The sequence below is a fragment of the Nuphar pumila genome, chromosome 17, assembly GCF_984573655.1.
Source record: "Nuphar pumila chromosome 17, dmNupPumi1.hap1.1, whole genome shotgun sequence".
NCBI lineage: Eukaryota > Viridiplantae > Streptophyta > Magnoliopsida > Nymphaeales > Nymphaeaceae > Nuphar > Nuphar pumila.
In genome coordinates, this window is record NC_143265.1 from 17893153 (window position 1) to 17965241 (window position 72089).

At 40.0% G+C, this 72089-nt stretch overlaps 1 protein-coding gene and 1 long non-coding RNA gene across 2 annotated transcripts; both read right to left on the reverse strand.

Annotated features, from left to right (window-relative positions):
* Window positions 1–20771: 20771 nt before the first annotated feature.
* On the reverse strand, window positions 20772–47110 carry LOS4 (P-loop containing nucleoside triphosphate hydrolases superfamily protein). Its single transcript, XM_089993745.1, has 8 exons — window positions 46794–47110; window positions 45557–45850; window positions 45266–45469; window positions 44594–44659; window positions 42046–42447; window positions 41847–41955; window positions 21483–21568; window positions 20772–21375 (listed from the first exon to the last, which is right to left on the reverse strand). Exons 1-8 carry the CDS (start codon window positions 47007–47009, stop codon window positions 21313–21315), a joined length of 1440 nt encoding a protein of 479 aa, XP_089849871.1. The 5' UTR covers window positions 47010–47110; the 3' UTR covers window positions 20772–21312.
* LOC149811743 (uncharacterized) lies at window positions 38156–39888 on the reverse strand. Its single transcript, XR_016428600.1, has 2 exons — window positions 39759–39888; window positions 38156–38516 (listed from the first exon to the last, which is right to left on the reverse strand). It is a non-coding gene; the product is annotated as an uncharacterized LOC149811743 (long non-coding RNA).
* Window positions 47111–72089: the final 24979 nt, after the last annotated feature.

Consider the following 72089-nt stretch of genomic DNA (forward strand, 5'->3'; position numbering starts at 1 on the left):
GAGTTTGAGATGAAAATTTTTTATCGCTAATCTGTCATTAATTTGTGACAGAGTTTTTTTTGTCGCTAATTTCACAAATATTTTGAATGTTAGCGACGGTTAGTTTTCTCTCGCTAATCCATCACAAATTTGCGACGAAAAAAATCCGCCCCAAATTTCCGTCGCTAAGTAGCATTTTTCTTGTAGTGTAGCGAACCAACTGAACATGCACCAACAACCACCCCCATGCGGTCCTAATCACAGCCTTCTAAGCCATAATAGCGGTTTAGCTTTGCGAAGTATGAAAAGAGAGAGGATAAGGATAGTATACTTTTTCTTTTCCGAGTTAAATTTCTCAAAACTCCTAGCTCCAAGTAGGCCGACATGAGCTGGGCAGCAAGCTGAATATACAAACTTAGGATACAGTTTTTGGGTATGCGTATGGATAAAAAGTGAAGTTTAAGATGTATGGGGTCATGGGTTGGGGTAGCATGGATCGAATATTTTAGATCTAAAACCCATGAGAAACAAAGGTTATGACTAAATAAATGAGATAGTTTGCAATGGAAAGATGCTCAACGAGAATTTGGAATTGACTTGGAGGTTGCTAACGTCCAAGTAGGTCTTTCTCTCTCCACCCAATTTTGCACATTCATCACTGTTGAGGTGAATATTTTGACAGCATCTTCAAGGAAGAGCTATAAGCTGACAAAGGATGGCTATGTATGTATATATATATATATATATATATATATATATATATATATATATATATATATATATATATATATATATATATATATAGCTAAGCTTGCTATTGGTGTGTTCTTTGAGCAAAGTTTGAAAACTCGCCCGGTTGACACAGTGACTCGGTTGACTCGGCCCAGATCACTCAGCCACCGAGACAAAAAACAGGTAATTCAATTGCTATAAAACACGGCCGAGCCATGCCATTACTCATCTGAGTCATGTGCGAGTCAACCGAATCATGGGCGAGTCATGCATATATATATAATAGTATTTTATATATAATTATATATATTATATAAAATATGATATAAATATTATGTATATTATATGTAAAAATATGATTATACGTGTATTAATAAAATTATATATTAAATATATCATAAAAATATCATATAATATATATTATATATTGGTAAAATACTATAAAATATATAGACAATATATACATACATGTATATATTTTATATAAAATATAAAGTTAACATGACCCAGCGGAGTCATCGAGTTGACACGACAGAGTCACTCAAGGCCGAGCCGAGTGATCTAATCACAAGATTTTAAAACCATGCTTTGGAGACTTTGTATGGGCTGCTAAATGTGTTGCAAAAGTTAGTCGTAAAGAAATTTGGGATGCAGTTCGAGAGGATGCCTCTGCACATGATTGGTATGAGTTTGTGTAGCCCAAGAAAATTCCTCTTAGGGCTGCCTGGGTTGCGTATTTGGCTGGTCACAGTAGACTTTTTACTCAAGAAAGATTGAAAGGCTTTGGTGTTGTGTTACCTAATAGATGTCCCTTCTATTTGAAGAATGAAGAGACAGTCTCATATACTATTTTCATGTCTCACTATACAATTGATTTGAAAATTTGTGTGCAAAATCTTTTGGAAGAAGAGAGTCTCTCACACTCATTTTATTCTGGAGTTGAAATGGTGGATGACGTCTTCACATCATCCTCTGTGGCTCAAACCTTGCTGGGATATTACTTTCAATATAGTTTGTCAGAATATCTAGAAATTGAGGAATGTGTCTTGTCATAAAGGAGTGTTGCCAAGTAATTCGGTAATTACTGATTTTGTTTGGACGTCTTGCCCAGAACAATTCACAATGGTTGATTGGTCGGTATCTCAGAGGAGCTATATATCCTTGTTTGCGAAAACAGGTTTGATAGTTGATAATTTTTTGTTAGACGATTCCAACTCGCTGGCGATCAGATTTTTTTGGTGATCCTTTAGAGGCAATGATCTTCTCTCATTTGTTGTTTACTCTAAATACGAAGTTTTATTATGGGGTGGGGGTGGGGAGAGAGAGAAAGAGACCCTCAAATTTTGCTGCTTTCATTGAAGGACAATGTCTACCTTTGTTCAACATGGAGTGCATGTGCGTCATTTCAAACAATAAACGCTAATGCATTTGGGTGAGGGCTGCTATAGAAAGTCGTTATATATCAGCGCCCCCCTACGCGGGTTTTGGCAAATGCTTTTGTTTGTGATGGTGTTTTGCTTAAGAGACCATTGTTGGTCATGGGCTATTTTCTTTTCTTTCTTAGGTTGTATAATAATTTATTATAGAAAAATAAGCCACCAAATGGCTATCCTCTTAATGAGCGAAGCAGGTTATATGTCACCCCTCCCCCCAAACAGGGCATCTCATGCTCGGGGGTCCCAAAAAACACCACGTATTTAAGCCTGTGCGTCTCGTATCCCCATATTTGTCAGCATTAATTAGCATTGGAGTTTGAAGCGATTGTAAAGACTTAAGTACTCTCTCCTCCATTGGTGCCAAAAAAATAATGATTCTAGAAAAGGAGTGATTGTAAAGACTTAAGTGCCCCGAAGATGATTATTTAAGACTCAGTCTCTGCACTGCAAGATTATCCGAGAAAGAAATCTCTCCTGGAGGAGGCCATGAACATCAACCCTCTCACTCTCTCTCTTTCTTCTCTTTCTGCTTCTTTGCACATCCAGCAGAAGATCCTACATTGCTCCATCAAGCACCAACTGACCTGCACATTGACTGTTGTGGAGCCTGATTCAGAGTTTTTACCCTTACAGGAGGAGGGTTTGGGGGCTCCTCGTGGGTAGCATTATTCAACTAAATGAGTTGTGGATCCAGATTCAGAGTTTTTACTCTTACAGGAGAGGGGTCTGGGGGCTCCTCCTAGCGTGGCTAGCATCATTCAACTTGAAGAGTTGTAGAGCCTGATTCAGAGTTTTTACCCTTACAGAATGGGGGTCTGAGGGCTCCTCCCAGCATGGGTAGCATCATTCAACTTGATGAGTTGTGGAGCTTGATTTAGAGTTTTTGCCCATATAAGAGGAGGATTTAGGGGCTCCTCTCAGCGTGGATAGCATCGTTCAACTTGATTCGTTGTGGAGCCTGATTCAGAGTTTTTGTCCTTACAAGAGGGGGGTTTGGGGGTTCCTCCCAGCGTGGGTAGCATCGTTCAACTTGATTCGTTGTGGAGTCTGATTTAGAGTTTTTTCTCTTACAGGAGGGGGGTCCGAGGGCTCCCCCCAGCGCGGGTCCCGTTGCGCGGTCAGCGGACGGAGCTCAGGGGGGCAGCGCCCCTCGGACCAAATTTTTTTGGGGACTTTTATAAATTTTTTATTTTCTTTCCCTCTTTTAACTATCGAAAAAGAGCAATAAAGCATTATGTTTAATCGTGGGGCTCATGTTTCCTTCGGTTGTTTCTTGCTCGAGTTTTTCGTAACACCCCTTCCCACGATTTTTCTAATTTTTTTTTTCTGTTTCTTTCCAATGATTTTTTTAATGACTCCTCTACAGTGATTTTTAGTGTTGTCGAGTCTCCAACGAGCCTCACAACGATTTATAGTGTTGTATGGTCTTCCAACAGTGATTTGTAGTATTGTCGGGCCTTCGTACAACAATTTATAGTGTTTTCAGGTCTCCAACGAGCCCCACAACGATTTATAGTATTGTTGGATCTCACTACAGCGATTTTTAGTGTCTTTCGCAAATCACTATAGTGATTTGTAGTGTTATTCAGTAAGCAAATCGTTGTAAATCGTTACCCGAATTATGACCAACTTGTTAGGGCCATATCTCCCTAATCGGAAGTCATATTCCAAATCCGTAAAAAGTGATGTCTTTGTTATTGAGTTTAGTTTATTTCTGTAAAATTTTAGCGATTTATATGGTCATTTCATTTCCCATTTTAACTAAAAACTAGACCCCTATTATTCTGTATTATTTAAGTTGCACAACACTACAAAAGTGTAGGCACTGGGAATGTACATGGAAGTACACTTGACTATATTCCGGTAGAAAGAATGCAATTTAATAATAAGGAAGCCACATATAAATTTTACAATGATTATGCCTTAAAAGTTGGCTTCAGTGTGAGAAGGTTTTCTAGTAAAAAATGGAGATTATGCCTTAATAGGTGTCTAGTTTTCAGTTAAAATGGAGAATGAAATGACCATAGAAATCGCTGAAATTTTACAGAAATAAACTAGTTTTAGTAACAAAGACACCACTTTTTACAGATTTGGAATATGACCTCCGGTTAGGGAGATATGACTCTGACAAGTTGGTCCTAACTTGGGTAGCGATTTACAGCGATTTGCTTACTGAATAACACTACAAATCGCTATAGTGATTTGCGGAAGACACTACAAATCGCTGTAGTGAGATCCAACAACACTATAAATCATTGTGGGGTTCGTTGGAGACCCGAAAACATTATAAATTGTTGTAAGAAGGCCCGACAATACTGCAAATCATTGTTGGAAGACTGGACAACACTATAAATCACTGTGGGGCTCGTTGAAAACCCGACAACACTAAAAATCACTGTAGGGGAGTCATTGAAAAAATCGTGGGAAAGAAACAAAAAAAGAAAAATAGAAAAATCGTTGGAAGGGGTGTTACGAAAACCTCGAGCAAGAAACAACCGAAGGAAACATGAGCCCCACGATTAAACAAAACGTTTTATTGCTCTTTTTCGATAGTTAAAAGAAGGAAAGAAAATAAAAAAATTATTCATGGCCCCCAAAAAAATTGGTCTGGGGGGCGTTTCCCCCTCGCCAGGGGCGCGCCCCCTGGACCCCCACCTGCTGACCGCGCAGCGGGACCCGCATCGGGGGAGCCTCCGGACCCCTTTCCTGTAAGGGCAAAAACTCTAAATCAGGCTCCACAACAAATCAAGTTGAACAATGCTACCCACGCTGGGAGGAGCCCCCAAACCCCCCTCCTGTAAGGGCAAAAACTCTAAATCAGGCTCCACAACGAATTAAGTTGAACGATGCTACAGTCAGTGCGCAGGTCAGTCGGTGTTTTATGGAGGAATGTAGGATCGACTGTTGGATGTGCACAGAAGTAGAAAGAGAAGGGAGAGAGAGTGACAGGGTTGATGTTCATGGCCTTCTCCAGGGGGAACTCTTTGCCTCCCTTGATTTCTTCTCTAGAGAAAGAGAGAGGGTTTTACATTGTTTTACGGAGAAGGAAGAAGAAGAAGATGAAAAGTTCAAACAACATTTTTGATGGCTCAGGTTCGTTTCGCTGGATGACCATTGGATCGTCGACTCACCATCGTTTCGCCGGATCACCATCGGATCGTCAGCTAAGGTTCGTTTCGCTGTGTAGACTTTGAAGAGTCAACATCATCCTCGACTTTCTGGATGAAGAACATGTTTTTCTTTTTTTTGAACCGTTTGTTTTCCTTTTTTGAATGAAGGACATTTTGTCATTTTCTCAAACTGTCGTTTTATGACAAGAATAACAAGAAAGGGTACTTAAGTCTTTGCAACCGAACCAGACTTCAATGCTGAGTGATGTCAACATACGCGGGAATACGAGCCCCATGTGCTTATATACGTGGTGTTTTTTGGGACCCCCGAACACAGACGTGGGATTCAGTGAATCATCGGGGGTGAACATACACCACCCAGGAGATCATTTGTAATTTTTTTTTATTCTTTAATATAAATTCAAAGTATCCCCAGCGTTCTTTAAAAAAAAACATCATCCTAAGCTAATGGAAAGAGTTATCCACCTTCCATTGAAACCAATGACATGGTTGCCTCTTTTTGGTCTGACGGGAGAGAATCAATCACTCATTGGACCAATGAGAATCAATTCATTGGTTGCAATGGGAGGTGACTCGTCTCCTACAAACCCAATGGCCATCAACCTCTTTCTTGGCCAATGAACTTATTGGATTCATAATTTGGATTTCAAGTTTCCAAACCCACAGTAACAAAATATTCAGATCCAAGTAGAATAAATCTTGACCAAAAGAAAGCAGATTCTTGGTCAAAGGAAGAAAATTCAGATCCATACAAATTTCAAAACTACTCATATTATCCCTTCTACCTTCCAGTACCCCTAAAGAGATCCTAAAGTGCAATTGGATCTACTTTATTATTTAATCAGATTCAAAAAAATCCTAAAAACATAAAAATAAAAGTAAATCTTAAATGCTAAATACATTGTATTTTTGGATAAAAAACTAATTTAAAATTTCAAAAATTCTAAAAAATCAAAATTCGCACGTTAATTCGGATCCGATGAGGTATTTTTTTTTTGAAACCCAAGTCCAAATGCGATGCATCAAATTGTGAGTAAGCTGGAGATCTTATCGTTTTTATCCAGTGGCTAAACTAGATCTTGTTCATGCGACTAGACTAGCGACTAATACCGATGCTTATGAAAAAAAGAATAGAGCAATAGTGGATTCTGGGTTGACGCAAATTTTGTGATCGTTTTGTAATGTTTTTTGGTTGCTGGGTTGATGCAAAGAGTCCGATCCCAATCTGGAAATGACCAGATTAATCAAAGTTCGTTTTAAGGTCAACTACTCTTGGTAAGTTATTGCGTCTGTGGATTTGGGTAATCTTGGAAAGATTCGGAACCACTCCCCAGTTATGATTAAAATAAACGTGATGGCTTGTAACGTAACTCCGGTGAGCATCAAAGAAAACTTGGGATTGATTAGGAGGTTACCTCCAAGTAAGCCTAAGTCTCTCTCTCTCTCTCTCTCTCTCTCTCTCTCTCTCTCTCTCTCTGATTTTTTCTGAGGAATAACACAGGGATGGAGCCAAGCACAGATACTCCCTCGTTCCATAACCTGTATTTATTGGCGGAGGTTGCAGTAGAAAGAGGACACTGGTTAAAAGAAGACTGGCCGACTGAGGGAGAAACAGATCAAGCAGTCGGTAGGTTTGAGGAGCAAGGCCAAGACCCACGGCTTTCACCAATTGAACATGCACCAAAAACACCAACATCCAAGAAGAATATGAAGAAGAAGGAGAAGAAGATGCATTGTAAAAAGGAAGACCAAGATCCACAACCTTCACCAGCTACATCTTCTATAGAGACCTCAGCAGTTGCACCAATTGAACATGGACCACCATGCAAGATGACGAAGAAGAACAACAAGAAGGGTTGTTCTTCAAGTCACCAAACTCAACTGCCTCTGGTCCACAATGCACTGACCCAAGCTGCCGAACCTGTGCACGTGTTCCCTAGAGGTGGGGAGCTTGACAGATTGCTGAATGGAAGAAATAATGAACCTGTATTCCTCTTTGAGAAGAAGCTCACCCCTAGTGACATTAGCACGGGGCAAAACAGGCTCAGGTTTCCCCTTGATGTTGTTAAAAAGGTGTGCAAGCCCCCGCTCTTTACTGAGGAGGAGATGAATTCGTACCAAGATGGTAATAGAGGGTTGGATATAGTGATGCATACCTTCAAAGGGACATCACATGAATTGAGGTTCAAGCGCTGGCCGGGCAACGAAGCGTACGTGCTGATCAACGGTTAGATGAAGGTGGTGGATAAGTGTGCCCTCAAGGCGCACACCCATCATATTGCTGTGTGGTGTCTGAGGATGGAGGAGACAGGCAAGCTCTGCTTCATTCTCACTACCACAAATTAGGTTATCACCAACTACTGCTTCATCATTTTTCTTTGTATTTGAGTCCTTCACTTTTCTTTTTTTAATTCTTGATGAGGAGGAACCCTCGCTAAGAACTGAGTCATTTAGTGGGCCTGCCCCCTGCGAAGTTCTTTGATATACTTTGATAACCATCATTCCCTAAATAATTCTTTGATATACTTTGAACTTTACCTTCTTGGATCATGAGGCAGATTTTTGTGTTTCAGTTTGATTAGTTTAGGTTTATCACTTCTTGGCCCTGCTTGTTTGAATGCCGGATATGATATCGAAGGTTTAGGTTTTATTTAAAACAAATATATGAAAATTTTTGTCTATCATAAGAACTTCCTTTTTTTCTATTCTGGGATCAGTGATACTTTTGTCTTCTTTTTATGAATCTTTTGCTTTGATCTCTGGCAGGTTGCTTCATATACTTCAGTTTTGGATTTTATCGATCGGAGCTGATGTAGTTGAATCCAGGTTTGGCCCAAATCTTATGCAACGTGACCCATGTCTAATTTGTTTTTGGTAGCCACATAAGGATTTCATTGATAAAATCACATTAGTCTGGCCACGAACATGAACAATTTGTACCTGACCCAAATATTATTAAAATGTATCCAATGCTAGACCCGCTTTTGACTGTTCATGATTGGACCCAGATCCGAGGACGTATATGAATCTAAGAGGTGACATACTTGAATCTGAACACAAAGTCAATTCAAATCAATTTAATTTCCTCTTCAAAATTTCAGGCCATTTTTGAATTTTCGAATGTAAATGATAAGACCCAAGCCATTTGTAACCATTGGAGAGACTGGAAAATGACAGTACTATACTTGCAAAATAGTACATTTCTCAAAATGACCCACAATTTGTGAAAACTGTCCCATATCCAAAATTGCAGATGTCCAGCTTTTTAATGATATTTTTACAGGTTAATGTGATACAGAGGCACTCTGTAACAACCTCTCACTAAAAAATAGATTCACACTATAATTTTGCGGATCTCACCAACTTCTCCTAACCAAATTTGTGAACTTGCACTACAACAAAATAGACTTTTAGTGACAGACTTATGTCACTAAAGCCCCAATGCCTGTCACTAAAAACCCCAAGAGCCATCACTAAATATCCTGTCACTAAATGTTTTAGTGATAGGTCAAACCGTCATTAAATAAAATCTCTAGTGATGGTTATTTCCATCACAAGAGAGTACCTACAGTGATAGCTTCAATCGTCACTATAAGTATGCTTTGAAAAACAACATTTTACCAAAAATGACAGTCTCAGCCGTCACTAAAAGCCCCCTTTTGCAAAAAAAATTTAAAAAATTCAATTTTATTTGAATATTTTATATTTATATTTGTGTATTTTAAATAGATAGTTAAATATATTTACATAAATAGCAAGCACATCGACATGCACAAACACACGAGGACTTTAATCTTAAAAGAAAATGGATTGATCAGTCAATGTTAGACACATATGCACGTGCGTGCTAACACACCACCAAAAAAAACAATTTTATTCCAATGTTTACAAACTATGAATATACACCTTGTCTAACATGAGCACATTTTCTCTGAAAGCTTTGTGTGTATGGGAAAAATCATCTCCATCTGCAAGAAATGAAAGAAAGGATTATGCCCATGAAGGTGATGATAAAAAAACAGTAAATATCAGTAATAATTAATCAAGAACTTAAAACATTATAGCTTTGTGTCACATGGGTGCGGGTGCAAGTGCGGGGGTGCGACACTTTCAAAAAACTTGGGTGCGGGGGTTGCGGCAAAAATATAAAAAATTATATATATCCATGGCATTTCTGGTCTTAACATACTACTTAGCATCATTCGCATTTGCTACTTCACACCAGTTGCTACGAGATAATGAAAATAGTAAAACACGAAAGATAATCATTATTGCAATTTGGTAATCAAACAATCCAATAGAACAGAAAAAACACTGTACAGCCCTCAGACATTAAGATAATAGCCTACTCTAACCAACTAAGCTACGGGACCTCAGACATTAATAACAGCCCTGAATTGAAACCTACGATACAATAGAAAATACATTAATTAGACTTTGGGCAACAGTTGAAAAAGCATTGACAAAATATCCCAATACCAGTACCTTCCAAGTTGAGGGGCAAGGCATTAGACCTCATGCAAGTTAGTAAGTACAAGTCTAAAACAAGCAATCTAGGCTGAAGCTCTAAAATAGTGCAACTCTTTTAAGGATCTAAAATCTCAATGGAACAGTAATGTAGCTTCAACGCCCTGATGCAGTTTCATGCATCAAGTGATTCCTTTCATATGCAATAAATCATAGAAAAACTAAATAAAATAAAGCTAATTGGTTATTGCAAACACATTCATCCTTTAAGAAAAGATAGTGCATAATCGAAACATTTAGCTTCAGGTCTCCAAAAGAATTACCAAAAGGTTGCAAAAGTTGACCAGGACTGCAATAGGTGTGCTCCAAAACCACCAAGCCAATCCAAGACATGATATAGTCTACATGGAACTAAACGATGAGATGATACATACCTCTCAAAAAACATTTGAAATACATGTAAAATACTCTGCTACCACTACCAGCACAATTTGGAAAGTTGCCTATGCAAAACAAATGATGCTTTAGCAGATACTGCCTCACCTCAAGTGGAATTATGAGTACATTATCCACTTTGGCATGGATGGTACCTGTCTTGGAAATGATGAGTTTGGATGCCTCCATAGTTCCATGATGTCCATGATTTGCAACTTCCCACTTAGAAGCTCTAAAACCAGATGACTAGGCCCAGGGACATAAATCAATCAATAAGTCATTACTAACCTAGGTCAGAGATATAGACTTATTTAAATCCTACAAACACCAAAGAGAACCACTGAAAGTAAGCAAGCACATCAAAAGCTTCTAGATCCGTCTTTCTGCTATAGCAGCATGAAAACACCATCAATTATACTCACTTGGAAACTCAAATGCATAAAAATGTAATGTTAAAGACAAGTGACTACCTCGTGCTCTTGAATCAATGTCAAATGTGAGTACACCTCGTCTGTGTATGATTCAGCCTACAAAGAACATTTTCAACTAATAACATTATTTTACCAACAATTGTCACAGAAAGCACCAATTGTAGATGACATTGTAGGGTCAATTTCAAAAAACAGGTGTAACAGGATACAAATCCATCAAAGAGAGCCCACAATGTAGACAAAGATTGACATGATACTGGATCAGAACAATATATCTCAAAGTAAAATAGAAATTATGAGAGCCATGCAAGGGCACAACAGTATTAAATCTTAAAACTGCATTAAAAAAAGAAAGAAAAGCTCACAGAGGAACAAGCGAAGCTTATACACAAAGGTAACACAAAAACAGTCATCAAAATGATACTTACCACCCCCATCAAAAAAGTCCCCAAGTAACCAGGCTACAACAAACTTGGAAATGATATCTATAAATGTTATGAGCCCCTCTAGGTTACCCTCCTCATCAAAAACATAAATCCTATGTATCTTTTCTCCATCCAGCCTTAGAACAACATCTTTCAGTGTGTCATCCCTTTTGCATGCAATTGTTCTCAATATGGGAGAGGATTCATGATGCTCCATTTCTTGTTCTGCCCTATAGGTTTTAAGTGTTTTATGATAGATCTGAACCGTTAGATGTGTTTTATCAGGATCGATTCAGTGGGAATTGACTCTTGGATCATATTTTTTCGACAACAAAACACGATTTTATGAGCCGGAAAAAAACTGGTACCTTCATAGCCATTGATTTTGGATTACCAGAAAAACCTATATACAGGTCAGATTCCGGTGATCTACAAGCTGGTTCTCACTAAACAAAACATATAGATCACATTTACTGTGTTAGAAGTGAAAAAACTCTAGAACTATGATTTTTGAAAAGGCCTAACGAGACCTAACGAAAAAGGGAGCCTAAGGAACGCATTACTCTCTCTCTCTCTCTCTCTCTCTCTCTCTCTCTCTCTCTCTCTCTCTATATATATATATATATATATATATATATATATATATATATATATATATATATATATATATATATAACGAAAAGGGGGCCTAAGGAACACATGTAATGCGTTCCTTAGGCCCTCCTTTTCGTTAGGTCTCATTAGGCACCTTCAAAAATTATAGTTTTAAGTATTTTTTCTCAAGTCTAACACCATGATCTATAGGTTTTGTTTAGTGGGAACCAGCTCTTGGATCACCAGAATCTGGCTTGTATATAGGTTTTTTCAGTGATCCAAAATCAATGGCTACGAAGGTACCAATTTTTCCCGGCTCATAAAAAATATTTTTTCAACGAAAAAACATGATCCAACAGTCGATTTCCACTAGATCGATCATGCTAAACACATATAATGGTTAAGATCTATCATAAAATACTTAAAACCTATAAGGCAAAACGGTTTTCTTGTTCTACCCCATTATGCCCCTTCAAAAATAGTATTTTTTTGCAATTTTTCTCACATCTAACACAATAGATATGATCTATATATAGGTTTTGTTTAGTGGGAACCGACTTTTGAATCACTAGAATCTGACCTGTATACAGGGTTTTTTGGTGATCCAAAATCCATGGTTACGAAGGCATCAGTTTATTCTGGCTCATAAAATCACATTTCTTGATAAAAAAACATGATCCAAAAGTCGATTCTGACTAATTTGAGCATGCTAAACACATCTAACGATTCAAATCTATCATAAAACACTTCAAACTATGGGGGGGCTCACATGTTCAATTCTTTTATATTTATATATATATATATATATATATATATATATAGATAGATAGATAGATAGATAGAGAGAGAGAGAGAGAGAGAGAGAGGAATTGGTGGGAGAGCAACCTTTAAATGAGCAATGTTAGTGCAATGTTGTTGCCCGTCAGCAATACCCCTACTTAAAAGGCTATTTTCAGACTTCCTTCCCATTTTCCCCACTTCTCTCTCTCTCTCTTTCTCTCTCACCATGCTGACGACAAGCACCGTCCAGCAAGCACGGTCAGAGACCGAGCAGTCCTGCCCTAGAGAAGAAAACCCTACCGCATCTTCCTCTACCGTGATTACCTCTCTTCCTCTGCCACCACCGCTGCCCCTTCTTCCATCTCCTCCACCACGTTGCCTCCAAATGCACCTCCGTTGCGTTGGCGGTATTGTCCACACCCTTTGCTTTAGCCCCAATACTTATTAGCTCTACGCCGCAATGCAAGATAGATTTGGGATCTCCAGAACAAGATCATCGTCCAAGAACTCTTTTCTTTCTGCATCTTATAAACCTTCTTGAAATATTTCATGAACCAAGATGACTCTGTTGCAAATAGTAATGGGAAGTGTACGCACAGGTTAGCTCACTACAAGAAAAAGGGTTTTACTAGCGCATGAATAGCGCCAGTGAAAACCTTTACAGGTGCAAATGTGCGCCAGAAGTAGTGCCAGTAAAGGTCTTGCTGGTAATATGTTTTACTGGTGCAAATAAATATTTACTCGCTCAATTCATGTGCCAGTAAACAATTTTCTCTGGTGCAAACTTGCGCCAGTGAAGATTCTCTAAGCAGACAAAAAGCATTTCACTAGCACAACAGATTTGTGCCAGTGAAATTTTTTCACTGACGTAGATTTGTGCCTATGGAAGTTACACCTTGGAGTAAAATATGGGGCAATGAAAATATTTTCATGAACTTATATCCGTGCCAGAAAAAATAGTGTTCACTGCCGCAAGATTACGCTAGTGAAAATGTTTTCACTGGCAAAAATCTGCGCCAGTGAAAATCTAATTTTTTGTTTCCTGGCATCATCTGCGCCAGTGAAAACCTTTCATATAATTAATATCCTTTCAGAACCGTTGTGTGCTGCCTAAATCCAAGGAAAATCCTCCAGTGGGACAGGGTTCATTACTTCTTTCAAGGCTGCATCAAAGTGACAAAAGTTTAAGATAACAATTTTTCTGCCATGAATTTTTTGGGGGAGACTTTCAAAATTTTCATTTTTCTCTTTTTTATGGAAAATCTAAGCAAAATTAAACAAATTTTCATTCAAATATAAGTCTTTTTCCAAGATTTTGCCAATAAAAACATGTCACAATAAATTTGTGATATTTGTGAGCGTACTGCAATTTTGTTAGCATTTTTAACTTGCATCAAATTTTCTGGAAGATTGAGTTTCAGTATTTGTCATTACGGGTGTATGATTATCCGGCCAAGTGGAAATTACAACTAGAATCAAATGATAGGTAAAGCAGCTTCTTCCTAAACAATAATCTATTAAATCAAGTAGAGTCGAGGCCCTTCAAGTGCAAGGCACATCATTATAGAAATCTAAAGGCCTGAAAACTCAATGAACCCTCACCACAACACACATCTTAAACAATACAAACTAATAAGATATGCAGTTAACTGGTATACTCGCCCGTTGCTATCTGCAACAGAAGTCATCTTGGTTCATGAAATATTTTAAGAAAGTTAATAAGATGCTGCAAGAAAGGAGTTCTTGGACGATGATCTTGCTTTGGAGATCCTAGATCTGTCTTGCATCAAAGCGCAAAACTTGTTGGGGATGAAGCAGAGGATGTGGACGATACCCACAGAGCAGCAAAGGTGTACTAGGAGGCAACGAGGCAGAGGAGGCAGAAGAAGGTGCGGTGGTGGTAGAGGAAGAGAGGCAGTCGAGAAGAAGAGGCGGTAGGGTTTTCCTCTCTAGGGCAAGAGTGCACGAATCTGGCGGTGCTCGACCAGGATCCGGCGTCGCTCATCTCCGGTGGTGCTGGACGGTGCTTGCAACCTGGTGCTCGTTGTCGACGTGGTGGGAGGAAAGGAGAGAGAGAGAGAGAGGAGCAGTGAAAATGGGGGAGGAATGCTGAAAATAGCCTTTTAAGTAGGTGTATTGCTGATCGTTCGATCTTATTAAGATCCAACAGTCAGCGACATTGCTCGCTTTAGTGTGCACGCGATCGTCTTTGACCGTCGATAATTGTTTGGGAGGAAAACTGACCTTTAGTCACGGTCACAACTGCAATAAAGGCCATTTTTCACTTAAAGCTAGGGGTGGCAATCGGGTCGGGTTGGCGGGTCGACCCGACGGGTTGACGGGTCTGCATACCTCAACCCGAACCCGACCCGTTTAATAAACGGGTAGGCTGTGGCAAACAGGAACTCGACCCATTTATTAAACGGGTAACCTGACACGACCCGCCAACCCGTTTAATAAACAGGTTGGGTCGGGTAAACGGGTTGGCGGGTTAGCGGGCGGGTTGGCGGATCGGGTTCGGGTAAACGGGTTGACCCGCCCGCCTAACCCGTTTATTAAACGGGTCAGCCAGGTTGGCGGGTTGGCATACCCCTAACACGAACCCGACCCGTTTAATAAACGGGTTAGGCGGGTCGACCCGTTTATTAAACGGGTTAGTTTAAGCCAAACCCGAACCCGCCTAAGAGGCGGGTTGGCGGGTCATGTCAGGTTTTGCCACCCCTACTTAAAGCACACTTGTTGCTGATCGCACATGCGTGATAAATGGTCAAAACATGTTGTTACGCCCTTCTCTCTCTATATATATATATAGAAAAATTGGTAGCTGCTCAATCCATAGGTGCTCAACTCTCATTCCATCATGCTGACCGACCATCACACGTGCATGATGGATGGTGAAAGCACAAAAACAAACAAAAAAAGCATAAAAAACACTTTCTTTCTTTTTGCATTTTCACCCTTTAGCAACACTTTCAAAGCACTGCTAAAGGTCTTAGTTCTGTTGCAACCTTTAGTGGCACATCAAAATGCCACTAAAAGCCAAGTGGGGACACATGCAATATTCTTTTTTTATGATTTTAGCGACATTTTGAAGCTGCAAAAAGTGGTGTCACTTGTTTGCATGGTCTCCTATGAAACAATGAATATAACTCTCTACAACTTTTTTTATAATCTTAGACTGTCCATCCGTTTGGGGATCGTGGGTAGTGTTGTAGTTCAGTTTGGTCTCACTCAACGTAAAGTAGGTGGTCCAAATTTGATTCAAGAAGATCTAATCTCAATTGTTCACTGCTCTTGGGCATCTCATAGACTTTTACCACCTTACTCACAAATTACTTTACTACTAACTCGGCGGAATACTTGCATTGCAATTTGACAAAATAAGCATGCTTTGAAAACATATCCACTATGGTCATGATGACTTCTTTACACTCACACGAGAGCAAGGCTTCAACAAAGTCCATAGATATATCTTGGTATGCACATTTGGGATTCAGTAATGGCCACAATAGCCTGAGCAATTTTATCACTTCATGCTTATTGTCCTGATAGACCTCATATGTCCTGATAGACCTTATATCGGCATACATACTCTTGGACACAACCCATCATGTTTGACCAATAAAAAAGGGCTTTTTGCAAGTGGTAAATCTTGGACATGCCTCCGAAAAAATGAACATACTTTGAAAACCTATTCATTGTGTTCATGATGACCTCTTTACGCTCACACGAGGCCAGGGCTTCCACGAAATCTATAAATATATCTTGGTATGCATGTTTGGGAATCAACAGTGGCCACAATAACTTGGGCAGTTCCATCACTTCATACTTATTGTCCTGATAGACTGCATATCAGCATATGTACTCTTGGACACAACCCTTTATGTTTGACCAATAAAAAAGGGTTTTCTGCCTCTGATAAGTCTTGGACATGCCTCCATGTCCACCACGGGGGGGGGGGGCATACACCTCATATAAAATATCTTGGATCATATCGCTCTCCAGTGGAAAATAGATTTGTCCTTTGTAGAACATAACACCACCTCTAACCATGTGATTATAATGACTTTTTGGGTTCTTACCCAACTTACACACCACGTTTTGGATTCCACTGTGGCTTATTTGAGCATTACATGCCTTACTCCAAACATTAGATTAAATAGTGGTAAGTGTGTTCATGTTTGATGTGTCTTTAAATTGTTGAGAGAGTACATTAACCGCTTTGTTCTCTATGTCATTCTTGTATTGGATCTCCAAGTTATATCCCATGAGCTTCGCAACCCACCTCTGCTGGTTGATAGTGGTAATCCATTGCCTTAGCAGATATTTAAGGCTTTGATGATCAATCTACACGATAAAATTTTACCTGAGAAGGTAAGGGTGTCATTTCTCCATCCCGAGAACAATCACAAGCGTTTTCTTGTTGTAGGTAGACAAAACAAGACTCTGATTGATCAAGACTCCTTGCTCATAAATGCAATGAGATTTCTCTATAAAGAGAGGACACCACCTACCCTATTATCACAAACATCGGTCTCTACCACGAAGACTTAGGAGAAGTCTGGCAAAGCAAGAATGAGAGCTTGGCACATAGCTTTCTTCAATCTCTTGAATGCATCGATGGCTTTGTCAATACATCAACTCATCCTTCTTCAAGAGAGAGGTAAGGGGATGAGCAATGTTAATGTAGTCTCTCACAAATATCCAGTAATACTCGGTCATCTCTAGGAACCTTTTAAGTACCTTCACAGTGTGTATCTTGGGTCACACTCGCATAGCATCAATTTTGTCTAGATCGGCACAGACTCCTTGACCAAAAATAATATGGCTGAGGTAACTCACTTATCATTATTCAAAGAGACATTTGGACATCTTAACACTCAAGTGGTGCTCCCGTAAGGTCCTCAACACAATTATTATATGTTGCAAATGTATGTCTCAAGAACGACTATACACCAAAATGTTATCAAAGAAAACAAGTACAAACACTTGGAGAATAGTTTTGAAAATGTCATTCATGATAGCTTTAATGTTGTGGGTGCATTGGTCAACCCAAAGTGCATGATCAGAAACTCATATAGACCCTCATGAATCCTAAATGTCATATTTTGCACGTCATTATGGGTCATGTGCACTTGATGATACCATAAACGAAGATCTAGCTTCATAAAAAATATGGTATTGTGCAACTCATTAAATAGTTTCTCAATGTTTGGAACCGATAACTTGTCTTTCATTGTAATATCATCTAAGACCCAGTAATGTATACAAAACCTTCATGTGCCATCCTTCTTATTCACCAAGTTCACTAGTAAGGAGAAGGGACTCACACTCATGCGGAGGATCCCTTAGCTCAATATCTCTCCCATGAGTTTTTTTTATTTCATCTTTTTGGGAGTGAGTGTACTAATAGCACCTCATGTTAACAAAACTTATGACCTCCTTCAAGGGTATTTTATGGTTGATATTGGGACCATCTAGGTGGTAGCCTATGTGGCTCATTTATGGTCGGTCTTGAGACCATCTAGGTGACAGCCTATGTGGCTCATCAAATGTATTAGAAACATCATGCAACAAATCAACCATGCTAAGAATCTTGGGCGATAAGCCAATAGGCACATTGGGTGCCACACATCATCTTCAAAGCCTCCTTTCGCTGCACTTGCTTTGTTGTCGAAGGTCGGTTAATAGTGATTCTAACATCCCCTTCATCCCTCCAGAATGACATCTTTATAGCGGAGAAGTCTCAGGCTACCTTTTTCAATGTTCGAAGCCAATGCGTTCTAAGGACCACATTCACACCATGGATAAGTAAGACATATATGTTCACGATAAACTTAGCTCCTTCAAGCTGCAAACACAGATCGGGATAGACCTCTAAACACTTGAGGTTAGTTTCATTTCCAACCATCATATCGAAAGAGAGGGGCTCTTTGAATTTGCACTCAATTTCCTAAATTACACTCTTGTGGATAAAGTTGTGGGTATTCTTGATATCGATAAGAATGCTTATCTCACGATCACATAGGTGGATTTGGGTGTAGAGACGACCGAGAGTGCATGGTAGGAAATGCCATGGCAAGGCTCCTCCTTGCTTCCTCGTTCGACGGTTCATCGTTTGGTGGCTCATCTTTCTCGGATTCAGACTCTACAACTTCAAATATATGGGAGTGCTCGCATGTGTGGCCCTTAAACTACATCTCATTGAAGTTGAAGCATAAACCATTTTTATTTTCTCCTCATTCTATGCATGCGTGATTGACTGTACTTTAGGGGCTAACATCACCCACTTGAATGGACCTGGCTTAGATTGACCACCCGAACAACAAATGCAGGGATCAGTTGGCCAGTTCGACATCCATGTCGCTTGAAGACATCTTTGCTTTTCACCATGAAGTTTGGCCACATTATAGGCCTCTTCGAGATTTCTAATGCATGTTGCAAGTACCTCAATATAAGGGTCCTCATGCAGCCCACCAACATATGACCTGAGCAAGGTCTCTTCATCAACTAGGGGTAAAAGCGTGCAAAGATTTTTTAACTCTACTTGGTACTTTTTCAAATTGCCATGTTGCTTGGGATTCTTGAGATCCACGTGGTGGTTAACCAACACCTTGGGCCCGAATCTCTCCATGATATGCTCAACAAAATCAACCCATGTAGGCCTTCCATGTACCGTGTCCAACCACTTGTATCATCGAAGGGCGCCACCCTTTAGGTAGGCAACCACTTTGGCAACTCTGCCTCGTGCGACACATTATAGCAGGCGAAGAAGTTCTTGAGTTTAAACACCCATTCGCACATGTTCACACCAAAAAAGGAAAGAATATCAAATCAAGGTTTCTTACCCATACCTCGGAACACATGTTTCTCTACTTTCTAAAACTACTGCTATTCAATACTGGGTAGATCTCAACAGAATTTAAACTCTTAGGGTTTGTTTGATGGCGCATCCAAGATTCATAATAGACAGAACATATGTTTTGTCTATTATGTGAAATTTAAGTATAAGACACGCTAATTAAAGAAATTTGATTCAAAACCCTAATAAAAAAATAAATGCTAATCAAATTAAATATCAAATCCTTAATTAAAGACATTTGATTACAATCCCTAATAAAAAAAATCAAAGAAAAAAAGCCCTAATCAAATAATAAGAAAGCCCTAACAAAATTAAATAACAAAAACTCTTATTAAAGATATTTGATTTCAAACCCTAATCAATGAAAAAAACTCTAATCAATAAAAATTAAAAAAAAAAAACTTAATCAATAAAAAAACCTAATCAATGAAAATGAAAAAAAAACTATTCAAAGAAGATCAAAGAAAAAGGCCTTGATCAAGAAGAGGGAGAGAGAGGGTTAGACCCCCCTCCACTAGAGTTTTTTAAAGTGGTGTTCCCTACCCTTTTCTCATCATAACAGGGGACAATCTACGGATGCACAATCAGAGCGTCCACCACGCCCAACGTTTGATGGGTGTGGCATCCCGTGCATCCCGCTGAACACACCATCAAACACACCCTTAAGAGTATTGGAAAAGTAAACAGGTCCGACTTTAGTCGGATTCAAGTGGAACATAATTAGGTGTAGTCTATTCCTATCTGAAACAGGGCAGAGAATGCCTTCACTAAAACTGGATCCAGTTATAGCTATTTTTCCTAATCCACTTAAAATCTCTGTAATCAGAATTACATCTAGTAATATTTAGAGAACGATGTGAAAACATGATAAAACTGAATATGACCCAAATAACTAATTGGACATGGCGTGGAACTCTTGTCAGATCTGACTGGATAGATTGAAGATGGTCAGTCATCTGATCCAATCCGCCTGCAAAGCCTGCACCCGAATACTTCATTGGGGCTTTTGTCCATCCCATACAAACCGGCTCTGCATGCATAGAACTGACCTAAGGGTGTCAATGGGTGAGGTTCAGACTTTGGTGCCAAACAAGGAGGTCTGATTAAAATCTGACTCAGACACAAAGGGTCCGATTAATATATATGGAGCCAGGTATGGTTTCAGGTCAGGCTCGGGCTCCACCTGAGTTCTGACTAAGATCCACAATTTTCAGTGTAAAAAGGATAAATGATATTATTTTACCGGGTCATGTAATGCTGATAGGAACTGGGTATAGTTAATCTAATAGTGTGTCCGTCTGCAAATCAGGCCAAACCCTAATTGCAGCTTTTTAAACTCCCGCCTTGAGCTCCTAGCAAGATCTAGGCTGCATCCAATCAAACTTGAAACAATTTAAGCCAAGTCGACTACAGCCAGGCCTGGCCGAGCCTCAGCACAGGCCAATGTAGGTCCACTGCAAAGCAGATCCCCTATGAAGAAAAGATTATAACACCAACCTGGAAGCAAATAATATGCTTATAAGACATGCACTAATAATGTTTAACAGACCATAATCTTTGCAAGATCACCCAAATCCACAAAACCAATGGCATAAAAAGAGTAGATGACCTAAGATAAAAACAATTGCAGTGCTAACGACGATGGTTCCTCTTTGTCTCAATCTCAACTTCATGGTACACTTTTTATAGCATGAGCCGGTGCCTGAAATCCCTGGGCATCCGCCGTCCTAGACAGCCAACAACAGGACCAATCTACAGCAGAACCAAACCAGTACAAACCCATTGCAGAAACCCTGGTTTCTTTCTCATACAATGGCACTCCACTTTTGAAACACAATCTCATGAAACAACTCAGTATCTTGAACGAGTTTATTCTGTATTTGAGGATGAGCATTAATACCACAAGCTCTTAATGTCGGTAATCAACATCACAACATGACCAACGATAACTGCCTATAATGCAAACTACAGACAGCGGTTGAGGAGCAGCGTCAAGGAAAGATTTTGGACTTCCGGCAGGTTGTGCTACCATCAACTGCTTTAAATTAAACCAGCTTCTTTCAGAGCAGCTTCAAATCCTTCTTCGCTTTGCCAAGATGGTATCTGCACAATTGCGCATTATTAAAATAAGTGATCAGTGAAGTTCAAGCATAGTGAATCATGTGTTGCATTAATAAGAATCATAAAACTAAAATGGACAGGAAAATCACCTCAGCTATGTGATGCTGGAAGTACTTCCCTATATCTTCCATGACCTTCTTGTCCTTCTCACTACACATCAAATTGAACACTACTCCTGTAATACACAGACACTATCATCAGTGATCGAATAGATCAGACATCACTTGAATCCGATCATAATATAACTTATAAAAAAATTAGATGCATTTTAGATGCTAATATGCAATCACATAAGGCTTCCTTGCCATTAAATGTGGTGCTTTGTGGCGCTTTGGATAGTTTACACAACCAAAATGTTCATGACCTATATATATGCAATGCTCTTAAGGGAAAAAGTCTTGGTTTCACAGTCGATGCTACCATGTGCAGCAGCACATCCACCACCATTTTCTTGCCAACACATGGATAGTACCAAAAAGGTGAGAGATAGGTATGAAATGGATGAGAGAAGGGATCCACAGAAAAAACTCTCAAAAAAGGAAATAGAAAAGAAAATGGCTTTTCATTTGAAAATAAAATAATAAATTCATTATCATTTTTACTAAATTAGCATTATCAAAATATCATTTCTAAAAACCACGCATTTGGGTGCCTACCACTAGAAGTTTCATTGGATGGCTTTGGGCTTGGTTACCCATCAGTCAAAATCATCAAGATGACAAAAGAGGAAACCAGAAGATAATGTTGATATGCTAATTTCAAAAACGGCAAGTATGTTCATTTAGCCAACCATCAGGGGGAACTACTGATCAGTTCAACATAGAAAACCTTAAGATAGGAAAAAAAGAGTAATTAAGGGTTTAATGGATCCTAATTATAGTCTCTAATATCCACCCGATATTTTGAGAGTATTGTGATAATTTCAAAATATCATGATATTTACTATTTTTTTTTTAAATAACAGCTGAGAAAAGCATGAAAATATTGTGATATTTTCATGAGATTTTAAATATATATACATATTAAGTATATGGTTTGTGTCCTGTTCCATTTATATTTTAAAATATTTTTTTATTTTTTCTTCATATTTTTGCAAGAAAAATACTACCAAATATATTTATCTTTTTTACTACAACAACAACAACAACTACGCCTTCATCCCAAAACAATTGGGGTCAGCGATATGAACCAAAAAAGAAATTCATTTTGGGTCTTCCACATGAATCCTTTTCCTCCAATCATTTCTATCCAACGCCATGTCCTCGGTGAGGTTCAAAGCATTCATATCCTTTCCTATCATCTCCATCCAAGTCTTCCTAGGCCTACCCCGACCTCTTTTAACTAATATATTTTCCCATTTCTCCAACCTTCTAACTGGAGCATCATTAGGCCTTCGCCGAATATGTCCAAACCACCGTAAACGATTCTCTCGCATCTTATTTTCAATGGGTGCAACACCTACCTTCTTACGTATCTCTTCGTTCCGAATCTTATCTTTTATTGTATTTCCACACATCCATCTAAGCATCCGCATCTCAGCTACACTCATTTTTTGAATATGATGTCTCTTGGCAGCCCAACATTCCGTACCATATAGTAAAGCGGGTCTAATAGTCGTCCTATAAAACTTTCCCTTCAACCGCAATGGCATTCTACGATCGCACAGCACTCCAGTAGCACTTTTCCATTTCATCCACCCAACCTTTATCCTATCTTTTTTACTATTTTATATTTTTCAATTTTTAAAACTTCCAAGACCTTGAAAAAACCTTCAGAAGAAAAAAACTCCTTAAAAAATACTTGCCAAGAATGATATCAGTGATTGATCTTAATCAATGTTGTAAAACTCAAATCAGATTGGAAATAAAAGCTATATATATATATATATATATATATATGAGAGGGATAGAGAGGGGCATAAAAATGGACACTTTTAGGCGAGGGAGATAGATGCACTTAAGGTAAAAAATTAACCAAGAGTACTTTACTTTCTGAAATAGGATTTTGAAAAATAAGTTTTGAAGGATTAGGTGCTCTAGTGATGTGGGACAACCATTTGGGGGGAACAATGTCCTTGCATCACGGATAATCAATCTTATTACAGAAAAAAAAAGAATAAGGAAAGTTGAATGTCAACAAGCATAGGTTTGACCAATGTCTCCATGCATAGGTTTGACCAAACCTATTATTAGGGGTCACAATGCTTCCTAGCATAAGTTTGACCAAACCGCTTATTAGGGGTTTGAGACATGGTTGCTAGACTAGGAAGCAGAAGCGAGAAACGATACAGGAAGCGGCGGAAGAGAGAAGCGATGCATTTTAAAATGTATAGAAAGTGGGAAGCGAGGAATAAAAAAAAGAAATATAAGAATTGAATGGGAATCAAAATGAAACACAAATAAAAAATAAAATAAAAGTGACTAAATATTAAATTTCATGATTTTTTAGTGTAAGAATTAATTTTTTAACAAAATCTAAAAATAATGAATACCAATCTAAGTCACAGGGATTCGGCTAGCAGAGTGCCGCACCCGCGTCGACGCGGGTGCGGTCAACCCGACCCTAGGTGCGTTGACCGCACCTAGGGTCATTTTGGTCCATTTTTTGGATTTTTTTTTTAAATTGCCCTATGAAATGAGCTGCGGAATTTTGAAAAAACTTTGGGGGGGGGGGCTGCCCCCGTATAACCCCCCGTCAGGGGCAGCCCCCCCTGGACCCCCACCCGCGCAGCGGGACCCGCGCCGAGGGAACCCTGGACCCTATATATATATATTATATTTTTGCCCCTGTCGCACCCCCGCACCCATGTGACATAGCTACCAATTTAGAGAAAGCACGTGGAAGTGAGTGAGAAGAGAGAGAAAACACATAAAAACATGAAAAGTTGAGTAAGAGAACATATAAGAAGAATAGATGAAGTGTGTGGAAAGCATAGGAGAAGTGTGGGGGAATCGAGGTTCTCATCAAGTTTCGAAAGCGAGTTTTTGAGAAGCGAGCTTCCCACCTATCTAAGAAGCTTCCGGTAACTCTGGTTTGAGACTCTCATCCTTAAGTTGAGAAAATATGGTATATGATCAAGAAAGACTACGTGTTTACATATGAAAATCTTCATTCCAACTTGATTATAACATTTGTAACCCTTCTACCGATTAGGATAACCCAAAAAACAACACCTCGCAGCTCGAGAAGAAAGTTTCTTTATAGTGCTTAGGTAACAATATTTTCAATAATTTGTAATCTAGTACAACAACATACAACTTTTGATATGGAGAGATACTTTTAAGAACTTGAATAGCATGTGATTAATCTGAATACAAACAGCTTCAACTCAGTAGATCTTAGCAAATAGCTAGAAAATAAGAGAGCCCTAATGGTTTCCATGATATGCCTATTCTCCCTCTGTAAAACTCTATTCTGCTGAGAAGCATATGGACACGACTTTTTGTGAACAATCCATTTCTCTCTTGCAAGAAATTTTGAAGCACATGACTAATATATTCTCCCCATGAATCTAAGCATAAAATTTTGACCTTCATAGCACAAAACTTCTTAAAGATCTCAAACAATTCACTTATATTCTTCATAAAGTAAATCCAAACATATCTTGTATAATCACTAATAAAAGAGACAAAAAGGTAGAACCACCCTGAGACAAAACTGGTGAAGACCTCTGACATTTGAATGAACAAGATCAAAGGCTCTATATGACTCTTATCTCTTTAGATTCAAAGGATAAAGCAGGACTCTTTACTAACCTACAACTCACACTCCTTTACAGTTTTGACCCTACAAAACTATTGAAAACAAAAGAGATTATAACCTGTAGAAATGTGACCAAGTTGATGATGCCACAACACGGATTTGTTCAAAATTGCTACTCCTAAACCACCTTAAAGACTTCTAAGAACTCAAATCCAATAAATCTAGGTAATATAAGTTTCCTCTATGGGCAACTCTAATCCTCCTTCCTTAACGTTAATCCTCCACAACGCAATCCACAAGAGAAAATATTACATTACAACTATATTTAGTAATTTGGCCAACAAAAATAAGATTCATAGCTAAAGAGATGTGATAAACTTGAGAAATATTCATGTTAGTTTTCAAAACAAGACATGTGAGTAATATATCCAACCTTGGAGACTAGCATAGAATATCCATCTGCAGTGCAAAAAGAGCCAATATGCAAGGATGACAATTACTTAGAATAAACTCTTATATGGTCATGTGACACAATTCACTCGAGTATATTAACCAACCTGAGTGAATACTTGGAATACCAACAACAGCAATACCAAAAGAGGTAAAAGGAGGAGAAGAAGCTGAAACATCAGACTGAGCAAAAAGTTGCTCAAAAGTGCTAGGCTGGATAGCAGGCAGAGGATCTGAGAAGCTTCCTACAAAAAGAGTACAATATGCACTAGGGCCGAATGACATAACATCCTTAAGATTTCTAGCCACTCCAATATTAAAAAAAAATAACTTAAGATTTCTAGCCTCTCCAATATTAAAAACAATAAAGGCCCCGTAAATCTTTTTCTCCAACATAGGGCATGACTTCTTCATGTGACCAAACTCTATAACAATAATAGCAATGAATGAAGCTCATACCACTTCCAAGTCCTTTAGAACCACCTCCTCTAGGTGAATCAGACCTACCATAGTTTGCATCAGCCATCTTTGGCCTCTTCTTGGCACCATCTAGGTACTCTGCATATTCAAATTACTTTACTACAGTCCTCACAAACTCAAGCCTAGTAGGAATAATTTATTCCACCCAGCTTAACTGGGTAACCTAAACAGTTTTCTCTTCCATATGCCAATAGCCCCCAAACAACACTCACAAGGCTGCACGAGAACACCAAAGAGGCAACAATAACATCACCAAAAGGCCCAAATATAATGCATAAATGCTATCCCAACTAGGGATGGGATGGCAGTGGACTGGGGGAAACGGGGATCGAACCACCCCGTTTGGGGCGGGCATGGACATGAAAAGGGGAATGAAGCGGGGATGGAGGTGAAGATCAACACGTGTGGGGATGGATTTACTCTTGCCCCCGCCCTGTCCCCGATCCCCGTTAATGAAATTACTAATATACCCTTATTATATTATAAAATGACATTTAAATCATATATATATATAACCCTAAGTTTCTATTTCCTAACCCTAAAATCGTATCCCATTTCTCTCATCTCCTTCCTCTAACGGCTCTAAAGAAGGACCATTTAAATCTTGTACCGGGGGGGGGGGGACGAGGATCCGTCCGAACCCACCCCATTTGGGGCGTGGATGGGGGACATGAAACGGGGAATGGACTGGGGATGAAGGTGAAAATCAAAACCTACAATGGGGATGGACCGGGGATGGAGGGCAAAATTTTGAGATGGGGCGTGGGTGGAGAGCTTGTCCCCCGCACCCGCCCCGGTCCACTGCCATCCTAAATACCAACACTGCTATACTCAATGCACAAAACGGGTATATCAAGGGCTTCAAGAATCACAACTATCAAGAGAATATCGACATTAGAACCACACAAGAACCACCCCTACACCCTTTAAAATGGTAAACAACAACCAAGAACGACATGATATATGTATGAGATGCTAGGAATAGCAATATGCTTCATTAACATGGCACCCACAACAATGCAATGTTAAAAACACTATTACCACCCCCAAATAAGCCACCAAAAACTCATTAAAACTCCTTAAAAACACCAAATCAAGCCACCAAATAAGTCACACAGACTCCGCGTCGACACGCCCCGACACAGGTGCAGACACGGGTGTGGCTTCGGACACGGGGCGGACATAGTCAACGCACCAGAGCAGAGTCCGTCCACATTTTGGACTCGGTCAACTTTGACCGAGTCTATTTTTGTCTGTTTATTAAAATTAATTTGGACTCGGGTCGGGTCCGGATCTGGACCCAACCCGGATCCAAAACATTATCGGGGTTGGATCTTATTATTGTTATATATATTTTAAAATATATATATTTGTGTCCTCGTGTTCAAAATTTTTGAAATTGCTCCGCACCCATGTGACATAGTCCACCAAATAGGTCCCTTGGTCAAAGCCGACCAAAACCCATGCATTCTTTGCCATTGAAAACCACCAATTTGGATGAAATCACTAAATCTGGTAACCATTCACCACTATTTTCAGAAAGTCTTCAAAAAAAACATAGGAATTCCAACCTAGCTCCAACCACCACAATTCTAGGTTTGTTTGTCTTCCAAAATCAAGGTCCAACAGATCCCTACCTCAACCAATGCAAATTCTACCATCTGTACTGATGATGCTGATCTCAGCAGCACATGCACGAGTCCTGAGACATCTAGATTGACTGAGAATGGAGTTTCCTTCCTTCCCCTTCAAATGATAATTCCACAATCCTTGTTTGGCTCAAATATGGTTAGATTGACTGAGAATGGAGTTTCCTTCCTTCCCCTTCAAATGATAATTCCACAATCCTTGTTTGGCTCAAATATGGTTATGATACCATATCAAAATCAAAAGAAGAAGAACAAAAAGAGGTTGAGAGGCAACGCACAATGAAAACTTCAGTAGCTTGAAAGTGAATGAGTTACAACAATAAAAGAGTTTCTTCTTTCTTAACAACCTATTTAAATCTGAACTAAAATGAACCTCTTATTTTGATTCTACAACAATATTACATAGAAGGACAAGAATGCCGTTATAAATAGTGAAAATGCACAAGGGTTGTTACCCCACATTAAAGATGCACAGTATTACAGTTCTCAAAAACAGAGTAAGAAATCAGGGCTTTGGATTTCTACTTCATTTCCTTCCATGATTTTAAATTGTGTCCCAATGCTGGAAAGGGGCACTTGTGACACTATTTATAGGACTTTCAATTTATCTGAATTGGGTTGAAACAAGGTTGCTAGACTAAGAAGCGGGAAGCGGAAGCGGGAAACGATACGGGAAGCGGAAGCGAGAAGCGAGAAGCGATACACTTTAAAATGTATAGGAGGCGAAAAGCAAGGAATAAAATTATATATATATAAGAATTGTATGGGAATCAAAATGAAACACAAATAAAAACTAAAATAAAAGTGACTAATATTAAATTTCATGATTTTTTAATGTAAGAATTAAATTTTTAACAAAATAAAAAAATGATGACTACCAATTTAGAGAAAGCACATGGAAGTGAGTGAGAAGAGAGAGAGAACACACAAAAAACATGAAAAGTTGAGTAAAAAAACATATACGAAGAATATATGAAGCGTGTGTTAAAATCTTCTCTAGAACCTGCGTTGAGAGAAAGAGAAAAGAATAGAGGAAGGGGAGTTGCGGCTGTCACGATTTCAATCACTAAAATCGTGACCTAAACAATGTATTAATACGTGAGTGTACAGTATGGGTCCGGGTCAGGTATAATATCCAGAGCCAGAATGAAATAAAGCTATACAAACTGTACATTAACAAAGGAACTCGGGTCCGATGTGATAACCAGACCCTAAACACACTTTTTCACCCCCCCTCAAGTTGATCATGGTTTTGAACCATGAACAACTTGCCTTTAAGCGTCCAAAAGCGATCTTTTGTCAAGCCCTTTGTAAAAATGTCTGCAACTTGTCTTTCAGTATTGACAAACTCAGGCTCAATCTCTTTTTCTTCAACTTTTTGTCTCACAAAATGTTGGTCGATCTCAATATGCTTAGCGCGACTGTGATGTACTGGATTGAATGACATATTGAGAGCACTTTGATTGTCACACAGCAAGGTGAACGGAGAGATCGTTTCTCCCACTTTAGTTAGTAAATGCCTGACCCAGGTGACTTCGACAGTAGCGGCAACCATGGATCTATACTCAGCTTCAGTGTTTGATCTAGCAACAGCCTTTTGCTTTCTACTACTCCAAGAGACTAAATTTCTTTCAATAAAGACACAATATCCTGAAGTAGACCTTCGCTCATCAGGATCTCTTGCCCAGTCCGCATCACAATATACAGTAAGTTCACGCACATCCTTGCCAGACAACTGTGGAGAATATATACTGTGGAGAATATATGATGCAGACCACGTTGGAGGAGGAGTGAAACAATGGCCCACCGTGAATCGGTGTGGCTGAACTTCTTTATTAAACTCAAAAATGTTTCAATAAGCAATGGGGAATTCAATAAACAGTAAAGAACGTAAAGGAAAACAGTAAGCAGGTAATAAAGAAATAAGAAAACTGCAGGAAGGAAAAGACGACTGGAACTTTTCAATAATCTCCCCTCCACGCAACCCTAGGAAGGGTCTTTTAAAGGCTATTTACTGGACCCGGGTCGCGGATCCAAATTTGGATCCGACCCACGATCCAGGTCAGCCTCTATCTGCGGCTGGTTCTGGGGCGTGCGAACACCACGCCTGGCGTAGGTGCGCAGGGGTACCTCCCTGCATCGTGGCTCTGTCCCTGCAGGTGAGTCATACACGCGGGGTCCTCCATCTGCTCTTTGTGGCGGATCGGGTGGCACGATGGACCCAATTGAGTCCTGCCCTTCATCATTCTCCCCTGGTTGGGAAGAAGTCGGCTCTGTCGACTTGTTGTTGCCACAGTAAGCATATAGATCAGCCACGTTGAAAATAGGGGAAATATGCCAATCATCGGGCAGCTCAAGGAGGTAAGCATTCAAACCCAATCGCTGAAGGATCCTAAAAGGGTCATACTTCTTAGGACTTAATTTGCTATAGGTGCCTACAGGAAAACGCTCTGGACGCAGATACACCCAGACAAGTTGACCGACCTCAAAATGGACATCACGACGACCCTGATCTACGAAAGCTTTGTAGGTCTCATAGCTTTCAACAAGTTTGGCCCGGACTTGTCTGTGAATGTCACGCATATATTAGACGGCATCAAAGGCATCCGGAGCTGGAGCTGAGAGAGCTGACACAAGGGCTAGATCAACGACATGGGTGGGAGACCGACCATACACTACCTGGAACGGAGATTTACCAGTAGAACGGTTAATGGAGTTGTTATAGGCGAACTCGGCTTGGGGCAATACGAGATCCCAAGTTTTGACATTTTCGCCCACTAGGCTCCGTAACAAATTTCCTAAGGTGCGGTTCACAACTTCGGTTTGGCCATCGGTCTGGGGGTGATATGCACTACTGAACTGAAGCTTAGTCTTCAACAGGGCCCATAACGATTTCCAAAAGTGGCTCATAAAACGCGTGTCGCGATCAGAAGTGATTGTGTGAGGGAGACCATGGAAACGGGCAACGTCCTTGAAATAATATGAGGCGACTAAAGAGGCATCGGTGGTGCGCTTACATGGGACAAAGATAGCCATTTTGGAGAACCGGTCAACAACTACTAGAATGGAATCAAAACGACGTGGTGTGCGGGGAAGGCCCACGATAAAATCCATGGATACGTGCTCCCACGGCCGTTCAGGAATGGGTAACGGAGTATACAGACCACTATTCTGACGATGACCTTTGGACACTTGACACACATGACAGCCTTGGATGAACTTGACAACATCTTTGCGCATTTTGGGCCAAAAGTATCGTTCATCTAAGAGAGCGAACGTCTTATCATGCCCGAAATGCCCTGCTAACCCTCCTTCATGTAATTCAGAAATCAACTGAAGTCTAAGGGAGAAATTGGGCACGCATAATTGGTTACCACGGAAGAGGTAACCATTATGAATACAAAAACGGGGGTCGAGGGTGCGATCTGAAGAGATGCACCCTTCCCAGACTTTGTGAAAATCAGGGTCCGTGGGGTATAACTCTTTGCAGTGTTCAAAACCAATGACCTGCACTGACATAGTCATCAGAAGGTTGTTCTTCCTACTAAGAGCGTCAGCCACCTTGTTCAGGGTACCAGATTGATGCCGAAGCGAAAAGGTGTACTCTTGCAAGAAGCTGGCCCACTTGGCATGACGAGCACTCAACTTCTTTTGATTGTTCAGATACTTCAAAGCCTCATGGTCCGTGTACAAGACAAATTCCTTATAAATGAGATAATGTCTCCAATAACGAAGGGCTTGTACAACGGCATAGAACTCAACATCGTAAGTGGAGTATTGGCACCTGGCCTGAGTCAACTTCTCACTAAAGAAGGCAATGGGCCTACGATTCTGACTCAAGACAGCGCCAATCCCCACTTTGGAGGCATCACATTCAACCTCAAAGACTGCATTAAAATCTGGGAGAGCTAAGACAGGAGCACTGGTAATTTTTTTCTTTGATGATCGTAAAGGCTTTGCCAGCCGCGGGCGTCCAATGAAAACTAGTACCTTTTAGGCACTCCGTGATGGGGGCCATAAGGGTACTAAAATTTCTCACGAAACGTCGGTAAAAAGTGGCTAATCCATGGAAACTACGGATCTCTCCTATAGTCTTTGGGGTAGGTCAATCGACAATCGCGCGGACTTTTGCGGGGTCGGCCTTGACGCCATCAGATGACACAATAAACCCTAAGAACACGACACTAGACGTCATAAACTCACACTTTTTGGCATTGGCATACAATTTTTTCTTTCTCAAAATATCTAAGACTTGACGCAGGTGACTCAAATGCTCGGAAAATGAGGAACTATAGATCAAAATGTTGTCAAAGTAGACAACAACAAACTTCCCAATACACGGACGCAAGACTTGGGTCATCATGTTCATAAAGGTACTTGGAGCATTAGATAACCCAAACCGCATGACTAACCACTCGTACAATCCATCACGCGTCTTGAATGTCGTTTTCCACTCGTCCCCTTCGCGTATACGAATCTGGTGATACCCGCTTTTTAGATCTATTTTAGAGAAAATGGAGGCACCAGATAACATATCATCCAAACGAGGAATGGGAAAACGGTATTTGACCGTGATGCGATTGATCGCACGTCTATCGACACACATGCGCATGGACCCATCTTTCTTAGGAGTAAGGCAGGAACGGCACAAGGACTAACACTCTCGCGAATGAAACCCTTTTGCAGCAATTGTTGAACCTGTCTTAATAACTCAGTATGCTCAGTGGGGTTCATGCGATATGCGGGAAGGTTGGGTAGACTCGACCCTGGCACAAAGTCAATGGCATGCTGAACTACCCTTGCCGAAGGTAATCCATCAGGTAGTTCATCCGACATAATGTCGCGGAACTCCTCTAGAAGAGGGGCAACGTCTGCGGGAATGGACATCGATGAACTCATCACTGGCTTCGCCACTAGGGCATAACAATAGTCATCTTCCTGACAATGGTTCAGGAAAAGTCGGTACGAGAGGCCTGCGAATCGGGGAACTCGCTCAGGTTTGTCCACAGTGGGAAAACCAGTCTCCTTGATAGGTAGAAGGACTATCTTATGGCCATTAAAGACAAAAAAGTATGTGTTCTTGCGGCCATCGTGAGTTGTCTGGCGATCGAACTGCCAGGGACGTCCCAAAAGAATGTGACACGCGTGCATAGGGGCTACATCACACCACACCTCATCGTGGTAGTGTTCCCCCATGGAAAATCGGACTAGGCATCGCTGAGTGATGGGAACCTCGTTGCCTTTCTTGAACCAGGCCATCTTATAGGGTTGGGACAACTTTTCGGTGTTGAGTTTCAAGGTAGACACCACACTCTCAGACACCATGTTCTCACATGCTCCGGTATCAATGATGACATCACAAGTGTTCCCCTCACAGTTGCACCGGGTCCTAAAAATGTTATTCCTTAGCCATTTCGATGGGCCCGATTCTCGGGGTGTGGTCAACACATGACGGATGGACAACAAACTTTCGACGTTGCCGTCGAACTCTATAACTCCCCTCTCATCCTCAACTTCAACTAATGAATTGTCATCAATATCACTCTCACTTGCGGACTCGACAATTCCTTCAACAAGATGGGTGTTCCTGCTCGCGGTTGGACACTTGGACGCGACATGTCCTAACTCTTGACACCTAAAACAACGAAGGGTCGACTCACTAGGTTTGGCTTTGGACCGGGTGTGGAAAGCTGGGCCTGACTGGTCAGGTTTGCTAAGGTCTGTTCTAGGCTTTGAATCACTAGGGGAGCTTGCTCCCCTGGTTGGGAAACTCGGCTTGGGTCAACTGGTGGGCTCACTACGGGTCGTCCGATATTCTTGCCTCCGCTTCAGCTTGTCCTCGATATTCATGGCGTAACTGCTGGCTTGATCTAATGTCTCCACTGTGACACAACTAAAATCGTCAGAGATAGCAGGGCGAAGACCCGAAATGTACCTCGTGACCTGCTGACGAGCTGTTTCCTCGATCTGCACACGCAGGGAAAGACGATGGAACTCCGCGATGTACTCTGCTACAGTTCGGGAACCTTGGCGCAGGGTCAGGTATTCCTTGTAGGCTCGCTCGGTGTGATCCGAAGGCACGAACTTTGACTGCATCAGTCTTTGCATTTCCTCCCACGACTGTACGCGCTCTAATCCCTGCCGCTCCCTCGATCGTTGTAGCTCCACCCACCATGTCTGTGCTAGGCCTCTCAATCACGTAGACGCTAGCGAGACACAACGATGTTCAGCGACTGTGTGATAGTCGAAGAAGAACTGCACTGCATAAGACCAGTCGAAAAACTGCTCCGCGTCGAATCGCCCCACAAACTCTAGAAGATCCAGTTTCACGCCATAAGTGGAGGAGTGGTCTGGTGCTCTCTGTTGTCGCGGCTCCACCATTCCTGCAGGATGCTCGTTCCAGAAAATGTCGTTGTCCCATGCTGCTTCATTGTCCGTAGGGCGGTATTGCTCGCCGGGATGCTGGTGCTGTCGAACTCTCCCGATGGGGGGTCGGCGGTCAGGGCGCGACGGTTCCTGCTGACATTGCCTCGGTCTGGTTTGCCCGTGGGCGGGCACCATCTGCGGCCGGTATTGTGGTACTGGAATGACGGGAAGTCCAATGTAGGGGGAAGGGTTCGAGTGAGGTTCTGGTTCCTGGCGGGTAGAATTGGTATAATATGGTTGTGGGTTAGGAGTATGGTGTTGGGCCGGATGTTGTGTTGGGTTCTGGGTCAGGGTTGGGTAAACAGGTGGGTTTGGGTTTGGGTATGGGTATGGGTATGGGTATGGGGCTTGGTGGGTATATGGATGGGTTGACTCGCCCGATGGGATGTGGATCGGGCCCATTCCTACACTACTCGTCGGACCCAGATAGGGATGGGCTGGATCGGGGTTCGCGTTGTGGGGATAATAAGCTTGGTTTGAACTCGATCCCCGATCCATAAGATGATGAGTCTGGTTTTGACCCGGCTCAAATCCAAACTGGAGCTCCGTCCGGGTCCAATATGGGTTATGGTCGGCCTGGGGTATATTTTGAGGGTCGAAATTAATGGGTTGGTTCTGGTTCGGGGCTGCCCGCGAACCGGAACCAACTAGGTAGGCTAGGTAGAGGGTGTCTAGACCCAAACCCATTCCCTGAAACCCAATGGTTTGTCCCAGCGAAACAGGCCTGGGTCCTGTTGCATCAAAAACTGGATTGGTTCCTCTTAGATCTAGCCCAATCAACAAGGGTTCGCCAACTCCAGCTCGTAGGGATGCGACTACAGAGCCTCCCCGTGTGGGGTCGGGGGAGAAAGGTAAGTCCCTCCCAAGCCGGGCTGATAAGACCGGGCCAGCAGCAGGGTCCAGCGTGACGCTGGGCCCCTGCCGACTCAACTCACTCTGCGACACAACCCGAGCGAAACCCTGCCACGATCTCGGGCCTGCAGGTTCGGGCTGACCTTCTGCGCAATCGCTGTTACGCCTGGCCACGAACCCTGGCCTGCAGGTGGACCCAGCGTACCGCTGGGGCCCTGCAGGCTCGGGTCCACCTGCGATACAGGCGCAGTTACTCGTTGTCGGGAGTGGGGTACTCTTACCAGGGAATCGTTGTTCTCCGAGATCCCCTGGTGCTGTTGAGAGATGTCCGGACCATGCATGGACGCTGGAACTGCTGGGAAGGCCGGTCCTTGTTGTAGGGGTGTCGGCTGAGATGATTCGGCAACCTGGGGGTTCAAATTTGCAAACGCGCCATCAGCGAAGCCTGCATCTGGTACTGCGCACGACCCCTTGCGCAACTCGAGTGTCGTCAAACGATTATCTATCCCATCCAGCCTTTTCGATAGGCCGGCAACATCCCGACTCGTGCGCAACATGTTCTCCTGTATTTTCGTCAACACCTTCATAACACGCAGCATTGGATCTTCGTTGCTCGCCTCCTCACGCGCTTCGCCTTGTACCGGATCGGTTCCCGCCTCAAGAGCCATACCGCTGATGAAGGTGGAACGCCGGCTCTGATACCACTTTGATGCAGACCACATTGGAGGAGGAGTGAAACAATGGCCCACCGTGAATCGGTGTGGCTGAACTTCTTTATTAAACTCAAAAATGTTTCAATAAGCAATGGGGAATTCAATAAACAGTAAAGAACGTAAAGGAAAACAGTAAGCAGGTAATAAAGAAATAAGAAAACTGCAGGAAGGAAAAGACGGCTGGAACTTTTCAATAATCTCCCCTCCACGCAACCCTAGGAAGGGCCTTTTAAAGGCTATTTACTGGACCCGGGTCGCGGATCCAGATTTGGATCCGACCCACGATCCGGGTCAGCCTCTATCTACGGCTGGTTCTGGGGCGTGCGAACTCCACCACGCCTGGCGTAGGTGCGCAGGGGTACCTCCCTGCGTCGTGGCTCTGTCCCTGCAGGTGAGTCATACACGCGGGGTCCTCCATCTGCTCTTTGTGGCGGATCGGGTGGCACGATGGACCCAATCGGGTCCTGCCCTGCATCAATATATCAACCCATCTCCAATGGTCCCTTTCAGATATTTGAGTATCCTCTTAACCGCCTCCATATGTCCGGTATGTGGTGCATGCATAAATTGAGACACTTGATTAACTGAATAAACAATATCAGGTCGAGTAAATGTGAGATATTGCAACATCCCTATTAGGCTGCAGTACTTGGTAGGATCCTCACACAGGTCTCCATCATGAGTACTTAATTTTTGGTGAAGCACACTTGGAGTGGCTAAAGGTTTGCAGCCTTTCATATCTGCCCTGTTGTATCATATACTTGTGTTGAGTGAGAGTCAAGCCATGAGCCTGGCTATCGACTTCTACGCCAAGAAAATAGCGCAAGGCCCCAAGATCTTTCATCTTGAACCTTTGACCTAATAGGTTTTTCACTTCCTTGATGTGACCGTCAGAGTTTCATGTGATAATTGTATCATCAACATAAATTAATAATAGAGTGATCACATTCTGACTTCTAAAAATGAATAATGAGTGATCCAGTAAAGAGCGTGAAAACCCATGCTTTTGAATCTCAAGAGTGAAGCTGTCAAACCAAGAACAAGAGGCTTGTTTTAGGCCATAGATAGCTCTTTTTAGCCTGCACACATGTGTTTTGCAATTTTGCTCTTGATATCCAGGGGGTTGTTCCACGTAGACTTCCTCCTTCAAATCCCCATGCAAGAATGCATTCTTTACATCAAGTTGACTCAACTTTCATCCATGTTCAACGACCAAGGAAAGAATAATTCGAATTGTTCCCATTCTCACCATTGGGTTGAAAGTTTCATCATAGTCTTGCCTTGCTTCTTGAGTAAACCCTTTTGCCACCAGTCTTGCCTTGTATCGTTCAATAGTTCTATCTGGTTTATACTTTATTTTGTAGATCCATTTGCATCCAACAACATTTTTGTCAGGTGGTCTGAGAACGATTTCCCAGGTTCCACATTCATGTAAGGCTTGCATTTCATCATTCATTGTTATAGTTGACCCACCTATCAATAGGGTGTCGTACGCGATTGGATCTTCTGACCTCAAGAGTATGAGAGGAAGTAGGTGCAGCTGCTGAAGTGTGATTTGAAAGATCTTGCGTTGTCGTTCTCTGTCTAGTATAGCAAATGCCCTTGTATCTGCCCGGTACGGATGGTATTTCTTCCCCATTCTGTGATCCCGATGTGCCAATAGTCTCAGAGGTTTCTTCTTCATGTTGTCCACAATTTGGAGAACATACTTCATTAGAACTAGCAAAAAGTTCAGAATTCAGCCAAGGATAATAAACTTCGGTGATGGTAGGGGACATATCCGTTGTGCCAGCTTTGTGATCAAAATTTTGTTCATCAAAGATAACATTTCTTGAGATTCTGATACGCCTGTTGGCGGGATCATAACACCTATATCCTTTGTAGTCATCTGCATATCCTACAAATCTACACTTCTGAGCCTTGTCCTGAAACTTGTTTCTCAGGGACCGATCAATGTGCACATAACAAACACATCCGAAGGCACGCAAATCATAATAACTAGGATGAGCTCCAAAAAGACAGTAATAAGGAGACTTATTTTCCAGGACAACCATGGGCAGTCTATTTATCACATGTACGGTAGAATGAAAGGCTTCTGTCCACAGATTGGTGTGAAGGTTACTGTCATAGAGCATACTCATGGCACTTTCAACGATATGCCTATGTTTTCGCTCAGCAATCCCATTTTGTTGAGGGGTGTGTGGACAGAACACCCTTCTTCCTATCCTATTATTTTGAAGAAAAGAAATAAAGTCACTAGATGAGAACTCCCCACCTCCATCACATTGGAAGAATTGGATAGACTCAGAGAATTGATTTTTTACTAAGGAAAGAAAATTTTGAAACAAAAAGAAAACTTCAGACTTATTTTTTATGAAATATATCCAGGTGTATCGAGAATAGCTATCAACAAAGGTTAGGCAGTATCTGCTTCCAGATCCAGAGGCAACTGGGGCAGGTCTCCATACATCAGAACATATTACCTCAAATGGTTTTGAAGCTCTCTTATTAATAGAATGAAAAGGTAATACATGACTTTTGCATAAAAGACAACTGAAACACTTCTGATTTTTCTCATCCACATTGAGACTTTCTTTTGGAATAAGATTATTAGAAACAGGTTTCTCAATAAAATGACTCCCACAATGTCCTAATCGACTATGCCATAAGAAAGGCTTATTACATTCAGAAATACTAAAAACATTTGCAGCAGAGGAGGAACACGACTCTAATGAAGACTTTGAATCCAGGTGAGCAGGGCGAACGGAATGACATGAGCTTCTTTAAAAACATACATATTGCCTCATCTCTTTCCTTCAGCGAATGTTTCCCTCGTGCGAAGGTCCTTGACCTGCACAGAGAAGGGAGTGAATTCGACTGAAGCATAATTATCATCAACAAGTTTAGAAACAGAGACAATATTTTTCTTGATGTTGGAAGCATGTAGGACATCAGAAAGCTCAATAGTAGAATGTGACATGGGCAAGGTTTTAAAACCCGTGACTCGGAACTCGACTTGTTCTTTATTGACTCGTGACTCGGCGGGTCAACTCAGTGACTCGGACCGGGTTTTGTTAACTTTTGATTTTAAAACAAAGACAATATATAAATTGTCATTTAAACATATAAAGGTTTGTAGAATGACTTAATTACTAGTTTAATTGATTAATAAGTAAAATAACATCAAGTAAAACTGCTCTTAATTCAAATATCACATTTACTAAAGAAACTAAACAAGCAGAAGCAAGTCTTTCAAGACAATATATTAAGAATGACTTAATTACTAGCTTCAAGAACTTTAATAGCCATGCTCGATCATGGTTTACATCCTAAATATATGGACATAGTTGTTGTGTTGCAGGGCCTCAGAAAATCCTTGCAAAATTTTGGGAACATTGAACTTTATCTTGATATTTGTAAGTGTGTTTCTGATGTAGAGTTGATTGGACCATGCCTTATATATCTGCACATAAATGCATATGTATATATATTATAATGATAAATGTGGGCATTTTATGCTGTTGGTTTTGAACAGGCTGGCTGCCAACTATTGTGTAGGTCTCAGAGATGGTTGCATGAGGGATCAGTTATGTTAGCTGGATTAGTGGATTCACTCTATGTTCATTGAGGGGTACTGGGTTTGATTCCTTACCTGGAGCTACCAAAAGGAATGAATGATTGACAATTGGACATGTGAAATTTGATTGACTTTTACTAATTTTGTGATTTTATATTAAGTTGGTAAGCCTATTGTTATTATGCTATTTGTTCTTTGAAAAATGAACACTTACATATGAAAAAAAATGCCCATAGCCTTTGAAAAATGAAAAAAGAAAAAAGTGCCCAAAACTCGCCCGAGTCAGGCCGAGTCAACCCGAGTCAGGCCGAGTTTTCGCAGAACGAGTTTAGCTTACCGAGTTGACTCGTTGGAGGGCCGAGCCGAGTCAGCCGAGTCACCGAGTTGACTCGGCGAGTTTTAAAACCATGGACATGGGAATGACAGTTTTTCCAATATGGGAAACAGGATGGTGGGATCCATCTCCAGTGACAATTTTACTTTTGCCAAAATAAAGAATAGGATTAGAAAGCTTACCTGCATCACCAGTCACGTGAGTTGCTGCCTCTGAGTCAACAAACCAAGTGCCTTGATCATTCTGCTTTAATTTCAATTCTAACAAGGCCGATATCAGCAGATCTTTAATCTGGAGAAGAATGAAGATCCATGAAGAAAGGAATTTTAACAGGAGTATTCACGAAGTGCTTAATCTACTGCCAGAGAGATTTGCTGATCGCCTTTTTTTTTTGTTTTTTGTTTTTTTTTTTTTTGCTGAGTAACCTTCAAAGATTGGCGACCAGAGGCTGTCAAAAAAAAAATCTAAGTTTTCCCTTCCACCTTTTTATAAGGTTTGATATTTAAGCAATGGGATTTCTCACACGAATAGAGTTTTTTTTTTGCGGCTGACTGTATTTTCAATGTGAATACCACCTGTGGCAGCGAGAAGAAATATGTTGCGAGAGAGGACACTAAAAAAATGGGAATCGAATCAAATAATAAAAAAATTGTCACACAGCAGGTCTGGACAGCAAAGGACGTTTAATATCTCAGATCTGACTAAACTTCACGGTCAGATCTGGATATCCAGTCCAAGTGAAAAAGAAAAGAGATACGCAGGGGAAAATGCGCAGAGGACACAGATCTGGTGCACCAGATCTGAAGAAAAAATAGATGAAGAAGAGGTTGGGTTGTGGGTCGACCTTAGCGTTTCACGTGAAACGGGAGGTTCACGTTAAACGAGTTTTTCCTCCCCTTTTTTTTTTGACGCACAGGATTTTCATGAACCAAGATTCACGTGAACTCCTCACACGTGAACTTAGGGATTCACGTGAGGCGTGAATCCACCAAAAGGGAACTAGAGCGGAGAAACGAGAGATGGAGATGGAGATGGAGATGGAGATGGAGAAAGAAGAAAACTGAAGAAGAGAAGATAAGAGATGAAGGAATTCTCAAACCTTTGATTTGTCGCACCTTTTGGAAGCCTCTTCAACCCCTAGATGGATCTCGACTCTGATACCATGTTAAAATCTTCTCTAGAACCTGCGTTGAGAGAAAGAGAAAAAAATAGAGGAAGGGGAGTTGCGGCTGTCACAATTTCAATCACTGAAATCGTGACCTAAACAATGTATTAATATGTGAGTGTACAGTATGGGTCCGGGTCTGGTATAATATCCAGATCCGGAATGAAATAAATCTATACAAACTGTACATTAACAAAGAAACAAGGAACTCGGGTCTGTGAACTCGGGTCTGATGTGATAACCAGACCATAAACACACTTTTTCAGCGTGTGGAAAGCATAGGAGAAGCATGGGGGAATCGAGGTTCTTATAAAGTTTCGAAAGCGAGTATTGCGCTTCCAAAGCGAGTTTCCAGGAAGCGGGCTTCACACCTATCTAAGAAGCTTCTGGCTGGGTTGAAATCAGTTCACATTCAGACTTGAGCCAAGCCCCAAAAAGGATGGAGAGTGTTTTCATAATAGTATCTAAGTGTGTACTAGGATCGGTTTTGAATTTGTTCGACCTCGTATCTTCGGGACTAGAAGCACTGATTGTTGTCGAATTTGTGTTTGGATCCGAATCACATCTAGTCTTTCTTTTTACCATGCAAATTGTGTGCTTTCAATTTGTTGTTGCTAACACGTGTGCATGGAATTTTAATTTTTTCTTGTGTAAATCCACTATATTATGATCTTACTGAGTTAGGTATCACTAAATCGCCTTATGCAAATAACTGTATGTGATGCTATAATATAGCTAAAGAAGAATGCCACCTAAGTTACAATTATGCTGTAAGAAATGCACTCCCAAAAGAAAGGCAATTAAGATTCTCTAAGGAACAAATTTTGCTTGGTCATTTAACCAGGAATAATTGCTACAGCATAAAAGTAAAGGCAAACATGTCAAGCTTCATATGAAGCTAAAAAATAGGGTTCAAAGCAAGCAAAATACTGAATGTTACCAACACTTTCAATTTGCTTGAATTTCACATAGAATAAAGCTTTAATGATATGATTTTTTTGCTACTGATACAACTAATAAAAGAACATGTATCTTCACCATATAAGGCAACTACAAACTGTCGGCACTGATGCTATAGCCAATAAAAGTTTGTGAATGTGCTCACCCTTACGACCAAAACGACCAGCTCTCCCTATTCTATGCAAATACACCTCATAGTCAGGTCCACCAAAGTTATGCTTAACAGGGAGATCATAGTTGACAACCAAATTAACCTGTATAAAGGGGACAGAGGGTGTTAGTTTCAGAAGGTAACAATATACAGTTAGTGAAAACAATAATATCTGCATTTGAAATATGAGCACCTGAGATTGATCAAACCCTCGAGCAAGAACATCAGTACATATGAGAACCTTAGTCAACCCTGCTTTAAATTCCTTGATAAGTGCATCTCTCTTCTCTACCTCAAGATTGCTTGATACAGCAGTACAGCTCCACCCTGCATCTGAGAGGGTCTTGTGCAACTCAGCTGCACTTTTCTTCATCTTTACAAAAATTATAGTTTGTGCCAACTTCTCCGCCACCAAAAAGATTCTATCCTTCAGCAGCTCAAGTTTCGCAAGCTCATCTGGGCAATACACTTTATACTGCTTGATTGATTCCAATGACAGCTCTTCTTTCTTTACAAACAACTGATTACCATCCTTGACAACTTTAGATGCAAAATCCTTTACAGTCTCATTGAATGTTGCAGAAAATAAAAGCACCTGACGTAGTTAAAAGAAACTCGTGTTTTGAACAAGCTATGTAAATCAAAGTGAATGGCAAACACAAACATCCACAAGTATAAAAGGAAAAGACCAGAGCAATATCATTTGTAATTTGTACAGCATGTTTGCAAGCAACATAACATCTATAGTTACATGCACAAATGCACATCCTAGAAACCATGTGCAGCATAGAAAACTTAGCAACGAGTATATACATATCCACATAAAGTTAGGGATGGACAGGAATGGAGCTATTCAAAATGTCTTGCTGTCGGTATTTTTATGAATATAAACATTTTGAAAAAAGCAAAGGGTTTCTTGAAAAAACTAGGTTAGCAGAAAAAATGGGTCAGCTGGAGAATTTTGGAGTTTCCCCTTTTTATTGATGGAAAACAAAAACCAAAGAAAAAAATGAGAAAACTAGAAAAAAAAATCTCATAGTTGCCAAGGTCACTAGAACTTTTCTCACCGATCGTCGATGTCGCCATTAAATGGGGAGAAGGGTGGGACCAAACTGGCCTCACTCTACTGACTTAAGTAAACCTAAAAGGAAAGAAAAAGGTGTGTTACGGGTCAATTTGGATCGAGATGGACCCAAAAGAAACCAACCCAAACTAGGTACATACCGGTACCTGCACTCGTACCTTGCCGTATTGACACGGGTACAGCTTAGGTATACACATTCGTGTGACATAGGAAGGTTACAACTAATGAATGACGCTCTTCCTAAAAAATGGAGCTAATTGATTTGTCATGAGAATGGGTGGTGGACAAGACTTTTAAAGGGGTGAACACATAACCACATAACCAAAAGATGGCCCTGAAAGTGAAAACCTACATTCAAGTGGGCCAAGAGTCAGGTCTTTGGAGGGATTGAGTGAAGGTTTTAGATAATTTAAAGATAAGACTAAAGTCAAGCTTCGGAAGGCAACTCAACTAACTTCTGCAATGATCACTGGATAGGAGAGTGCCTTTGCTAACACTGTAATATTGCTACAAATAGTGAAGCCAAATGGAGGAATTGTTGGGCAAGGGCACATGGCTTTGGAAGAGATCCTTTTGATCATAGCATAGTAGTTTTGCAAGATGTTGATCATATTAAGTCCTCAGTGGCTTATTTTCAATAAAATCATGATTCTCAATGGGCTTGGAACCCTTAGCAAGGAGTTATTTTAAGAAGATTTTTTTGGGTTTTTTGACCAACATATGGGACTGCTACTAATTCTAACTCAAGGATTGAGGACTTAAAACAAAGGAAAAAGGAGTCCATGTATTACCTCTTCTAGTCTTGCAACTCTTTTTAAAGGCTATTCCGATGGACCTAACCTGTGCTGCTTGGAAGAGTACATTATTGAATGCGGCTTGAAGAAATATGGCTAATGAATGAAAAGACTTAGACAAAAAATAGTGCATCTTTGGACATGGTGGTTTTTCAATGGATGGTGGACTATTTGGCTTGAAAGAAATTCCAGAGCCTTTGAGAATGCAAACTGCCAGTGTAATGGTTTTGCACCAGAGGATTATGGCACACATGGTTCTATGCATCAAATCCCAGTAGCCGGGACACTAGTGCCTATAAGAATTGTTCCTATTTTCTACCCTATCTTAGTGGATGACTTGGTCACCACCATTTGACCACTACCACCACCACCACCACCACCACCACCACTAGTTATAATTTGTTATCCAAAGGCTCATTTAATTATCAATAAAGAAAGGACTACATATAAAATGTGTTATTTATGTTGAAATAAGAACACATCCAAACAGGGCCTTAAAAAATTATCAAGTACATTATACAACAATAAACACTTTCTTTTTTTGTTTTACTATGATATGTTTCGCTTTACATAATTTGCTGAAACAAAAAAAAAGGAAACATATGACAATCACTAAAACATAATGTGGATATGTGCCTTATATGGCACGCACATCTCATTCAGTTCACACTGAAAATAATCAGATCAACATTTTTAATGATGGCTCATACTTCTGACACAGATTTTCTCAAAAGAATGTAAGAGAATAAACTCACCCTGTCAATCAAGATAAATACAATATTTAACTCAAATGTGATAAAAAAACATGTCCGGATTATGCATCATACAGTATGCTAGACTACTGAAGAGCAAAAAGCACTAACCTGACAGCCACCAGCACTTCGTTCAATGTACTTCATGATTCGCAAAGAATCATCTTGGAATCCATCCTAGATGATAAAGTGAACATTAGAATTCCAATTGAGGAGCAAAGAGACAGAGATATACTCAAGAATGAAGCTTATTCATCTTACATCACCTAACCACACGAGCTTTACATATATATATAGTTATATACATATATATATATAGAGAGAGAGAGAGAGATGATGATGTAATTATTATTGCATCCACCAATTGATACTAAGACACATAGAATGTACAGAATTCTGAGAAATATGATGGTTATCCAATGGCTTGTATAAGCAGAATATAAATAGGTGTGTCCATCTCACAGAAACCTGAGATGGGACAGTTTTGGCCTCAAAATTTGTATCGCAAAGAATCTCAGAGAATAAATCCAAAAAAGAATCTATTCAATTTAGGGTTAAAATTTCAAACATAAAGGAAATATGTCAAGTTTAATCAATTTTAAGAAAGAATTCAATGACAAAATTTCACAACCCCTCCCCATATGCAAAGGAAAAAAAAACAAAGAAAAGTAAACTTGTATGCACTGTTTAAAAATAGTGCCGAAATCGATAAAACAAGTATTCAGGTTCTGTTACTAAAAATTACAGTAAAAAGAACAATAGAAACCAAATCTTATGGAGAACCTCAGCTAACATCTGATCAGCTTCATCAAATACAAGTATCTTCAAATAACGTGTGCTCAATTGTCCTGATGAAACAGCTCTCTTCAGAGTGCCCGGAGTACCAATAACAACTTGCTCAGTAATTGTGCCTCGTGTCAGCCCAGGTACAGCACATATTGAAGTTACACCAGTGTATTTACCCAGCCTCAGCAAAACTTCTTGGTTCTGTGATCATACTCTCATATTCAAAATGCAGGTAACAAATTTAGGATCACTCAAGCTAGTTACAGAAAATGAGATTTGAGCAGAAACCTGAATTGCTAGTTCTCTTGTTGGGCAGACACAAATTGCTTGAGGTGCCTTCTGTTTCATATCAACTCGGCCCAACATACCAAGAGTAAAACATGTTGTCTTCCCAGTACCATTATGTGCTTGTGCTATCAAATTCCTATATGGTGGTATCAGGATCATTGGAAGGCTCACAGCCTGAATCCTGCTCGGTCTACTGAAGTTCATCTCCGTATATAATCCTCTAAGGAGCTCTTGCGATAGATTCAACTCCTCGAATGTTGATGCAGAGGTGTATATAGTGTTTCCAGTTGTAACCTACATTGTAAAACAAGATGAAAACTGTCAAGCCGAGCATAAGCTTCCGAGGGGAAGGGGAAGGGAAAAGCAAGATAAAGAACAAAGATGGGTAAGACAACAACAACCAATTCAGAAGAAGTACATGTTCATTACGGTTGAAGACGAACAAACACACCAAAAAAGAAAATCAATGATCCTCCACCAAATTGATTCCAAACTTCATAGAAATTTGACAACTATTTGAACCATCAAAAATCCTGTGGGACATCCAAACCACCACTGAGATACGTGAAGTTAAATTGACAAACAATCAATCCCACAGAGAAGGTAAAAATAACACATGTAAGCAATATCCCTAGAGTAAATAGTTGACAATCATTGGTCAAACTTGGCATGAATCAACCAAATCCTAAACATATTCATGAATTCAAGAAATCACGAAGCATCTCAAACAAATCAACCGAATTCAAGCTCCCAGACTTTATTGTCTTCAACTTTGGATATTTCAGCGAAACAAAAAACAATCTTTTTACGAAGAACACATGAAGAACTCCATGAGTTTGAAGATCTAAATCGACTGAGCTCGTGGTGAGCATTCAAACTGACCCAAGTCATCCAACAAAACAGAGAACCAATACTGAATTTCAATAATCCGCATCATCGAAAAGAAAAAATAAATAAATCACGAAGAGATTCTATACGTAAAACAGTAAATTTATTCATAAAAACACACCAATACCAAAACAAGAAAGAATAAAACCCTAGCCTGAATTCTACGGGGGTTTAACAAATTACAAAGCATTAAGTATAAATCCCTCAAATTCAAGCCCTAGATTTCCAATCATCCCAAATTCCCAAGATCCCCCGAGATTGAAACGATTCGATTATTCCGAAAAGAGCTCCGAAACCTTCAAAGTCAGATTTTTTAAAATTAAAAAAATAAGTGAAGATGAAGTCTCACCGCTTTGATCTCAGTGTCTTCGGACCCATCCAACAATCCGTTCTCCTCCGTCTTTCCTTCCCCTCCGATCGAGAGCTGACCAACGGCCTCAGCAATTGCTGGAGTCTCCGACGTCGACGTCGCCGACGTCGCCGACGACGATTCCGGTGCATCGTCGGGCTCATCGTCGGCCCACGAACGCCTGGTTACGGTGCCCGGCTTGCCGAGATCCGCCATCGTTGTCGAAGAATGGGGAGATTATTAGGGTTAGGGTTGTCTGATTCCCTCTGGTTTTCCACTCGGGCTTCCTTTCTCGGTGGAGCCCGAGCTCACCGAATAAATACTGAGCATCGTCGCGGGGATTTTACGCAGTTGAGGCGGTGCAAATGGATCGCGTTAGGTTGGACCTTTGATCCGAATCCGACAGCTTCCTCTTGGGTACGACTCTTAAAAGTATGATCTGAGATTCATCCAATCAGACTTCTTGGGTTCATATTCAGATCATAATTGTAGGGTTGCAGACTTTCGGATATGGTCAGGTATCTCATTCAGAGCGGGCATTGTTTTTGGACTGGATGTTTAAAACAAGATCCAAATGTGCATTTGAATCGGATTCCAATTTACTTGTGTTATTTTCGGATTCAGATAACCTTTCAGGTCAGATCTAATCCGGACTAGGATAAAAACCTGACCTGATTGCATTTTTTAAGCGTAAATATATTATTTTTGTTCTTTTTTAACACCTCCATTTTTGTCACAGCATTTAAGATCCAGATTTAACCTTACCTTATTGGATATGTTTTGGATCCAAAATCATATAAAGATCTACCATTTGTAATTCAGACTCGAATTTGGATCTAACATGATTCAGCCTGTATCCGATCCATTTGTGCCCTTATTCTAAGACTTCCAGGTCAAGTGGTCAGTCTTGGGATCTTAGCAAGTGAGTGCAAGATTACGCAAGAGAATCCAAGTGGGATAAGGAGTGGAACGACTCACGGAAAGATCAAAATTGCTATGGTTTAACCTCGGTAAGGGTGTGTTTGATTACCTTGGATCTAAGATCTGAGGTTTTTGAAGTAGAGATATTTGGGATTAGAGATCCCAGGTTCTCTGTTCCAAATCCACCCCCATCGGACATGAAACGGTTTTGAGGAGATTTTGGTCGTAAAATGGGTTCTAAGAAGGTTGGATCAAGATGTGAGGGGGTGTCAACGGGTCGGGTTCATTTCGGACCTAGGTGGAACCAAACTTGTTATAGATTTTGGGGTATGGTATCAGGTCCGAACGTGAGTCTAATCGGGTCTACTATAAGAGAAATCATACCCGAACCCTATAAAAACTACATGAACCAGACTTGGACCATATCCGACAAAATAATATTTTTATCATTTTTACATTAAAAAATTACAGGTCTTAATCGAAACTCGGGTCAGGCCCGGTCGGATATAAAGTTTGACAAATTATACTCAGATCCATCTATTAATCGGACCTTCGGGTCAAAACCCGAGTCTTCTTATTTATCATTGTACTCGGGCCTTATAGGGTTTGGTCTGGATCAGGTTCAGATAAACTCAACCCGTTGACACCCAAGCCCACACCTCAATCCATGAAACCTCAGTTCTCCTCACAGATCTGAGGTAACCAAACCCGTTTGCATGTCAAAGAATGGAGTGTCACAACACCCTGAGGATTTATGTGCGGCATAAATGGATTCGGACCCCCCTAGGAAACAGTTTCTATGGAAAACCCACATCTAGTGTAAAATGGCCTGCCCGCTGAGGGTTTTTCATGAAAAATGCACTTTCTATTGTTTGTGTTGACACACTGGGCCTAGCAAAAAATGCATGCCATCAATGCGTTTTCGCAAAACATCACTTTACGTCTTGCACAAATGTGCCCTAAAAGTATAAAGCAAATTAAATGAAAAAGGAAACTCAAATTGTTCTCCTGTGACTTGCTTTGTACAGTTGTGTCTAGAGTCTGTTTTTCTTTGGTTGAGTCTTGATGTCAAGTGTCGAGTCACTTGTAACTTTCTTCAGTCCACCCTTGTACTTTGGTTCAAGTTGATCAATACCCTGAAAGGTTAGTCTGTAGATCTGAATTGTAATGAACCTACAGGCAAAATTGTGAATGAATGCAAATGCATTGAGCTTTCTTTTGTTCATCCTCGTTGTGATTGCCTTCGAGTGATTACAATTTTTCTCCCTCTCTTCTCTTTCGCTCTCTTGCACTCTCAACAATAAAAGCTTTTGCAGCGGTAAACGAGCGACCAAAAGGCTTGCGGTGGTAAGGAATGATTGTCACGTCGCACTGGCTTATTAAATAAATAAGCCCATGACAAGTAGTACTAGAATCCGTTCTCGAGATAGAAAAGGGACTCAAAATACAATGTCAAGAGATGTACCAACAAGTTGCGATTTGTGAGCAAGACATCGTGGTGCTTCAATACAACTTGTGTAGAACCAAAGGAAAGGCAGTTGTCGAGACCGAGGAGATGGGTTCACCTCGGGACCATGAGCAGATGGTCGAGACTGTCAACAGATTGATGGTTGATGTAACTTCGCATGAGAAATTGATTTTACGTGTAGTTGCGTCATTCGAAAGACTGGACGATGAGGTGACGAGCAGTTGAAGAACCGCACTCTACAGCGGACAGTGACCCTAAATGACAAAAATGGTGATAGGCCATCAAAGATAGATGTGCCAAGGTCGTGAAGCCTAGGATAAGAGCCATGCAAACCATCAACGCAGTTAGAAACTGCGCAACTGAGAGCATGTCGGTTAGCAAAGAACTTATGTATTTGGAAATCATTGCGAATGAGAAATTTACTATGACAATGGTAGACTATAGAGCCACATATAACTTTATCTCGCGGAAAGAGGCGGAGCAATTGAGATTGAAGCCCAAGCCAAAGCAAATGACCATCAAAATGATGAACTCTAAGTCCAAGTCCATCCTTGGTGAAGCAAGAGATATGGCTATCTAAATTGGGAGTTGGGTCAGCAAAGCCAACTTCTTAGTGGTGTCTCTAGACGACTTTCTAATGATTTTGGGCATGAAGCTTTTTCGCAGTCAGAATATGATGATATTGTTGAATGTTAACTCATTGACAATTATGGGGCTAAACTCTTCACACACAGTGTTGTGCCATACTCTTAGAGGCAAGTCTTCAATGTTATTAGCTATGCAATTGAAGAAGGGTGTTAAGCAAGGAGAGCAAGCATTCTTAGTTGTCGTACACACCGAAGAAAAAAAGGTGAAAGCAGCAGTGTCGTCGACCCTTGCCCCACTATTGGTTGAGTTTCGAGGAGTGATGCCCCCAGAATTGTCGAATAGTCTGTCACCGAGACGTAGGGTCGACCACAAGATAGAATTGATCCCTTAAGCAAAGCCCCCCTATCATGGTCCCTTATCACATGAGACCGACTGAATTGAAAGAGCTGCACATGTAGCTAGACGAGATGTTAGAGGCAGGCATTATTCATCCTTCTAAAGCACCCTTTGGCGCCCCAGTGCTCTTCTTGGTGAAGCATGATGATTTTAAACGGCTATGTGTGAATTATCGTGCTTTAAATAAGGTCACGGTGAAGAATAAGTATATGTTGTCACTGATAATTGACTTGTTCGACAAGATAGGCAGTGCATGTGTCTTTTCAAAGTTAGATCTATGATCAGGTTACTGACAAGTGAGGATTGTTGATGGTGATGAGCCCAAGATGACTTGTGTCACTCGCTATGGTGCCTATAAATTCCTAGTGATGCTATTCGGGTTGACTAATATGTCAATCACATTCACGACATTAATGAACAAGATCTTCTACCCTTACACAAGTTTGTGGTAGTTTATCTCGACGACATCATGATCTACAGCAGTAGCATAGAGAAACATGTCAAGCACTTGCGAACAATGGTTTAGGTGTTGAAGAAAAATTACCTCTATGTCAAGCAAGATAAGTGTCTCTTTTGCCATGAGGAGATGAGCTTCCTTGGCCATGTCATGGAGCGTGGTTTACTGCATATGGACGGGCAGAAGGTAAGAGTCATCTAGGAACAGAATCCACCGACAAAGGTGCAAGAGTTGTGGTCATTTCTTGGCTTGGCCAATTATTATCGGTGATTTATCGAAAGCTACTCCCTTATTGTTGCGCTCCTCATGAATTTGCTGAATAAGAATCGAGTATAGCTCTAGACAAGACTTTTATGAGGGAACCAATGTTGTGGTTGTCGGACCACTCAAGACTCTTTGAAGTCCACATAGACGCTTCAGACTTATCATCGACGGAGTTATTATGCAAGAGGGTCACCCGATTGCTTATGAGAGTCCGAACACTACAAGAAAAACGTGGATTAGCGACGAACGTTATCTGTCGCTAATCCGTCTCTAATCCATCGCTAAACAGTTTAGCGATGGATTGGCAACGGATTAACGATGGATAACATCCGTTGCATAATCCTGGTCGCTAATTAGTGATAGAACTTATCTGTCACTACTTCCGTCGCTAATTTGCAACAGATTAACGATGAACATGATCCATCACGAGTACATCATTATTTTAAATTAGCGACAGATAATATCCACCGCGAGTCTGTCGTTATTTTAAATTAGCGATGGATAATATCCATCGCTAATTTTTTTAAAAAAAATTAAAAAATATTAAAAAAATTTGCTCCCTATCGGGCGATATTCTAGCAGCAATAGGCCGGACTTGTACCGCACCACACATACGTTGCTCCTGAGCGGCCCGGCCCGCCACTGCGGGGTCTTTTGCACAAAACCGGCACGCTCTCTGGCATGCTCTCCGACGCACTCTTCGACGTCATGAACGATGACTTCAACCCTCCCACCATGAGCAGGCTTGCCCTTTTCCTTTAGATCAGTCGGAGCCGCCTCAAGATATGGAGGGACTCTGACGAGGCACGACGAAACTTTAGGCAATACGAGGGGTGGACGACAAACCAGCTGAGGGTGGTGCAGAAACTGACCCGCTGGAGGAAGAAGGGGCAAGTCAGGGTCTGCTGGAATAGCTGACACACGCATGGCAGGCGAAGATCTCTCAGAGGGAGAGGTGCGAGAAGATCTTCTCAAGTGGGTCGGTCGGCAATTGATGTATGGTGGTCTGGCCCGTCACCTCCATTGGACGCCGAAAAATCGACACCGCCTGGTCCTCCAGCGTCGGCGGGCAACTCTGATTCCTCTTCTTCCTCGCGTTCCTCCATCACGAAATCATCATTGTTCGAGAAGTCATCGGTTTAAATTTCGAACATGGAGAGAGGGAAAATTTCGTGCCTCACCTGAGACGGTTTAAATAAAAAAATAGTGACAGATTAGCGATGAAATTGTTCCCTCGCTAATTCTGTCGCTAATTAGCGAGGAAAAAATTCTCTCGCTAATCCGTCGCTAATTAGCGACAGATTAGCTACGGAATAATTTCCTCACTAATTCCATCGTTAATTAACATTTTTTCTTGTAGTGTTTGGAGACGAAAAAATGTCGTCGTTAATCCGTCGCTCATTAGCGACGGAATTACGAGAGAGATATTTTTGTCGCTAATTTTGCAAATATTTTGAATGTTAGCGATGAATAGTTTTCTCTTGCTAATGCGTCGCACATTTGCGATGAAAAAAGTCCATCGCAAATGTTTATCGCTAATCCACATTTTTCTTGTAGTGGAAGCTAAAAGATATAGAGAGGCGCTACACTGTGCATGACCATGGGATGATGGCCATCATGCACTGCTTGATGGCCTAGCGGCATTATCTTTTGAGTACCTAGTTTGTTGTCAAGATGAACAATGTCGCTACGAGCTATTTTCAAACGCAGAAGATGCTGACACCCAAGTAAACTCGATGGCAAATGTTTCTGGCTAAGTTTGACTTTGCTCTGGAGTATAAGGTGGGAAAGATCAACGTTGTTGCTGACACACTGAGTCGCAATGCAGAACTGGTGGTTGTACAGGCAGAGCTTTTCGAAGTTCACTTGGAGGGTGTGTTGTTGGACTGCATTCGCGAAGAAATGCAGCAGGACATGACAATACAACACCTTGTCTCCCTTGCATAGGCAGGAAAGACTCGACGATTCTGGATACATAACGACCTCCTCGTGAATAAAGGAGGATGCATCTTCGTACCGCGATGGGGAAGCCTTCGTTGTGAATTGCTTAAGGAGTACCATGATACTTTATGGGTTGGTCATCTAGGTTAGGAGCGAACCTTAACACTCTTTGAGCGCGGTTACTATTTGTCGTAGATGAGAGACGATGTAAAGGGGTATATGTGAATGTGCCTCGTTTGCCTGTAAAACAAGAAGACCAACTAGAAGACTGCTAGCCTCCTTGAGCCTTTACATATTCTAGAACATCCTTGGGAATGCATTTTCATAGACTTCATTTTTAGCTTGCCAAAAGTAGATGGCTTCATCTCTATCCTAGTGGTGGTGGATCATTTTTTTAAATATGTCACTTTCATCACAACTTCCAAAGAGTGCTCTGCAGAGAAGACTGCGAAGTTGTTCGTCAAGCATGTTGTGAAGTACTATGGGTGTACCAAGAAGCATTGTGAGTGATCACAATGCTCGCTTCATGGGCAAATTCTAGCATGAAGTGTTTCGACTACTTGGCTTTGATATGTTATTTTCAACGTGTTTCCACACACAAACAAAGCGTATCAATGGACTATTGAAGCAGTACTTTAGACACTTTGTTAGTGCCAATCAGAATGACTAGGTGAAGCTCCTAGATGTGGCCCAATTTTGCTATAATCTTCATAAGAACGAGTCTTCAGGATACAACTCATTTGAGATAGCTACGAGATAATAACTGCTGACCCCACACACTCTAGCCGCACAGGAAAAAGGAAGGTCATCCTTTGCCTATCAGTTTATTCGAAATTGACATGAGCAGACCAAGCTAGTGAAGGCATTTATGCACAAAGTGGTTAAGAGGATGAAGAAGTAGTCAACCAAGCATCATTAGGGGTTCTGTGTTGAAGACCAAGTATTGGTAAAACTTTACTCAAATCACACAAGCATCTTTCGTGGATGGTACCGCGGACTGATAAGGAAGTACGAGAGATCATTCACCATCACCAAAAAAGTAGGCAACCTAGCATACAAGTTGAACATGTCCCCAAACTTAAAGGTGCATTTGGTGTTTTGCGTGTGCAACCTGAAAGCGTTCTATGCATACGAGAGGAATCTAGAACGTAGTGTGCCACAATATGCTCCTATCCTATAGAAGGCTCCGACAGTACAACGGGCCGGGAAGCGTCTCAACATGATCCTTTGCCACAAGGTCAACTACTTGGGTAAAATGAAGAAGTATTTGGTGCAATGGGAGGAGACAACAGAGACGACATGGGAGCCAATATTTCAGATGAAGAGTTGCTATCTAGCCGAAGTCAGGACCTACCATTAAACAAATGGTGCCGAGGGCAACACATAATTTGAAAGGGAAAGCATGTTCCCTTGTGACCTACTTTGTACTGTTGTGTCTAGAGTGTGTTTTGCTTTGGTTGAGTCTTGATGTAAAGTGTCGAGTCACTTGAAACTTTCTCCGGACCACCCTTATACTTTGGTTCAGGTTGATCAATACTCTGAAGGGTTAGATCTGAACTTTATTGAGACTGGAGGGCAAAATTGTGAATGAATGCAAATGCATTGAGCTTTTTTTTGTTCACTGTCGTTGTGATTGCTTTCGAGTGATTGCAATTTCTCTTCCTTTCTTCTCTCTCGCTCTTTTTCACTCTCAATGATCAAAGCTTCTGCAACAACAAGCAAGCGACCAAAAAGCTTGCAACGGTAAGGAAAGACCATTGCCCGCACGAGCCTATTGAAAAAATAGGCTTGTGACACAAATAGAGTATGGGCCAAGTCAAATTGGGATAAAGATAGACGCTATGTCATTGTGGCATGACCTTGGGGATACTTAGACACATACACTAACGTGTATAACCAATATTTCACTATTATTTTAATGAAAATCTTTAAATACCCTCACACCAAAAGTTTGAGAGTTTGCAAATTCTTCCCAAAGTTTATTATTGTTTAATCAAAACTTTTCAATCATAAATTTTCCTTGGGTTCATACTATGAAGTTACTCGGCGGCTCTCCTTCTGGTAGGAGCTTCAAGTGTAGGTCACCTTGTGTTGGGACATTGCAAGTTCAAATCCCATGGTATCATTGTATAGCTTGCCTTTTAAAAAAAAAACACTCATACTTTAAAGTTACCCATGTACCCTATAACTGGTAACATAAAATAACTAATTTACCTCTATTAACAAAGTAAGTGATTCCATATGCCTAGGGCTGTCAATGGATATATTTTTTGTATTTAATGTAAAATGTAAACTACAATGGAATGATATTCGAACTTTTAACCTCTTGACCAAAAAAAAAAAAAACCATCACTAGACAAACAAATTTTAGAAAAAATTATATATAATTAAATTTAAATTTCACAAAACCAATCAACCTCACAAGGACCCTATGTTATAAATAGGCTGGTTAACAAATCATATAGATAGGCTGGTTAAGTTACTCAATGACTGACCCGATAAATATTCAAACCAAACTAAATCAACTAAATGCATCTTCATTTGACAAAAGTTTTACTAATTCAAGATCAACAGGTCGGTCTCCTGCTAATGCGAGTGGGTCCAAATTCATATCAAACGGAGTGTTACAAGTATCAGGTTCCATCACATTTTCATAAGAAAAACCATACCCTACAAAATAATATTTTTTAAGTTTTTTACATTGAAAATTATAGATATTAATAAAGACTTGGGCCAGATGTAGGTTAGTTATAAAATTTTATAAACTATACCCAGCTCATTTAATAATCAGAAAATGATAAACATGATGTGTTTTCCTAAAACCCTTATAATTTTCTAAAATTCACCAGAGAAACAAAACCGCAAATAACTGACTTCATTAGAACCTTTTTACGTTTTGCTTTTGTGAAACTCACAAAGTTCGTGAGATATAACTATCAACTCGTTAGGTATCACAAACTCTCACTTAAAAGGAGGTACACACTTTTTTTTTTTGCGATCCTCACAAAGCGTGTAAAACATTATGTTATTTATACGGTCTTCTCTGTTAATTATAAAACCCCACAAATAGCTTAATAAAATTGCTTATCTAGTACCAAAGTCGTTGAAAACCATGCAAACTTCTTTTCTCTTTTTTTTAACCCTCACTTAAATGCATGTTTGCACATATTTTTTGTGGTCTACACCAAACGCGCAAAAACTAGTTTGGCAAACCTTTTCGTAATAGTAACTTTGCAAATACCTTAGTAAAATCACATATTTAGTTCAAACATGAAGCACCAACAACTATAAAATCCCCCCTATTAGATCGAGCAACAAAAGCAAGCCTCTGCTGATTATAATAACGATCGAGATGACGCTATTTGAATATCCAGTTCTTCCATATCTGGAGGTGGCCATGGGTCTAGCACAATGTTAAACATGTCCCAGTTCTGAACCAAATTATGGGCAGACTGGTCCCACTGATAACGATGAAATATTTCTGCATAGGCCGCCCAAATCTCACGTTTGAACCCTATCACCCTGTAAACTGCCTCCTCATGTAGAACTTTATTTCTTATTGTCCAATATTTTCATACGGTAGCATGGAATACAACCTGCCAACAACACTGTAGCTATTGCCCCAAGCCCTCGACTGTGGTCAGGTACATGCACTCCTCCTCCTTAATAAAATAGGGACAGCAACTCCATCTTCAACATAAATAACCCTCTCTTCTCCATTAGATTGCTTGAAAGTATGTGAAGATTGCTTAAGTGCAGCAATAGCCCAGTGAGATTTGAAAGCAAGGCTTTTCTGCTAGGTATTTTGATTCTGGTTGCCATTATCACTTTCAATCCTCTGTGGCATGCCCAAATAAGTTCGCAAAAAACTTTAAACAGGAAAGTTTGAGGCAAACTAAAAGCATTTGAAAATGATGAACAAGTTAATAGGAGAGGCTATTGATACAGTAAACATGTCACATGGATACTCCATTTTGACTCCCACCCTATATCCCCTTGTATACTGGCCATATTTGAAACTTTCTAAAAATAACAATATCCACATAAGTATGATCCAGAGTTGGTGGGTTTTCAGCTGTACGATCCAGTTCCACCTCCAAAATCTTGTCCTGTCACTAAGGAAATTGTAGATAAATATCTTAGACTAATGTAAGGCTGACCTAGCATTTAGCCCTTGAGGACTTAAGTTCTTGCTAAGTGCCTACCTGTAATATGTTCCTTGCTATGAGGATCTGATCCACCTACAAACCAAAGTCGTTTTCGTTGTTACGAGGACTACTTAAAATTTTTTAACAAGTCAGATCAAGTTTTCTTCTAAGGTACTAAATCTGATTTGGACATATATTTGGAAAAAGGATTGGTAAAAGCTAAAGCATCAGAATATTTTGACATTTTGGGATGGTGGAAAGATAAGGAATTGAAATTTCCTATTCTTTCAATGATGGCTCACCACCACAACAAAACAGTGGATTAGCGACAACCACATTCCGTCGTTAATCCATCGCTAATAGGCTTAGCGATGGATTAGCGACGACGAGGCGACGGTATGCTTACGTCACGATTTTTTCGACGCTAACTGGCGACGGAATAAATTCGTGGCCAGGTCCGTCGCTAATTGCGACGGAATAACGAGCGATGTATTCCATCGCCAATCCGCCGATACTAAATGGCGACCTCAGCTTGGCGACGGATTTACGTCCGTCGCTAAGTCGTTGCTGGATTTATTTGCATAGCGACGGATGTTTCCGTCGCTAATCCGTCGTAAACACGAAAAAAAATAAAAAAATTTATTTGAAAATTAAATACCGAGAACAGTACAATTTATATTTCGTGTACAATTTATATTTCTTGTAAATAAAAAACAAACTACACAAAAAATTCTATATAAAAGGAATCTACAACAATTAATGGTTCCACCTTAAAATTAACAAGTTCAATTATTTACAATTCAACAATTACAATTAGGAAACAAAAAAAAATAGAACTTCTTCAACACAGTTCTCTAATCATCGCCAAGATTTTGTGCGTCTTCTTGTTCATTGCCTTTATCTGTCCCTTCAGCTCCGCTACGCTGATTATCGCTAGCAACCTACACAAGAAAATAATAGTCAGTATTGATAAACAAAATATAATGAAATAAATTACACACTATATGTGATTCTATCATGTGCTCATATGTGTTCTAAGGCAATAAAAAAACTTTATATGTGATTCTATCATGCTCATATGTGCTCTAAGGCAGGCAAAAAACTCTATATGTGATTCTATCATGAATTATATGTGTTTTAAGACATTAAATTTTTTTATATGCGATTATATCAAGCTCAGATGAGTTCTAAGGCAGCTAGAAAAACTCTATATGTGATTCTACCATGCTCATATGTGTTTTAAGGCAAGCAAAAAACTATATATGTGATTCGATCATGCTCGTATGTGTGCTAAGGCAGTCAAAAAATTGAATATGTGATTATAGCATGCTCATATGTGTTCTAAGGCAGACAAAAAAACTCCATATGTGATTCTATCATGCTCATATGTGCTCTAAGGCAGGCAAAGCAAAAAACTTTATATGTGATTCTATCATGCTCATATATGCTCTAAGGCAGGCAAAAAACTCTGTATGTGATTCTATCATGAATGATATATGTTCTAAGGCAGTAAAAAAACTCTATATGTGATTTTGGCATGCTCATATGTATTTTAAGGTAGTCAAAAAACTAAATATGTGATTATAACATGCTCATATGTGTTCTCAGGCAGTCAAAAAACTGAATATGTGATTATAGCATGCTCATATGTGTTCTAAGACAGTAAAAAAAACTTTATATGTGATTCTATCATGCTCATATGTGCTCTAAGGCAGGCAAAAAACTTTAAATGTGATTATAGCATGCTCATATATGCTCTAAGGTAGACAAAAAACTCTATATGTGATTCTATTATGCTCATATGTGCTCTAAGGCAGGCAAAAAGTTATATATGTGATTCAATTATGCTCATATGTGTTCTAAGGCAGAGAAAAAACTGAATATGTGATTATACCTGAGAAGGACCTGCAATCGAAGATCCTCTGTTCAACACAAGATTGTTGATCTCATCTCGGAGAAAGGGAGCGACAGTGTCATGGAAGTAGTCATTCATTGTGTCCTTAATGATCTGGCGTACATCATCACCGGAAAGAATAGGTTTTTGCTTGGAGCTTATGTCGATGAAAGAAGTCTGTGAGCCGTAACTGGAAGAAGCAATAACTGGTGAAGTGTTCAGATTACTCTCAAACCCGAACACGCGACCTTTTTTGGGTTCACCTGCTGCAGTCACCCATGCTGCAGAATCAAATGATAGATGCTGAGTAGCATCATCGCCATATCGCTCTACCATCTGTTGCTTATATGCCCCTACAAAATAATGTTTAAAGTATGCATTAATAATTAATGATAACATTATGATAACTTGCATATTGCAATAATTATTAATAGAATAAATACATATCGTTGTCATTCTCGCCTTCTCTGATACGAAGACTCCCATGGTTTTCCGTTTATGTGTTTCAACAAACACATCCTTATATGGTACAATGCCTCCTTTTTCTGCTTTCTGCGAAGTTAAAGGACAAAAGATTTAGTTCACAAGTTTGCAACAATACTTATAAAATTAATATTATATATTGATGAGTTACCGTTTTCTTCAGGTGGCTCCCAAATGTCTTAGATCCATCTGTGTGTAGATGAGCTTCGGGCATTTTCGCTCGATTTTGTGCAGCCTTTGCAGAGCGATTTCGAAATGCATCTCCCACCCACTTATCACATATTTCATCCCAATAATCTCTCCTGATAGTAATAGGGCCATGGCCCTTCCACTGTAGTGGATCATCTATTACGCTAGATGCTTTTTTTGCTGCAGTCTTCATATTGTGCAACATGTCTACAAATCGATTGGCATCCACCTTCTGCCACACCTTCCTTGCATCATTTTCTTCCACCGTAGTTGCGAAGCGATTCGAAGCCTACAAATATTTTCAGAAAGTTAGTACACATTACTTAAAAAAATTAAATATGAAACACATTAACTATGAGGAACAACTGTATACCGTGAATGAGGACCACAATCTGTCTAACACCTCCTTTGGGTACTCTTTCCATTGAGCAACCGGTCCTGGTAGAAGTTGAAGAAGTGAATTCCTAATCTCCTGTACTACTTCTTGTGGCTCAAACCTCGTGCTGCACATGAATTGGTACACAATAAATATCAATATAAAATATTTATAAGATATGCAATAATTGAAAACAAAATACTTACGGTCGATTATCGATATACACTACTCGAATGAGTCTTCTTGTGCCAGACTGAGAAGACTCTGCTTTCTGTGTTGGCTCATGACTTGTGTGATCAACTGGTGTAGGTGGGTCGTGTATAGGCGAAACATCATCTGTAAAAAAATACGTTAGAAATTCTCAGAATGCGCATTTGAACTAATCAAGCATCAAATTAGTTATATGATATACCTATCACAAGAGCCCGTGAAGATAAAGGTTGGGCCTGACTACTACTGAATGAGCGACCACTGTAACCTCCATGAACCATATTCTAACAAATAATATATGTCATACAATATATTCAAATCATTGACATCAAGTATTGCAATGCATTCGAATCATTCATATCAAGTATTACAATACATTCAAATAATTCAAATCATTCACATCAAGTATTACAATGCATTCAAATAATTCGTATCAACTATTACAATACATTTAAATAAAATTTTTAATCATTCACATCAAGTATTGCAATACAACTCATTCATTCGCATTAAGTATTACAATACATTCAAATAATTCAAATCATTCACATCAAGTATTACAATGCATTCAAATCATTCGTATCAAGTATTACAATACATTCAAATAATTCAAATCATTTACATCAAGTATTGCAATACAACTCATTCATTCGCATCAAGTATTACAATACATTCAAATAAATTTTTTAATCATTCACATCCAGTATTGCAATACAACACATTTATTCGCATAAAGTATTACACTACATTCAAATAATTCAAATCATTCACATCAAGTATTGCAATGCATTTAAATATAGGTTTGTATTACAAGATTTTGCTCACTAGCTTGAGAATTCTTCCTCGTCACTTGTTTGACTTTCTTCTTCTTCTTCTTCATTGTTTACCCATCCACTTGGTACATCATTTGGATCACATTCCTCTATGAATGTTTCATCGGCCAATGGAGATATGACATGCATATCATACACAACATCGTGACCATAAGCGAAGTCATAGACATCATCTGATTGATAGTAATCGTTGTCTTCAGCTAACTCATCTTTCTGTAACTGATCATACTCAGTGTATAGTTTGGACTTCACCTTGCAAACTGCCCACCATTCATTTCTATCTGACTTTTTATACTCGGATATGAAGTATAATAAACTTGTTGAGCTTGCGAGGCTAATATGAATGGTTCATATGTTCCAAACCTGAATTTATGATTCACCTCCACAATGCCTGAAGCTTTGTCGAGTCTTGTTGCAGTTGGATCAAACCAATGACACTTGAATAAAGTTACCCTGTTATTTATGCCTAAGTAAGTCAACTCCATTATTTCCTCTATAACACCATAGTAATCATGTTCATTTTCACCGTAGCTGCTACCCTTGACACACACGCCACTATTCATCGTTGATTTGTTTATACTGTAATCTTTTGTATGAAATCAATAACTATTTATGATGTACCCGTTGTAGCATTGCACAACTTTGGTAGGACCATTTTTTCTAAATCACATATTCCTTGATCTTTAATATCACCATGGCGGACCTACGCGCAGATCACATAAACAATGATTGTGATCACGATCAATTAAGTAACTTAGTGTTGTTTATAAGTACAAAATTTATGTTAGTTTCTTTACCAACTGTTTCAACCACTCCACAAACTTAGTTTCACGTTCTTTTTGTACTTCTGCATCAGTGAGATGTGAAACTTCTCTTTGCAACTCCAGATCAAATCGTCTGCAAACCACAAATACTTATATTACCAAGCCATGTATCCACATATAGAACATAAAAGGATTCATAATTGTGTTGCGTCTACATATACTTACTCGATGTATGGGTCGATCGCTGAGCAATTAAAAAGAATATAGATGTGTGTTGCGTCTTGCTCTCGATCTGTCAAGAGCCTTGATCGACAACTACCAAATGCATGCCCAAGTGGTTAAATATCGACAACTTGTCAGCTACAGTTACTTGTTCTCCATCATCATTACGGGGCGGGCATGTGTAACGTGTTGGAATATGAGGTTTGAAGTACATAGATGAGAAATTTGAAATCTCTTCTAAAGTGTACGCCTCACAAATAGAGCCTTCTACTCTTGCATTATTACGAACCTTTTTTTTTGAGGTCGAACATGCATCTGGCAAAAATATATATTTCAAATTTTAAATATCTGTCTTTAAAGAGACAAATATAAAAAAACATATACCTTTCAAATGGGTACATCCATCGATATTGCACAGGGCCACCAACCCTTACTTCATATGGCAAATGTATGATCAAATGTTTCATAACATCAAAAAATGTTGGCGGAAATATCTTTTCTAGCAAACAAATAGTGGTGATGACAGAGTCCTCGAGATTCTTTACATCTGATACTACGACCTCCGATGCGCACAATGTTCTGAAAAATCCGCTCAACTCAGACAATACCCCCCATATAGGTTTGTCTAACATATCATGGAATGCTAGGGGTATCAATCGTTGCATAAAGATATGACAATCATGACTCTTCAACCCATATAACTGTCCATCGTCAATCTTCACAGCCCGAGCAATGTTAGACATATCCATCTGGAAATCTCAATTGTCTCAACCATTGACATACATGTTTTATTTGATCAGGTCCGAGCACGTACTTTGCCTTTGGTTTCAGTACTTTGCCATTATACTTTTTGAGTTCCAATTCTGGTCGTTTACATATTAATTTTAAATCCATATGGGCCTTCGAATTATCCTTCATTTTTCCTTTAACATTCATTACTGTATTGAACACATTATCAAACACATTTTTCTCTACATGCATCACATCCAAATTATGTCGTATCAATAGGGTCGGCCAATACGGTAGTTCCCAAAAAATAGATTTCTTCGTCCAATTGTGATCCTTCCCAAATCCACGAAAGGGTGTAGGACTGCGGGTATCTGTTAATACATCTGGAAAGTATCACAATCTTCTTAGAATCTCTATGCCAGACAATCTTGAGGATGGACCTTCCGTTTCAGTTGTGCCTGCTTTAAACACATTCTTTTGTCCTCGGAACAGATGGTTGCTGGGTAGAAATCGACGATGACACTCAAACCAGCAAGGCTTCCTTCCATGCCTTAATCTAAAAGCTTTTGAATCCTCCATGCAGTACGAACATGCCAACCTCCCATGTGTGCTCCAACCAGATAGCATACCATATGCAGGGAAGTCACTGATTATCCATAGAACAGCGGCCTTCATGTTGAAATTTTGTTTTTTGTGAGCATCATACGTGGTAACACCGTCATTCCACAATACTTTTAGTTCATCAATTAATGGCCTTAAATATACATCAAGATTTTGGCCAGGTGAGGTCGGACCAGAGATCAGCAGAGGCAAGAAAAGATTTGGATGTTTCATACACAAGCTTGGTGGAAGGTTGTATGGAGTTACAAATACTGGCCAACATGAGTATGAAGTTGATCTACCCCCAAATGGATTAAATCCATCTGTATATAGACTGAGTCTAACATTTCGCACTTCCCTTGTGAAGTTCTAATGAGTACGATCAAAGTGCTTCCAAGCTTCAGCGTCAACAGGATGCGTGATTGTTTTCATCGTGTCGAACTTTATTTGCATGCCATCTCATGTGTTTAGTTGTCCTTGAAGACATATACAATCGCTGCAATCTAGGAGTGATAGAAAAGTAGCGGAGCGACTTGTATGAAACTTCCTTTGATCTCGTGCTACCATTGCCTCTTGTCTTTGACTTGAACCGAGGATGCCCACATGACGGGCATAATATGCTGTTTTTCTGCTCCTTGAAATACAACATGCAGTGATTTGGACAAGCATCAATCTTTTTGTAACTCATACCTAGAGCGTTAACCATAACTTTCGCACAATAGAAATTTTGTGGCAATTTCTCATCTTTGGGCAACATACTCTTCACAATCATGCACAAACGGTCAAAATATGATTGACTCAAATTATACTCGAACTTCAAATTCATTAGTTGAAGAACTGCAGACAAGATAATGTGACTCTCACAACCGTTCTAAAGTGGCTTATCAACATCTCTAAGTAAATCATAAAATCTACTAGCTGCATCGTTTGGTAATTCTTCATCTACGGCAGTTCTTACATCACTAGAACTCATAGAAGAACCCAGTTTTGTTCCTGCGGCATCAAATATCAAATTCGTATATGGATTATCGTGCACCACATTCACCCGTGCATCAAAATCGTTTCTAAATTCTTCTCCATGAAACGTCCAGTTCTGATAATCACTCACAAAACCCTTCTTGTATAGGTGATGTCTAACGCTATGAGGTTCTACAAATCAATTATTCTTACAAATCTTGCAGGGACACCTAATCTGACCTGTGGGATCCACTGTACTGACACTTGCCATTGCAAATTCAATAAAACTGTCAACACCATCCATATATTCATGCGATAACTCATTGTCCACTATCCTACGGTACATCCACTCACGGTTTGCAGTCATTTTTTTATAATGTTACGAATAATAGCCTAACGAATTAAAAGAGAACAATCAAAATGCTACGATGAAGAAAATATCAAATTTATCATGCAATATATGATGTCATACAATAACAAGAATTTTGATGCATGCATTGATAACTTAATATTTTCATGTGCAAACTATTAATGACACGATACAATCATTTGAAACATGCTTTCATTATACAATTTCACATGAAAGTCATAATTAAATTGAAAGTAACTACATGCAAGCATGGATACAATTACATCAAACATTGCAATACAACGTAATCATTCATATCAAACAAATGACAAACATGTACCTGCAGCAAACACACTTCAATATCTCACGAACTACTACCATGCCTAACATGGACTCCGTACTCCAAAAATAAGAACACTTCAATATTCATACATTAAAATCATGCTCAGCATGATCTCCGAACTCCAACAAAGCAACCCTAAATATCAACAACTAACTGAGTGTGTGAACAATAAAGTGTTATATTTAACAAATTAAATAACATGTGATACGCTTGCATCACTTACTCACCACGGGTATTTACCCGATTTGCATTGTTTTTGTCACTTACTTACCACAGGTGGCTGAGCATGAGCTGGTTCCATTGAAAAATCCACACAAAAAAATGTTGTTTTAAAATGAAGTCACCACGAAAAAAAAGAGGTTGTTTCGGCAAGGGGTCGACTCCCCTGCTGTTCTGGCAGGGGGTCGACCCCGTTACGGAACATAGGGGGGTTAACCCCCTTACGGAACATAGGGGGTTAACTGACCCCCTGTTCGGGCAGGGGGTCGACCCCCAGCCTTTCTGCCAGTGAGTCGACCCCCTGCTGTTCCGGGTTAAACCTCTGCCGGAAAGGTAGGGTGTCGACACCCTGTCGGGGTCGACCTCCTGCTGGAACAGACAGGGGGTTAACCCCCTGCCGGGGTCGCCAATCTTGCAGGGGTCGACCCCCTGCCGGAAAGGCAGGGGGTTAAACCCCCTGCCGGAACAGCAGGGGGTCGACCCCCTGCCTTTCCGACAGGGGGTTAACCCCCTGCGTTTTCCGGCAAGGGGTCGACCCCCTGCCGGAAAACGCAGGGGGGGGGAGGGGGGGTCTTTACCTGTCTCAGGGTGGTGGGACCGGCGAACGACGAGAGTGGGACCGACGAACAGCGGGAGCGACGAACGGCGAGAGCAGCGAAAGAAGAAAAGAAAAAGCTCTCTGGGATTAGGGTTATTCGAAACTTAGCGACAGAATTAATCCGTCGCTAAGGCAACGTAAATCAAATTTATGAAACGAGCGACAGACTATATTCCGTCGCCAAGTCTGTCGGTAAGTAGCGACGAACTAGATTTTATCGCAAACGTCGTCGCCAAATGGTGCGGCCGTAACGACAAAACAGTATGTCGCAAAATCCGTCGCTAAGTAGCGACGGACTAGGCGACAGACTATATTCCGTCGCTATGTTCGTAAGCTTCATTAATTATAGCGACGGATGTTTGTCGCTCGGTAATCCGTCGCTAACTAGCGACAGAATATTTCTGTCGCTAAAGTTCGTCGCTAACAACGTATTTTCTTGTAGTGCACGATATATTATCTATACCTATTGCTACAGTTGCTTCGGAGTCAGTCTTTAATACAGGTGGTCGAGTGGTTGATGAATCTTGTAGTAGACTACTACCGGCGACCGTGAAAACATTGATTTGTACTTTTGATTGGCTGAAGGAGGATTCTAAGGTCACAACTAGTTCACAAGTAAAATAAATTAATGATTTATTGCTTTAAACTAGTTATTTCTTTTATGTGTGATTTGATTTTATACTTGTTATTATATTAATGATTTAATTATTTTTCTTTTCAGGTTCATGAAGAAAAAGAATTCATTTCTTTGAATACTTAGAAGTGATGTTGATCCTATTTAAGCATGAAAGGTAAATATTGTTGGACCCAACTTTAATTCTTTAAAAGTGTAGTTTCTATCTTATAGTTGTAGTAAGTTACTTCATATAAGTTGCTTTATCTTTTGTTTTTTATGGGGACTTATATTGCGATGACATCAATTCATTGGGGAATGTTGATGATTCGATTGGGGCCATGATGGAGATTGCAAACTTTTATTATTGAAAACTTTAAACTAGAAATTTCGTTGAACTTTAAATAATTAAACTTGAAATTTTGTTATATGTAGCTTGATGGGGTTCACAATCAACTTTTTCTATTTCATATTATAAACTTGAAATTTTGTTACATATAGCTTGTTATATATACTTGGAAATGAAAGCATTGATAGATCTGCGTTGAAATTGAGTTTCAACACTAGTTAGTAGTTGGTCTATTTCTTCTTTATTGGATGCATCATAGCCAACTTTTGTAGCTCAACTATTGACACTGGTTTATAATTCATATTATGAAATTCACCCTTGGATTAGATTAGAATTTGGAGTTTGCAGTCATTGCAAATGATCTACTGCGGTCTGCCACATGGTAATTCTGATAACGAGATACTACAGACCTTTTCCTTTGAAAGAACCTAAATATATGGGTCATGTTATTATAACTATTAATTCTGATAACAGGCAAATCTTGGCGTAATATTTGCCACATGGACAAGGTACTCTGCATTGGCTTCTAATTAACAGAATAATTTTTCACTATATTTTTTTATTATCCATTTTGAAGGGTGAAATGCTTTCTTTTGAATTTCTTGTAAACAGGTGGAGTATGATTCAATTAAGTTCCTTGTGCAAACTACAAAAGAATGATGTAGTCCCTAGTGGACTGCATCAATATCTTCTGATGTGCCAACATCTTGATGATCTCTAATTTCTTATAGGGAAGATTGATCTTCTGTTACCAATATTGCATTTAGAATGTGTTAAACTTTATTTATGCATTTAATTTCTGTTATTGATATATTACTAGTAACTTTGGACAACTAATATGTTTATCTAGTAATGAACCAACAGAGAATCATGTCAATGAAACAAAAGTCTTAGTTCTTTTTCTGACAGAAGTCAATAAGAGCAAAACTTTCAAGTGAGATGCCTATCTGAAAGCAAAACCCTTAGTAACAGTGGAACAGAGAGTGGACGAGTTGCATGAGTGCTGCTCAATGGAGATGCTTTGCTCAACAACCATCACTAAAATCATTTGCAATATCATCCCTGCTCATGAAACAACTTCAGGAATGCCCTGCTCTACTTTATCGACAAGATCAGCTCCAACAAAGAACTTCAAATGAGATGCCAATTTGAAATGGAAAAAATGGAAGCTCAACAACCATCACTATGGACTAACAAAGAACTGCAAAAAAAAATAGATTTTCAATCAGAGAAGCAGGAGAGAATATAAGACGCAGAAGCAAACTAGAATCTTGGAGGTGAATCAAGTGCACATGGAGCATGCATATCTTGATTAATTAAGCTGTCAACGCAAGTAAAATGACAATTTCTAGAATCAAAGCAATCAGGATAGTTACATGATAGTCCTCTCTCTCTCTCTCTCTCTCTCAAAGCAATCAGGATAGTTACATGATAGTCCTCTCTCTCTCTCTCTCTCTCTCTCTCTCTCTCTCTCTCTCTCGAGTAGAAATTGGCCAGCTCTGCCCATTTTAGAAATGGTATAAAACATTCTAAACGGATCGAGCTCAGGCCGAGCCCAGGCCAGCTTGGCCCATTTCGCTCAGGGCAAGCTAAATGAGTCAGGCTCGGTTCATCATGAGCCGAGCCCTAAACAATAAGGGTTAAGGCTCGGGCCGAGTTCGAGCCAAGCCTGTACATTCAGAACCTTGGCCGAGCCAAGCTCGACTCGAGCTCGGCTCGCATCCCTACTGGCAAGTTTGTAAAGCATGATGACATAATGGGCAACAATTCACAAGAGATACTTGAAAATTGATGGTGATAAAATGTAGCCAATTTTCTATGGAGCGCCAAGTCAACAGGTCGGGTTTGGTTCAGACCCAGGTGGTACCAGACCTGGGCTAGATTTTTGGGTATGTGTATTGGGTCCGGACTCGGGTCTAATCAGGTCTACTATAAGAGAAACCACACTCGGACCTGATAATATCTACATGAACCAGATCCAGACCATACCCGGTAAAATAATATTTTTTTATCATTTTTACATTGAAAATTTATGGGTCTTAATCGAAACTTGGGTTGGGCCTGGGTCTGGTATAAAATTTCACAAACTATACTCAGGTCCATGTAATAATCGAACCTTCAGGTCCGGACCTGGGTCTTAGGGTCTTCTGATTTGTCACCATACCCAGACCCTATAGGGTTTGGTCCGGGTAAATCCGACCCGTTGTCAGATGTCTTGTATTGGACCAGATAAACCTTCTTGCATCCTACAAAAATGAGCGATTCAGCTGCATGTTAGGTCTAAAACTCCATATTAATTGGTCAGGGATTGTGCTCAACTGAACTAGGAGAGTGACCCAACTGGGAGCAGCTAGAAAACATTCAACATTTGAGCATCATTGCCAACAAGTGATAACTATTTTCAAGATGTGAAAGTTGTGCCACCTCCAAATCTTTAATGATGGCCTTATCCATCATTGATCCACCCAAAACTTTGCTCAAATCTAATTCCCAAGCTTCCATTGGGGGGGGGGGGGGGGGGCAATAGATTTCTACCCCTATACAATACCTTGTCATGCCCAATATCCTCGCCGGACTGGTGCAAACACCCACATGCTCTTGTCATGCAAGTACTTGGCATACATAAACCGACTCTATAATGATGATCTTTCCAGAATCTTAACGGCCAAAAAAAACAAATTTAGCTCGATTCACTTCCATGTATTATACCTACACTGCCTTCAATCTTTGTTTTGCGTAGCTTATGCCAATTATTGATGTGCTGATTTTCCACCAAAAATAAGTTTTAAAAAGAAACAATATTTTTAAATCAGATTTTGCGAAAATGTGGGTGCTCGACCTGCAAGTTTATTATCTTTCCTCCCAAAGATATGAGTGATTAGCTTCAATAGGATTGTAGCTCCTTAGATTGGATCTTGACGTATTCAAGTTCTTTGTACCTTTCAACAGACTTTTGAAAATTAGAAAACGAGACCTTTATGATGTTAGGCATCGATCACCAAAGCTAAAAAAACACTAAAAATGAGGCAAAATGCAAAGGGTTAGACAAACCAATTTAATGCAATAAACCCAAATAAAATAAGAAAATATGGGAAATAAGAGAAAATGGACTCACCACGAGCTTAGGTAGCCATCCTAGACAACTCGATGAGCGTGAGACTTCCCCATGGTTGGGGCTCTATGGACCCAAGCTTGGTAAAATGGACCCAATAGGCTAGGTAGGTTGATCTAGAACTAGTGGGATATGGCTATGTTGGCTTAGGCAGAGTGTATGCACCTAGGTTAAGGTGAGGCATTAGCACAATAGGTTGCTCTACTCTGATTATAGATTCTAGATGGTAAAATAAGGGGTATGCTCTTATTTATACAGTTTAAGAGAGACTATTAACTCTAGATCTCATATCTGAGATTCAATTTTAATGGATTTTGGATCTAAGGATCTAAATCTGGCTACCACATAAAAGCTTGAATCTGATTGGCTTGTTAATTTAGGTGTCAAGCTTTGATTGGTTTAAGATGTTTGGTTTATCTTAAAGCGTATTTTGGTAATTGGGTAAAACAGGCTTTTGGCCAGCTAGGTGGGCTTGGTTTTGTTTAATGTAGACTTAATCACAAAGTTTTGTGTTTTTGGAAGGTAGGGATACGCCTTATCTTTCGTTTTAGGTTTGTTCCATGCTAAAATGGGCAACCTTCTATTCTTGACTTGTTGTTTGACTTTGTCTAACGACAAGTGGGCTCAGCTGATGACAAACCTAGGTTTTGAACCCAAGTCCGATGACAATTCAAGCTGTCTAACAACAATTTAAGTGTGTCTGACGATAGATGTGATAGTGTCTAACAACGTGTTGGATTTTCTGACTTGTCATTGAACAAAATAGGCAAAAGCTATTATGTTAGAATAGCTATGACTTCCCTTGGAGTAAGGTTTGGTGCATTGTAAAGTTAACATCCTTTACTTTAAATAATCTTTCGAGTGAAAAATTAAATTTAATGGATTTGAAAATCTAAACCAGACTCAAAATGGACCTTATCTAAAAGAACAGATTTTTCGAACAGTTTGTTTCGGCTATAACTTTCCATTTCAATATTAAAATGGTATGGGTTTTATCACATTTGAAAGCTAGGACTTTCTAGTTCTTTCCGTATTTTTGGATAAAAACTTTTGAGTGATGTTGTTTTGTAGGCATAAAATAAGGCAAATTTAAGAGCAACTGTCTTTTGAAAAGTATGACCTTGGGGTGTTTAGTTTACTAGATAGAGGTAACGATGAGGGTCACTTCCATTCCAAAGAAAGCTGCATAAGCTTTTCTATTTAGTGTGCAATATACAACCAGAAACTCGAAACGATAAAATCCAATATATGAACATGCTCAGCAAAACATGATGAACCAAACTAAGGCAGCTTGCATACGAGAATACCCCTCGGTATAGCAGAAGGAGACTCTTGAATATTGCAGCCATGCAGAAAAGCTCCCTGGTTATATGTTTAATGACATGAGTAAGAATTCCCCTCGTCCGATTAGAGCTGAATTTGTATAACATGTTGCAAAGGGAAAATAGGCCTAAAGTATGAAAGAGAGGCCACACACCATTGACTTATGGAACAAGGACCAGGTGAGTGGTATTAACCTTGTAAACAATTTTCTGCTTAAAAAAAAAATCATGCACAACTTTGGTGACATCTTTACCCACGATGTCCTAAAAGGCATGGTAGAAGCTCGTAGGAAAACCATCTGGACCAGGTGACTTATTCCCGGGACATTCAAACCAGAGTTACCGAAAGCTTCTTAGGTAGGTGGGAAGCTCGCTTCGGAAGCGCGATACTCCTCGCTTCGGAAACTTCATGAGAATCTCGATTCTCCCATGCTTCTTCTATGCTTCCCACACACATGGTCTATGCTTTCTATATGCTTTTTTCACGTTTCTTTTCATGTATTTTCCCTCACGCTTTTACTCACTTTCCATATACTTTCTTTTTAAATTAGTAACCATCATTGTTAGATTTTAACAAAAATTTAGCTCTTTTACTGAAAAATCATGAAATATAAGAATGAGCAATTTTATTTTAGTTTTTATTTGTTTCTTGTTCGATTCATATTCAATTACCATATTGTTTCATTTTTTTAATATTTCGCTTTTAAATTGATACTTCGCTTCCCGCTTCCTATAAATTTTAAAATGCCTCGCTTCTCGCTTCCCGTATCGTTTTCGCTTCCACTTCCTAGTTTGGCAACCTTCATTGACGTACTTAATCCTCAACACTGGTTGAAGAAGGCACATATTTTCACCAGTGACCAATGAGCCAGCAACTAGCTAGCGTAGGAAACATGCTTCCATAGGAATGATCTTTAATCAAAAGGGCCATGTAAAACTCAGTATATGCTT

Coding starts and splice junctions, on each gene's coding strand:
- LOS4 (XM_089993745.1), bottom strand. CDS start 47,009: ATGGCGGATCTCGGCAAGCCGGGCACCGTAACCAGGCGTTCGTGGGCC. Junction 45,470..45,556: donor CAAGAGAACTAGCAATTCAG/GTTTCTGCTCAA, acceptor GTATGATCACAG/AACCAAGAAGTTTTGCTGAG. Junction 21,569..41,846: donor TGGTCGTTTTGGTCGTAAGG/GTGAGCACATTC, acceptor TGTGTATTACAG/GAGTAGTGTTCAATTTGATG.